The 72089-nt window shown below is 44.3% G+C and overlaps 1 protein-coding gene across 1 annotated transcript; it reads left to right on the forward strand.

The window, feature by feature from the left end:
• The first annotated feature begins 16032 nt into the window (after window positions 1–16032).
• On the forward strand, window positions 16033–32967 carry LOC123147291 (transcription factor MAMYB). The gene is made up of 2 exons (XM_044566526.1): window positions 16033–17183; window positions 32688–32967. Exon 1 carries the CDS (start codon window positions 16209–16211, stop codon window positions 17142–17144), a length of 936 nt encoding a protein of 311 aa, XP_044422461.1. The 5' UTR covers window positions 16033–16208; the 3' UTR covers window positions 17145–17183; window positions 32688–32967.
• The last annotated feature ends 39122 nt before the right edge of the window (window positions 32968–72089 follow it).

The following is a 72089-nucleotide window of genomic DNA, read 5'->3' on the forward strand; positions in this document are numbered from 1 at the left end:
GAAGATAGTAGGTGCCATGTAGAATGCAATGTAGTTGCCAACTTTTTGACTTGCTGACTTATTGAAAATAGCCAATGAGTACATTATAAGCATGATCTGTAGTTTCCATGTGAAATCAACTATAGTTGCCATGTGTGTTGAACTGTAGTTGCCATGTGTAATGAACTATAGTTGCCATGTGAAATGATATGTAGTTGACATGTGAGACAAAACTGCATTTGCCATGTTAAATGAACTGCATTTGCCATGTTAAATGTTATGCAGTTGCCATGTGAAATATCATGTAGTTGTCTCCGTCGTATCTACTTATCCAAACACTTTTGCCCTTGTTTTGAACTCTAACTTGCATGATTTGAATGGAACCAACCCGGACTGACGCTGTTTTCAGCAGAATTGCCATAGTATTATTTTTGTGCAGAAATAAAAGTTCTCGGAATGACATGAAAATCAACGGAGAATTATTTTGGAATATATAAAAAATACTGGAAGGAAGACCCACGTCAGGGGGCTCCACCTGTCCACGAGTGTGGGGGCGCGCCCTACCCCCCTGGGCGCGCCCCCTGCCTCGTGGGCCCCCTGATGCTCCACCGACCTCAACCTTGACTCCATATATTCACTTCCGAGGAGAGAAAAATCAGGGAGAAGGATTCATCGCATTTTACGATACAGAGCCGCCGCCAAGCCCTAAACTCTCTCGGGGGGGGGCTGATCTGGAGTTCGTTCGGGGCTCTAGAGAGGGGAATCCGTCGCCATCGTCATCATCAACCATCCTCCATCACCAATTTCATGATGCTCACCACCGTGCGTAAGTAATTCCATCATAGGCTTGCTGGACGGTGATGGGTTGGATGAGATTTATCATGTAATTTAGTTAGTTTTGTTAGAGATTGATCCCTAGTATCCACTATGTTCTGAGATTGATGTTGCTATGACTTTGCTATGCTTAATGCTTGTCACTAGGGCCCGAGTGCCATGATTTCAGATCTTAACCTATTATTTTTTCATGAATATATTTGTGTTCTTTCATGAATATATTTGTGTTCTTGATCCAATGGTGCAAGCTATAGTCACCTACTACGTGTTATGATCCGGCAACCTCGGAGTGACAATGGTCGGGACACTTCCCGATGATGATCGTAGTTTGAGGAGTTCATGTATTCACTAAGTGCTAATACTTTGGTCCGGTACTCTATTAAAAGGAGGCCTTAATATCCCTTAGTTTCCAATAGGACCCCGCTACCACGGGAGGATAGGACAAGAGATGTCATGCAAGTTCTTTTCCATAAGCATGTATGACCATATTCGGAATACATGCCTACATTACATTGATGAATTGGAGCTAGTTCTGTGTCACCCTAGGTTATGACTGTTACATGATGATCCGCATCCGACATAATTCTCTATCACCGATCCATTGCCTATGAGCTTTCCATATATTGTTCTTCGCTTATTTACTTTTCCGTTGCTATTGTTATCATCTACAAAACACCAAAAATATTACTTTTGCTACTGTTACCTTTTACCACCGTTACCACTACTATCATATTACTTTGCTACTAAACACTTTGTTGCAGATATTAAGTTTCCAGGTGTGGTTGAATTGACAACTCAGCTGCTAATACTTGAGAATATTCTTTGGCTCCCCTTGTGTCGAATCAATAAATTTGGGTTGAATACTCTACCCTCGAAAACTGTTGCGATCCCCTATACTTGTGGGTTATCAACAACCCAAGAACAAATGTGGGAAAAAATAAGGATTTCCATGCCATCATTGATTTTAGATACGTTTGCTATGTTACGACCTACCTCAACATAAGGTGCTACAAACATCATATAAGAGTTTAACAAAAGCCCAAAACATGTAGATTCCAGGAAGAAATAAAGCGTGCCAGCATGTACACAACTTACCAGGTGGACAAACATACGTTCAAGGTGTGTTCTCTCTTGGGCATGTCCGATTCAGAACCTGAAGACCCGGACAAGGGAAGGAACTACTTTGTGAAGGCCTCGATAAACGAAGGTGAATACTACTGCCAATGCTGCAAATTCAAACGGGAAGGGATTGTGTGCTGTCACATACTGAAAGTAATGGACATGCACGTGGTAACGCGATTGCCCCGCCATTTCATACGGCGGCGATGGACTTGGGACGCTGATGATGCATTGGGGCCACAAACATCAAATGCAGTTTTGGCTGTGCATGATGAGAGACCAGAGGCAACCATGGACGCCGTGAGGCACGTTGTGTTGACCAAGAACTATGTTGAACTATTAGATGAAGCATACAAGAGTGATGAGACAGCGAGTGTGGCAGAAAAACACAGGAAGGCCCTGAAAAGAGAGCTTGATGAGATCAAAAAGAGGAAGGCTGAAGAAGCCTTACACAGGTTCCCCCGCACCTCAAGTGTGCCTTCGTCCACGGGTCCATCATCTAAAAACTCGGAGGTAGGGTCTGGAATAGCAAGCACACAAACCCAGGTCAGGAACCCGTCCCGTTCCATCACGAAAGGGCGTCCAAAAGAGGTGAGATACGAATCAGGGTTGGAAATTCAAGCAAAGCACAAGAAAACAAAGGAAGGGACAGGCAACCTGTAAGCAACTGTGGAGGATTGTAACTTGGGTGTTGGTGACATTTTTGTAAGGTAGATGGTCCAGATTTTAAAAATGGGAGAATGACTGTTAGTGGACATCAGAATTTGAAGAAAATGCCACGAATGACTATAATTGCCACGTATGTGCTACTAAATCTACCATACAGCTTCCATCGAATCTGCCATGTAATTTCTACTGAATCTGCCATCGCATAGATTTCCGTTTTCAGACCAAGCATTTTTTCCACACATATTGTATTGTACACATACTATGAACAAACTAGTTGAAACGATCACGTGCAAAAACACGAGAGAATGGTTTGCTTATGAACTGTCTACCATGCTAACCGATACAATTAGCAATGCAAAAAACCCCAAAAAACAAAAAAACAAAACAATTACTTTCACTAACCGTCCCTGATCAACTATATTTTCCGTGTTTCAGGCATCATAGACGCATTCAAACACCCAACTGGTACTACCAACCACAAACACATAATAGTACTGAACATAAACGTAGCTATTGTCACACCTAAGTAGGTTCAGATCCACACGTATATTGCAAATATTCAATGACACTCACACGCCACCACTATATACTAGACTACGGGGGATGCAGTCATAACATAGCACACTGATATAGTTTTAAAAGAACAAGTTGATACCTTACATTCCTCAGCCACAGAATCTAAGGTAGGCATGCGGTATGGAGCATCACATAATCACTTGTACTTCTTGTTGGCCTTTTTCACATCTTCCTCTATGAACTCTCGTGTGTTTGCCCGCGTGTTGAAATCTTCATTCATCAACCAGTTCCATGTGTATATTTTACGGAGCTCGATGACCATTGCATCTATGACGACAGGGACCCGTCGACCTTCCTACTTTGCAAGGTATTCCAATGTGTGAAAGCCACAGTCATGCCTATAAAGAAAAGAATCAGGTGAACTCAAGAGAATAGAAAAAATCATAAACTTCAATGCAGAGGTGACAAAGGTTTAGGATTGATGTGGAGGACACATGAAAAAGATAGTAATTACTAGTTTCCTTGCTTCGTAGTCGCGACATACTCGATTGGAAAATGACTGATCTGGACCTTTGAGTTTTCATAGTGACGCATCCATGTCTCTTTCATGTTGTTGATAAAGAATTTAGCATGTGTAGTAAGGTCTTCATCAGCTTCTGAATGCATTGAATCAAGCACCTCAAATCGTTGGTTCTTCAAGTCAAGGCAAATCGCGTAGTGGTGACCACACTTGTCATCTGGGTTGTCCGGTGCAAGCTCCTGGAACATGGGGAACATGACCTGCAAGTAAAATAAAGGAAAGAAAAAGCAGAGTTCACATCAAAAACAAAAATGATGTAAATTGGAAAAATGATATGTAAAGATATTGTCAGATGCAGTAAGAGGCACATGAACGACAAAGCAGCAAGGGTCCAAAAATGCACCCACAGGGAATATTTATTTTGCCATGTGTAATTAAAAGAAGTTGCCATCCATGTATAAACAAAGTTTCCCAATATTTTAAGTGAACTTGGCACATAAGTTGCATTAAACGGTCAAACATATTTTACATGGCAGCTGTTGCCACATATGAAGCATGGCTACCGACAAAACATAACATGGAAGAAATATGTACAACAAGAAGGAACACTCACATATTTCTTCAGTGTGAGCTTGAATTCACCATGCGCGGCAAAATGCTTCCTCAGGATTTTATGGTGGAAGTTACCACCCCATATTTTGCAGGTCACATTGTACTGCATGATCGTCTTGTTGGGACAAATATCCATATGCATGTTGATGAAGTCAATCCTACACGCAACTACATTCTTCGATATTTTACCAAGTGGTCTCACAGTCTTGGCAAGATCACCCAGGTCGACGTACGTTGCATCACATTGTATGATTTTGGTTCTGTCCAAACATGAGCTGTATGAAAACGATATAACATGAAAGAATCATGTCTACTAAATAAAATAGAAATAAAACATAAACAACGCATGGCTGGAATAGCAAAGGAAAAATATCAGAGAAAAGCAAGTGAGGGGTTATGTGGTGTGGACATTACGCTTTTAGCTCCTTCATGTGCTTGCTATTCGACCTGCATTTCCAAAATGCTTGACAATATCGTATAGATGATTCTGCTCCTTTGTGGCCTTAACTTCGGGCTCATAGTCATCCATGGGTGGTGCGTGAACTACCCTATTCTGCCTCACAGATCCAGGGTGGCACTTCTAACGGTATCCTCGAATACCAACTCAGCAGGCACGTTAGAACTTGACTGGCCTTGACCCCGTGAGGACCTCCTCTTCAATGCTTCCTCCTCAATCATGCGATAAGCTTCATCAAGTGACAGCGAAATCTCCTCAGGGGTGGCTACAAGGATCAAATAGTGGGTTAGGAAACTTGGAAACACCAAGTTATTGTGAAAAAGAGTGCAGAATGTGAACTGTAGGTGAAAATTAGAATGTGTCCATGTGGAAACAACTCGAGTTGCCATGTGCATTACACTGTAGTTGCCATGTGGCAACAACTGCAGTTGCCAAGTACATTGAACTGGAGTTACCATGTTGTAGCAACTCCAGTTGCCATGTGCTTTGCGAATGAAATTGCCACATGGCAACAACTGTAGGAGCCATGTGACAGCAACTCCAGTTGCCATGTGCATCTCATGAGATTTGCCATCACCAGTAAGAAACCCAAAAAAGCCTGTGACAAACATCACACTAAAAAATGTAGAAACAAATGATAAATACACAAAAATGTACCTTGCACTATCGGCTCTGCAAACTTCACAACCTTCCTGCCATCAGCCATTGGCTGCGCCATCATTGGGGTCATGCCTGCCGGGAAAGCAAAGGCAACATGCATAGGATCTTGCACCACTGGTTCATCTTGACTGCGATCGATGCCAAGGCTACAACTTGGTGGGGTGAAAGCCATTGGGTGCCTCTCCTGCCTACCAGCCGGATCGCGAACAAGTTGCTTGGCAGAATCCAGGGGTGACAGATCAACAAACATTTCTGCCTCATCTGCTGCAGAACCATCAGGCTTATTAGTAGGGCGGGGCGTGCTGTTAGCGGTCTCAGTCGCAAATTTCTTGCCAATCTTCTTGTTTGGGCTGTAGGGGGACACCAATGTTGACTGGGAGCTTAAAAGTGCGCAAATTTAAGCTGGGGTTCTCCATGGTGGTGAAAGACGCAGTCTGCTCTGGAAGTTCACCTCCTTCAGTCGTGCACGGCTTGCCACCTACGTCAGTTGTACTCCGGACTTCCGTTTTCTCCATAACATTGCTTTTGGCAGGAGGTGGGAACAACATGGAAGTAAGCACATAACCAGAGTCATCTCTGCTGCTCCTAGCTACACCTGGTGCATTGGATATGTGTGCAGGATACTTGCGGGGCTATGCCACCTAGGTGGAAGACCAGCTCGCACAACGGTCGCTGTAGCAGCCTCTGGACCACTAGAAGCTAGAGCTGTTGTGCCATGAGTCTCACCTGTGGATGGCATCTCACTCTGAAATGTGGCCGCATCCCCTTCTTTTGTGGACACATAAGTGCCACCAACCACACGCTTGGAATCCGTATCAGATGAGCGAGAATCTTCCTTGTTTAGGTTGATCTCAGGAGCACCCACTTCAACACTTGTTGATCGGGTGGCATGGGTCACAACAGCATCCCTCATTTCCACCAGCATGGGCAATATCTCAGCAGTCCTGACAGATACTGACTCATCACTCCCAGATGCACGGATGCGTGTTGTTGTAGTCTGCACATCTGCAACCGGCGGAGATGGTCGGCCACTTGCATCAGAGCTAGTGGGAATGGCGGACGGTGCAGCAGCAGTTTGGTCGACTGGCGGCTCATGAACATCTGACTTGCCACTTGTCGATAGCTTGGAATGAATGCGTTCAAGTGGGTCTCTAGGATTGTGTTTGGTCACGCGTGTAGTAGTCTTCTTTACCCTGCAAAGAAAGCACGAGAAGAGTATTAAAAAGTGAGCAAAATAATTGCGATGATAGTCATCATAAAAATGAAAAATGTGTGATGTGCCAGAGCTGCCATTTGAGAACAAGGTGTGGATGAGCACAGATGACAATGTAGGTGGTGGAAGTCAGTGGAAAGCTGCCAGTTGCCATATCAGTGAAAAAAGAATTGCCATGTGATTTAGTTAGCATTTGCCATGCAGAACAAGTAGGAGTTGCCATGCAGCAAAAAATAGATCATGAAAACATCAGTTGCCATGTGGGACAGATGGCAGTAGCCCATGTGGCAAGCTAGACAGCTGCCATGAGAAGCAGACGGTAGCTGCCATGATCTAGAATGCATCAATCAAAAAAGCACTATGACAATGAAAAACAGGGAGAACCTACTTCTTGTTTGTCTTCCTCAAGCCTTCCAACACGATAGGATCCCCGGTGTTGAACGTTGACGTACAAGGAGACGACCTAGTGGAAGTGGTGTCACCAGCAGTGGGAGCACCCTTGTTCAATTGGGCAGAAACGCGGGTTTGCGTTGGTGCTTGTTTCTTCTTAACTGCTCGTTCACCAGCTGTCGCCTCACTGCACATAGAAAAAATGGCAAAAAAGATACCAAGTGTGAGACACAAAAATCATGCCGCACTTAGCAAAGAATGAAAAAAGTCGGTCTGTTAAAAAGAAAGGACAAACAAAGCACTAAATAGATGTCGAACCTCCTCCTAGCAGCTATGGGATCGGTCCTAGACCTCTTGCCAACAGAGCCCTGCCCAACATCCTCTGGGGCCCTGCCCCTCTTTGAGAGCGACACCCCTGTGTCTCTCGCAACTGTTTGTTCAATGACTTCCTCCGGCGGAGGAACATTTGGTATAACCTTATCATTCTTACCACCTGCACGAACTTCAACATGTTCATCATCATCGGTTTCATGTTGCACATTCTCCATGTCATCGTCATCATCCTTGTCGAGACCAACATCTCATCTTGCGTGTTAGGGAGCTCCTGAGAGCTGTTGTAGTCGTACCGGCCATGGCAACCAGTTGGTCGATGTGTCCATTCTCCAACGAATGATGTGAACTGCCTCGCAACCGCGTCGCTGTCAGAGCCATTAAGTGTCATCCAACCCTCAACCAACTTCCTGAGCAAGCTGGTCATGCCGGAAGCAAACTGCCCAACTAGATGCTCAACAAGTGCCCTCGCCTAAGCACAAAACAAAAAGTAGCAAATAACCAAACATATTAGAGTCACGTGGGTAAGAACAAATAAACCAAAACAACCATAGAGATATATCAAAATGCAAGAAAAATATAATTTCAGAAAACAAAATAAACATCCTTGATCACCTCAGTAGGACAAGATGGAGCTGAATGCACATCCATCCACTTGCCAAAGTTTTATGGCCCACCAAACACACTGTAGTCTACAACATGCTTGGCCATCAGCTGAAAAAACAGCAAAAACAACTAAGATGTCAAAAAGAGATAAGGAGCACTAAGTACAATTCATGGATTGCAAAAAAAAGGAAAAAAGAAGGAGTATCGACACGGAATGGCGGAGTTGCCATATGGGGTCAAACATGGGTGCCATGTGCAAAAAGCCATGTCTGCCAAGGTATTTATCGCTTGTTAGCCATAAATGGTTGCCGTATGGGGATTTTTCCATATGTTATGCAACATCGAAATTGAAGAATGTCGTGCAAGAAAGAAGGCAGAACTAACCTGCAGTTTCCCATATTTCGTATCAGATATCCTGTCTGCGACAAGCACAGCCTTGACAGCATCGTACGTCCATGTAGAGACAACAAACTTATGTGGAGGCGGCGGGCCTCCTATCCCACTAAAGTCAATAGTGGATAGATCAAGACAATCGACGTACATGAGCTGGTATACACAATAAAAAAGAAAGCTATGTTAGTTGCCATCATGCTATGTTCAAAAAAGAAGCTTTTTAGTTTCCTTGAGTCATCAAGTTGAAGAGAAGAAAGAAAGATTTGCCATTTATCTATGTTAGTTGCCATCATGGTATGTTGGCAGTTGCCATCTTGTTATGCTGGTAGCTGCCACCAGCTCAACATCATGGTTGCCATGCAGATTGTATAAAAGAGAATGAATGTATGAAATGAACACTTTTTATGTGTTGTTGAAAAATGCTATTGCCTTGTAGGCAGCAACTACAAATGCCATGGATCAAACAATAGTCACTTTCACATGTAAAAGATTCACATAAAAAATGAAACAAAGGGTTGCCATGCACGATCTTATATGGTTGCCATCAAAAAAGGAAAAAACAAAATCCAGTTAAAAGATCAGTCATAAACTTTGGGTTGGCAGACTATGGCCAAACAAAGATACCAAAAATGCAAACCAATTTGATTCGCACTTACGAACAGTTGCAATGTTGATTTAGGAAAATAATGAACTGTGATAAGAGTATTTGCAAAAGAGAAGGGAAAAATACCATTAGGTGCAAGCGACAACCCTTCTGGTACATCTTGTTTGTGAATGCATCATGCAGGAAGTCTGTGATGAATTTACACCAATTCATCTATAATACATAAATAGTTCATCCCCACTAACCTATTTCTCTTGACATGCAGCCTATCCAGATCACTAATCAACATGCAACCATCTACCTCACTACACCTCAGCAGTCAGCCACGTCATCAATTCCAGCCACATCCGACACTTTAGCTCTTGCTATCAACTGATTTCTTCTGGCTGGGCTGTACGAAGCCACTTCTCAAGGAAGTTCTAATGGGTTGTAAGATGTTGGCAGCCCATGGAAGGATATTGAATAGTTCGTGTTGTATTTCCCCCCCAAAGCGTCGCCATCTCCACACCATTCCCCTTCTATTCGTCTCCTCCAATTCCACTCAGATATAGCAAATCAATAGCCATTGATAGTTTTGTTCCGTCCCGTCCCTTCATCTTATTCTATGATTGAACATATAGTGGATCGGTTGCCTGAATGCTTCACTTCATCTCCACTGAACTTGCCTTCACATCATCAAAACTAACAGTTTCCCTTCACATCCCCGCCTCGCTGTACCGATCCAGGATTTCTGCTACGACGCGGCGGCTTCTTCGATCTACTTCAAACCTTTCACCACCATGCCAACACCCGCATCATCTACATCTATCCGTCGCATGCATATAGACCACCTAAGATAGGAATAGTTGATAGATCGTCGTGCTCGCTTGAAGGTACTACGATGGGACCCATGGCGGAGGAGATCCCGCTGATGCCGTCGACGGGACCTCGATGGCCGCGACCACTCTATCTCCGTCCAATGGCGCGTCAACTACACCGACCCCTTCCTCCTCGACGTCTACGCCCATGCCGCCCGGTATGCATGGATAGCTTGTTCCCCTTTCACTTTCAATTCTTTAAAAATCCAAATCTGCCACCAATGCGAGACGCCGCCTCCGCGCTCTCCAGCCCATGCCAAATCGGTCGTCGCCGCGAACACACGCCTCCATCAGGGGGAATCAGTGGCCATCGGACTGATATCTTTGCCGATGTGCTCTTCCTTTCTTAAACGCAGTGTGGCTTCTTGACAGGACAGGTCGGCAGCGCCGGTTACCGAACTGCAGTCCTTGGGCAGAGAGGAACGGGTCTCCACCCATGCCAGATGTCGTCTGCCGCTCGGGAACGCCATGGGGGAAGGGTGCTGTCCGGCTCCATTGACCATGCCTTAGGAGGCGCACTGTTGGGGATCAGGAGGGACACCTTCAGTCTAGGCTCTTCCTCACCTTCTTTATTTGACTCTCTCTTTTTTCAGTGCATGAATGTGTGTTTGTTTATGTGTAGAGATTCAAGTAGTAGGATGATATACAAATATTTGGGGTGAGGCATGGATCAAATTGTCAATTATGTGAACCAGAGATAAGAGAATACACATGTGAGTGGCGAGGACATTGATTGATCAAAAATTCAGAATGCTTTTATTATGAGATTCAGACAAGAGAAGTTAATCATCGATGTTATCTTGGTCTTATGCTTCATTTAGAAAGAATGTAACAACAGGGTGTTCGAGGGTTTGTTACCTTGAGTGGTCGTTTGGATGGGTCTGTCATCTAAAGGTATGCTACCTTCAGTTAACCATCGCTGGCCGTTACACTGTTCCACACTGGTTATTGCTGCCTGGGTGGTATGTACTTTGTAGGGTTTTGATTATTTGTATTTTGGTATTCCATAACTGAATAAATTGCAATTCAATTGAAAGAATTACTATATTTTGCCTCATAATACCTTGCTTCATCTCATGCTGGTTTAAGTGTTGAACATACTGCTTTCCTTACTGGCAGGCTACTTCTCTTCCCAAGAATGGCTCATATATATCACACCGCTGAAGATTGTAATTCTTTCTCTAGGGATGTCGGGTGTAGTTTGTTTTAAAATTGTAGACTGAACAAAGGTGTCTGTAAGGGAATCAATAGCTTTGATTATCTGCCCAATACTCTTTACTTGCTGATGGTTCTTTTGGTTAATGTTCTGCAGGTTCTAACTCTGTAGTGTGAATGTGTGATTACGATATTTTAATTTCTTTGTGGCATGCTGCTTTCTGAAATACTAGGCTAGCTTCCTTTCTGAACAACACACAACATTGAAGATTGGTTATAGGCTTCTAGCCTCCTATAACATTGTAGATTGAATGAAGGTGTCTGTAAGGGAATGATAGCGATTATCTGCCCAATACTTTTTTCTTCCTGATGATTATTTTGGTTAATGTTCCGCAAGTTCTATGCTACAAGATATTCTAGAAGTGTTATTCTCAAAAGAATCTGACAAAATATATACCACCAATAGTTTTAATCATTTTTATGATGAGGATTCTATTATAAAACCACATGCTCACTTTCACATCAATATGCCTTTTCCTTCCCATGAAATAAAAACAATGATTCATTATTATTCATAGCAAATGATTCATTTGCTTAATTGTCCCATATGTTCTTAATCGTATTTCAAGAAACTTTGAGCTACTAATTCCCGCTGCAACGCGCGGGGGAATCATCTAGTGTTCTTAACGTCTTTCAGCTTTGCCGGCACAACACAATTTCAGGACGAAAAGTTGTCGCATAAGCATTAAAAATAAAAACACATCAAAAAACTGGCAGTGACTGGCTTCCAGGTGACATCAAAATCAAAAGATTGGAAGGGAAAAAGAAGTAGAGACAGAGCATTCACCAGGATAGGGAAGCACTTGTTGCTTGGGCGAAGAGATGTGGTAGGCGCAAAGACAGCTGAGATCAAGTACATGAGTAGCTTCATCTTAAATACCTCGCCATGAGTTTTCATGCCCTCCAGCGAATTTGCCAGCACAGTCGTATTAGGCATGGAAGCCATTCCAGGAAACAAACGGGCGAACAAAGCTTCCTCAATCTTATTATCCACCTCATACGGGACTTTGATATCTCCACGGGGCACACCCCAAGGTGCAGACACAGATTCCTCATCCAAAGGCAGTCTTCCACATCCTTGAATGGCGAATTCCCTGGAGGCAAGATCATATATCTCACCGAGCTAGTCGCATACAGGGTTTACTAGGTTTGTGCACCGAACATTCATCAGAGCCTGCATCCCCATCTCACCGGCAGCTCCCTTCTGTTCATCAGTAAATCCTTCGTTCAATATAGTCAGGCGTTCTTGTGAAGCCCTATTGCGCTGACGTTTCTTCTTCTGCATAACAGAAAAAGGAACATTTGTTGCCATGGTCAATGTAGTGAAAATTTACTTCTAACAGAAGATTGAAAACTCAGTGTGAAATTAAAAACATATGGGGGTGGAAAGTGACCTCATCGCCATCTTTTGTCCGACCGGTCGCGCGATTTTGTTGCGGTAACTCCATGAAGTCATCATCATTATTTTGACGGTCACCGCGAGCCATTGTGCTATGGTAAGAACAAAACCCACATTAGGGTGAAATGAAAACATAGCCGACGGATACGGAAACAAATGCATGAAGTAAAGATTCACTGGTTATCATCGATGAACAAAAAAAGAAAACTCCCATGGTTACCCCAAAGTTTAAGCATCCGAAGAGGACAGTAGTTGCCATGTGCTGAACATGCACAAAAAGGTAAAAAAAATAATCAAATGGAAAAGCAATTGCAAAAACATGGCAACTGGACGTGTTGTGCTTCTGAAGGAAGCAGTTGCCATCTAGCATAATCTACTTGCCATGTTGGCTCAAATGAAAGTGGCAAATGAGGCAGAGCAGAGGAACACCCACCCCTGGGATTGTCCAACATGAAATGTGGCACCTAACACATTGGCTTCATAAAAAAGTACAAATCACATCTACTAGGTTCAAGTTGCCATGTTAACACAATGCACTTCAAAAAAGGGCAGATAACTTCCACCGTACAACATATAATGTGGCAACTCACACCCTGGCCTCATACAAAAATGAACTGACATGCAATACATTCAAATATGTTTAGCTATCACAAAGTCAGCATGGCAAACACAGTTGAGTCCATTGTACAGTCAAATTGCCATTATCCTGCATATGACATGGCAATAGGCACAGTTGATTCACAAAGTTAGTTGCCACTTAGAAGCATAGTCATGGGTAAACAAATGCAATGAAAATTGCCGTGACTGCCATTATCACACACTTAAGTATGCAACTACCTATATATATATATATATATATATATATATATATATATATATATATATATATATCATACACAAAAATTACTCCCTGACTTGGATCTCACAAACTGACATTATCCTACAACTGACATGGCAACTGACACGGTTGATTCAAAAAATTAGTTGCCATCAGTGATGATAGTTGTTGAAAATGCCATGACTGTCATTATCCTACACTTGAAATGCACCTAAGTAGATCTAGGGTTCAATCACAACTATCATACCCTGAATTCAACAACAAAAAATGTCCTACACTGATGGCCATAGCATTTCGAGGCAAAATCAGAACTAACATTTAGAAAATCCCCACACAAACACAGGCAAAAATACAGATGCGGCGGCGGACCAGGCGAGCCACACGGCATGACTGCCACCGCGGCGGCGACAAAACTGCGCAATGTCATCCTAAATGGCAAGCACGCGACTCCACCGTCGACTCGGACACCGGAGCACCGCAAATCGGCCAGAATCTCGACGAAAGTCGAGGGGAAATTGACCACAAAGGGAGGGGGCAGAAATTGCACGCATGAATGTGAGCACGAAGGTAGCCTTACCTTCAATCTGCGGCTGCTCCGGCGACGATGCTCCAGTCCGACGAACCCCACCAACGGCCGCGAATGCGGTCAACTCTTTCGCCGCCGCTGCCGCCTTCTCATCTCGGTTTCTCCTCAATCGATTGCAACTGGTGTGGATGGTGGGTTGGGGAGTAATGAATGGGAGGGGAGTGATGAACCGCGAGGGGAGCGCGAGTGGCAAGTCATGGGAGACGGCAACCGCTGTTGGGCGTGGCGTGCGGGCGCGACGATAGTTCCACCGCATGCCCCGACTCGCAACCGCTGACCTCGAAGAAAAAACCAGCGTGCGGACGAACTACCTACACGCCACACACAAGACTTGTCCTACGTGGCACACCAAATCCACCTTTTCGTGTCAAGATTCATGCAAAAAACAGTGAACGACGATCCAGGCGTGTGGGCGAGTTGAAGAACGCCCACACGTGTGGGCGTTAGTGTTTCCGTATTTAATTCATATAGTTATATATGTATTTCACTTTGCAGAATGTGTCGCTGATAGATATGGATATTGTTAATTCATATCGAGTTATCTTTTTACATCATATTTCGTATGGGAAACGTTTGTAAACGGTGCACCGGTCAAATCTTCGGCCGGTCGCGTCGTGCTTGTTCGATCGCATGCAAATCTAAGGGCCCTCCGCAAGTTTGACTAGTCACCCACGCAACCTCGTCAGCCCATAGATGCTTGGGCCCGCCATATCCCCTTCCGTTTTTTCTCTCGTTATCTTCTTCCTCTCGCTCCTTCCTTCTCTTTCCTGTAGACAAGCACGAGGTCGACCACTGCTATCCCACACCAATCTCCACCGCATGGCAAGATGCTGCAACCAGTACACAGCGGAGCTGGAACGGCACGCCCGTAGAGTTGCAACCCTGAGCCGAAGAAATTGGGAGCCCACCGAACGGCCAAACGTCTTTGCTACAACCACCGGCTTCCGGAGCTTCAACCAGCGCACAGCAGAGCTGGAACCGTGCCTAGAAGAGCTGCAACCTTGGTCCTAAGAAGCTAGAGTCCGCCGATGCACTAGTTTTTGTTTGTTGCAACCGTCTACGCTATTTGCTGGAAGCGACCGCACGATTTGCTGGGACCGTTCATGGCGACCTTCTTTGCACGACGGCGAGCGATGCTACAACTATGGGAGGTCGAAGGTTGCAACCGGCGAGAACATATGCTGCATCCACACGATGGCAGACAATGATGATGCTACAACCGCTAGACACCGAGCAGTCGTGATATTGTTGGAACCGGCTTCGAGATTTGCTACAACCGGCATCTCGAATTGCTGGAACCTGCGATTGTTTTTGCTACATCTAAGGGAGTGGTACTGTGGCGGCGCTCGTTTTTTCGCTACAACCTGCGAGCATTTTTGCTACATCCATTTAAATGGAGTTCATTGGCAGCCATCGTTCTTCAACCCCGTGCGAGCGCCGACGGGTAGAAAAAAGCTACAACCGGCCTGAGAAAAAGCTTCAACCAACATGAGAAAAAGCTTTAATTGGGTGTGAGCGGCGGCACTGAGTGATGCGGCCGGAGGCACGGTGGCGCGGCGACGGGCGTGATACGACGGCGGCGGCTAGGTGCTGCAACGACAGAGACGTCAGGCGTTTTGCTACGAGTGGAGGCGACATCCTGCAGAAACCGGCGAGGCCAAGGGCGTGATGTCGACCACCAACGACGAGGGCGGCGTCCCGTGGAATCGACAGGAGTCAGCCGACGGTGACGAGGGCAGTGGCTGGCGGCGATCTGGACGGCCGACGAGCAGGCTGACGTATTGGGGATCACGGGACTGCTCCGGATGCACATGCGTCATGTTTCTTTTACTAGTGAAGCAGTTTAGGGGAAGAAGGAATCCTGCGGCTGATATAGACCGTATCGTACGTGCGCTGTTTGACCGACCAAACACCGGCGCAGAGTAGCCCCCTTTCATATTCCCGTGGTAACGCATGGGCATTCAACTAGTGAGTCTGGTGTAGATACTCTAAGGCCTCCTTTGGTTTGTAGGAATGTCATAGGATTTCTACATGATATGATTTGTATAGAAAAATTTCCTTTGAGCCCCTTTGGTTGGTAGGAATGGATAGGAATCAATTCTTCACATTTTAGAGGAAAAAAAACATTAGCTACTCAATGAAAAAATTTCTATCCTATGCATCAAATGACATCTCTTTCTCTATAGAAATTGAGATGCATGTCATCTCACTTCCTATGATTTTTCTATTCCTACAACATTTTTATTCTATGAACCAAAGGAGGCCTAAGTTTCCTTTGGATTGCAGCAAATCCCGTGAACCGAGTGAGGAAATTGAGGGTTCAGTTGTACATGCTCTGAAACTGCTACTCCGAATCTCGCATCTTCGCTCCGCCTCGCCTTCGGCGGGCCTCGACCTCGCCGCCGCCGGCTATGGAGTTCATCGACGACGACTGGGACTCCCAGCCGCGCGCGCGCGTTGTCCACTCCCGCGCCGATGCCGCCGCCAATTTCTCATCCCCCACTGCGAATCCCGCGTCCCGCTCTCTCCCCCACGTCGCCGCCTGCGCCGCTGCAGCCGTGCTCCTCCTCGCCGCAGCCTACTCCCTCGACTCGGCGTACCAGGTCTTCGCCTCCATTCTCGTTTGGATCGCATCCTCGCTGCTCCTCGCCCCCTTCGCGCCATCCTCCGCCACTGGTGGCGACATCTCCGTCGGCCGCGGCAGCCTCCTCCCCGACCAGGAACCGTCCCAGGAGCCCACCCCGGATCCCATCGCCCCCTCCCGCCGGGGTCGCCGCCAGAACGCCGCCCCGCCGCCCCCAAAGTCGTCAGATCCGGTCGCTCCTCCCGTCCAGCCGCCTCCACTGCGGCAGGAGGCGATGGGTGCGGGGACCGCTGTTCTGGACGGCGGGGAGAGGGAGGAGGAGGTTGGCGAGTGGACCGACCAAGAAATGGAGCTTCTCCGGCGGCAGATGCTGAAGCACCCGGCAGGAGAGCCCCAGCGCTGGGAGAAGATCGCTGCAGTGTTCGGCGGCCGCCGCACGCCGGAGAGCGTCATCCGCGCAGCAAAGTCGGGCGGCGCCACGGCGGCTGGTGGCTCGTTCGAGCAGTTCCTGCGCAAGCGAAAGCCGCTGGACCCAAGGGCCGGGGCCGCTGACGCAGACACAGGTGGCAATGCTGGAGGAGGGGACGGTGGTTGGAGTGCTGGCGAGGACCGTTCTCTGCTGAACGCGCTCAAGGAGTTCCCTAAGGACACGGCAATGAGGTGGGAGAAGGTGGCCGCAGCAGTGCCTGGGAAGACAAAGGCTGGGTGCATGAAGAGGGTCACTGAGCTCAAGCGTGACTTTCGGAGCAGCAAGGAGCCATAGGAGGCAGCGCCATAGCTTGAACGTTGTCTTCCTTGCCTGGTAAAGTCTCTGCTTGTCATTTTAACGGCAGTGATAGTATTATATGCTGGCTATCTTTATATGTTGCTACTTGACAATAGATTTATGTTTTGTTGTTGTTTTGAGCTAATCATCTTGAAATCAATGTTACATTTTGGTGAAGCTAAACGGCATCTTTTTATCATTCAGAAGTTGGAAACATGGAAACTATAATGTGTTGGCTGTCAAATCTTCATTTCATTTTTGAAATGTTGGCATCATGCAAATTTGAGTGAAGCCTAGATGTTGCCCAAGAATGCAATGATATTGGTGTGATTTTCTGAGAACTGATTATAGTTATCAATATTTACTGAAGTGTTCTACATGTCTTGTATTCGTGTGCTAGATGAAACTAGACACCTCATGATACACTTCCAATTTGGTTTATGTCGCCTTCGTCATAAAGATGACATGTTACTTGTCTCTACAAGGACCATAAGAAAAAACGATTATGTGACAATTACCACAAACACCCCATTCCTGATCACTATAAAATTCTTCCTCATTTTGATTTTTGGAACTTCAGTGTTGTGCAAAGGAGCGAGAAGCCTAGATTTTCCCTAACTAAACAATGGGATAATATTGGTTTAATTCTAGAGTTGATCCTAGCGATGACGTGACACTCGTCTTTGCTAGTAGTGCTGTTAAGCATATCACTTGTCTCACTAGATGACGTGACAGTCATCTTTAATATAATTGCAGTGTTTGATGTTATAACTACAGAACAAATGCATTTTCTTCTTCTTTGCCCTGGATTTACCAGGATTATGCTCGAGGAGGAAATGCCATAAGAGATAGCCTGTTAAATTAGCTGATTTCTGGTGCCAATATGGCAGTTGGCCGAAATACCTCATAATTTATGTGCTGACAAAATAGATGATGTATGTTTCCCTTTTCTTAACCCGTCTTCTGAACACATATATCAGACTTGTCCATATCTTACAGTGCAGATACTCCTGCATTGTTTGAACTTACTGTCGGAGAACTAATGTAGATCAGTGTATTCTGGATCAAGAAGCAGATGGATTGGAGAAACATAGATAATTATATTCTGCTCTGTATGTGTAACACCCATGATGCGGCTATATCTCCCACTTGTTGGAGCACGACTTAGAGGCATAACCGCATAGTAGTCATGTCGCAAGAGGGGTAATCTTTACACATTCCATGTACTGAATAAGAAAGGGATAAAGAGTTGGCTTATAATCGTCACTTCACACAATACGTAAATTTAGCATTACATTATCCAGAATACAATCAAGATCCGACTACGGAACAAAATAAATAAAGACAATCCCAATTGCATAGATCCCCGATCGCCTCAACTGGGCTTCTCTACTGATCGTCCGGAAAGGAAACATAATAACATCCTGAATCCTCGTCGAACTCTCACTTGAGTTCGGTCGCGTCCCCTGCACTGGCATCATCGGCACCTGCATCTGGTTTTGGAAGTAATCTGTGAGTCATGGGGATTCAGCAATCTTACACGCTCGCGATCAAGACTATTTAAGCTTATGAGTAGGAAAAGGTAGTGAGGTGGATCTGCAGCAAGTACTAGTATAGATGGTGACTAACTTACGCAAATGAGAGCGAGAAGAGAAGCAAAGCACGGTTGAGAAGCTATAAGATCAAGAAGTGATCCTGAAACTACTTACGTTCAAGCATAACACGAGACCGTGTTCTCTTCCCGGACTCCACCGAAAAGAGACCATCACGGCTACACACGCGGTTGATTCATTTTAATTAAGTTAAGTTTCAAGTTTTCTACCACTGGACATTAACAAATTCTCATCTACCCATAACCGTGGGCACGATTTTTGAAAGTTCAGAACCCTGTAGGGGTGTCCCAACTTAGCCCATCACAAACTCTCACGGTCAACGAAGGATATTTCTTCTCCCCGGACGACCCGATCAGACTCGGAATCCCGGTTACAAGACATCTCGACAATGGTAAAACAAGACCAGCAAAGCCGCCCGATGTGCCGACAAATCCCGATAGGAGTCGCACATATCTCGTTCTCAGGGCACACCGGATGAGACATCCTACGAGTAAAACCAAACCTCAAGTTGCCCCGAGGTGGCCTCGCAGTCTACTTGGTTCGGACCAACACTCAGAGGAGCACTGGCCCGGGGGGGGGGGGGTTAAAATAAAGATGACCCTTGAGTCCGCGGAACCCAAGGGAAAAAAGCTTAGGTGGCAAATGATAAAACCAAGGTTGGGCCTTGCTGGAGGAGTTTTATTCAAGGCGAACTGTCAAGGGGTTCCCATTATAACCCAACCGCGTAAGGAACGCAAAATCAAGAAACATAACACCGGTATGACAGAAACTAGGGCGGCAAGAGTGAAACAAAACACCAGGCATAAGGCCGAGCCTTCCACCCTTTACCAAGTATATAGATGCATTAAAGTAAACAAGATATAATAATGATATCCCAACAATAAACATGTTCCAACAAGGAACAAACTCCATCTTCACCTGCAACTAGCAACGCTATAAGAGGGGGCTAAGCAAAGCGGTAACATAGCCAAACAACGGTTTGCTAGGAAAGGTGGGTTAGAAGCTTGACATGACAATATGGGAGACATGATATAGCAAGTGGTGGGTATCACGGCATAGCAATAGAGCGAGCAACTAGCAAGCAAAGATAGAAGTGATTTCAAGGGTATGGTCATCTTGCCTGCAAAGTTCCTCGAATTGACAAAAACTTGATCCTCGTAAGCGTACTCAACGGGTTCCTCGATCACGTAATCGTCTTTCGGCTCTACCCAAAACAAGAACACAAGCTAAGTAAACAATAATCAACCACGGTGCATTGTGCAAGAAACAAGATACAAAACATGGCATGACATGCGGGATGTGATATGCAATGCATATGCGTGCTCCGGAAGAAAAAGATTGATCAAGGCATCAACTTGATAAACCAAGTGTGCCGCTGGAAAGATGAGTTGATTTCGGTCGAAGTCGATATAAAGATCACCGGAATCGGATGCACGGTTTGCAAAGGACAAGCAAAATAATAATGGTACAAATCTACGATTAACAACACAATGTCATCTAAAATGCAACAAGAAACTAAGCTACTACACTCTAACATAGCAACAAAGCACATGACAGTGATCTACTCAAGATGCTTGACAAAAGATGAACACTGAGCTATGGCTAAATCACACAAGAGCAGGTTCAAACAAGCATGGCAAAAGATATCAGCTTCACAGACTTAGTGAAAATAACAACATGTCAGGAATTAACATCAGTAAGCAATGTTCACAACAAGATAACAATATACTACATGAACAGATCATAGCAAACAAAGGCATGGCATGAATCTACTCAAAGCATAGAACAAAAGTCCCTTACTGACTATAAGCCAAAAAGGATCAGAAGATATAATGGTATCCATGTAAATATAGCAAGTTTCGTTAACAGATTCAGACTTAGCAGAAAACAGAGCATGGCATTAACAGAATTATGAAGGCATCTTTGCGAGCTCGATTCACTCATCACAAGGCATTGCATGACAAGATAAACATCGCCTCGGCAAGAAGACATGTTCATGAAGCTAATCAAAGTAAGAACAAGCTCATAACATGCATGGATCAACTACAACAACCTTGGCAAAATTGATTAACACGTAAACAATCTGCCAGGAATATTTTATAGCAAAAGTAGAGCAAGATTGAGACATGCTAGAGCACTCCATACTTACAAACAGGGGCATGGATGGATAGAGCACAACCATATGTCCAAATCATCCTTACTGAACATACTCAAAAGAATCATGGATCTCATTATAGCAACATGAATACATGGCATAAAAATAACAGCAGAGCAATGACTTAGTGAAATCCTAAGTCCGTGAAATCAGCAATATCCTGAGAGCTACTTTGCATGCTTGTGCTAGTCACCACATTGATCACAAAAATACATGACATACGCCCCTGTAAAGATGGCATGGCATAGCCCAAAACACATGTAGAGTTCATGCCCATATGCAGCACACAATAAATGTAGTAAAAATGACAAATGCTCATAATCTGATAAGAATCAGAACCTAACATTTTATAGCACTCTTCCATCAACTATTTGGGCATCAAGATGGACTCAAACAAGCATGGCACAATGGAACAAAATGAAGAGCACATCATGATGAACATTTTGATGTATGACACGCACAAAACGAAGCTACGGGCACAGAGTTATGATGCAATGAACATGGGCTGAAAATGCTAGGGACTTGGGGAAAAACGGGGTCAACCTAGGGTTTGATTGGATCTGGATCTGGCGCGCGCGGAAGCTGAGGAGGGCGCGGGCTCGTCGGAGTCTTGCCGGAGATTGTCGCGGTGGTCGGAGAGTCGTTTGAGAGGAGGTGAAAGACTGGATCTCGTCGAGCTTCTCGCCGGAGAAGTGCTGACGGCGACGCAGGGGAGGTGGTGGAGGTCGGGCGGCGACTGGAGGCGGTGGACGTTGAGGACGGCGGCCGGTCGGCGGCGAGCGGAGCCGCGCGAAAGGAGCTCGGGCCCGCCGTGGGTCGAGCGGGCCGGCGCGCCACATGGCGGGCGCTGACTGGCTCCGGACGGCGGCGCGATTTCGTTCGGTGTCGCCCAGACGTGTTCGGTGGCGCAGAGAGAAATTTTAGGGTTGGACTGCGCGAAAATTTCGGGAGGGGCACATATATATATATAGGTAGAGGGAGCTAGGAGAGTCCAAATGAGGTGCGGTTTTCGGCCACGCGATCGTGATCGAATGACCGAGAGGATGGAGGGGGTTTGGATGGGTTTGTGGGCTGACTAGGAGGGGTGTTGGGCTGCAACACATACGAGGACTTTACGATTCCCCGGTTAACCATTGGAGTATCAAACGAACTCCAAATGGCATGAAACTTGACAGGCGCTCTACCGGTGGTGTACCAAGGCCGCTTGCCAAATCTTGGTCCATTCCGAGAAAGTTTAACACCCGCACACGAAAAGAGGCAAAAGGGGGCGCCGGAGGACGTAGGAGTGCCGGATCTCAAAACGGACAACGGGGAAAATGCTCGGATGCATGAGACGAACACGTATGCAAATGCGATGCACATGAAGACATGATATGAAATGCATGACATGAGCCAAATGCAAAACAAAGACAAGAACCCAACCATGAATCTCGTAACTTAGAGCCGAAAATGGCAAGAGTCGAAGTATAAATATGGCAAATTACATCCGGGGTGTTACAACACTCCACCACTACGAAAGGATCTCGTCCCGAGATCTAGGACTAAAAGAACTCCGAATATTCGGAATGGATGTGGTCATCGCGTTCCCAGGTGGCTTCTCGGTCGGAATGATGTGACTACTTCACTTTCAAGAATTTGATAGACTTGTTGCGAGTCTTGCGCTCGGTTTCTTGAAGAATAGCAACGAGATGCTCATGATAAGACATGTCTTCTTGGAGATCAATCTCTTCGAAGTTGATGGTGCAGTCAGGAGTCTTGAATCACTTGCGAAGCTGAGACACGTGAAACACGTCGTGCACATTTGCAAAGTTGGATGGAAATTTAAGTTGATAGGCGAGGTCACCTCTTTTGCCAATGATCTTGAAGGGACCCATGTATCTAGGGGCAAGCTTCCCTTTGATACCGAAGCGACGAGTACCTTTCATTTGAGAGACGCGAAGGTAGACATGGTCTCCTATCTCGAAAGCCAAATCACGATGGTTGCTATCATAGTAACTCTTCTGGCGTGATTGCGCGGCTTTGAGATTTTCACGCATGACTTTGCACATTTCTTCAGCTTCTGTGATTAAGTCATTGCCAAGAAGTTGGCGATCACCAGTCTCTGACCAATTAAGAGGAGTACGACACTTTCTGCCATATAGAATCTCGAATGGGGCCTTGCCTGAACTCGCTTGGAAGTTGTTGTTGTAGGAGAACTCGGCATATGGAAGACAATTTTCCCACTTCATACCGAAGGAGATGACATAAGTCCTGAGCATATCTTTAAGAATTTGATTGACTCGCTCGACTTGGCCACTAGTTTGAGGATGGAAGGCTGTGTTGAAGCGAATGTTGGTGCCCATGGCCTTCTGGAAGGAATGCCAGAACTTAGAAGTAAAGATGCTTCCACGATCTGAAGATATCAACTACGGAATGCCGTGCAAGGAGACAATCCTGAAGGTATATAGCTCTGCCAACTGAGCTGCTGTGATAGATTCTTTGATAGGAAGAAAATGAGCCACTTCAGTATGCTTGTCGATGACGACAAAGATAGCATCATTTTCACGTTTGGACTTGGGAAATTCAGTCACGAAGTCCATCTCAATATGGTCAAACTTCCATTCTGAAATGATAAGAGGTTGGAGGAGACCAGCTGGCCGTTGGTGTTATGCCTTCACTCTTCTGCAGACATCACATTCATTCACGAACTGAGCAATTTCTTACTTCATTCGAGTCCATCAATACGACTGCTTGAAGTCATGGTACATCTTTGTACTTTCAGGATGAATAGATAGGAGTGAACTGTAAGCCTTGTTCATAATGACTTTACGTAGATCACCCTTAGGAACCACAATTCGATCCTCAAAGAATAGAGTATCTTTGTCATCAAGGCGATAGCACTTGTATTTGGGTTGACACTTGGCAATCTCATTCTTCACCTTCTTCACCATTGCATTAAGAAGTTGTGCCTCACGAATCTGATCTTTCAAAGTAGGAAAAACTTGGAGGTTGGCAAAAAATCCTTGAGGAACAACTTGAAGATTTAGTTTGCGGAAAGCTTCACAAAGATCCGGTTAGAAGGGCTTGAGAATCAAACTGTTGCAGTAAGCCTTCCTGCTCAAAGCGTCTGCAATGACATTGGCCTTGTCTGGAGTATATTCAATACTCGGATTATACTCTTGAATCATTTCGATCCAACGAGTCTGTCTGAGGTTGAGGTTGAGTTGAGTGAAGATGTACTTGAGGCTCTTATAATCAGTGAAGATGTTCACTTTCCTTCCCAACAAGAAATGTCTCCATGTTAAAAGAGCATGGACAACTGCCGCCAACTCGAGGTCATGAGTGGGGTAGTTCTTTTCGTTGGGCTTCAACTGGCGAGAGGTATAAGCCACAACTTTTTTCTCTTACATTAACACAACACCGAGGCCTTGCAGGGAGGCATCACAGAAAACTTTGAATGGTTTGGATTCATCAGGAGGAGTCAGAACTAGAGCTGTGACTAACTTCTCTTTCAGGGTGTTGAAAGCGATGTCACATTCAGGCGTTCAGACATACTTCACATGCTTCTGGAGGAGGTTGGAAAGAGGCTTCGCGATCTTAGAGAAATTCTCAACGAATCTTCGACAATAGCTTGCAAGCCCAAGGAAACTGTGGAGCTGCTTGACATTCTGAGGCGATTCCCAATTCACAATTGCAGACACCTTCTCAGGATTAACAGCAATGCCCTTGGTGGAGATGATATGGCCAAGGTAGAGAACCTCATCGAGCCAAAACTCGCACTTTGAAAACTTCGCATAGAACTGATGTTCTCTGAGTTTGTCCAACACCAATCTCAAATGCTTGGCATGATCCTCCTTGTTTTTGGAAAAAACCAAAATATCATCAAGATACACCAAGACGAAATCATTTGTGTAAGGGTTGAAGATGAAGTTCATCATGCGAGAGAACGTTGGATGAGCATTGACAAGGCCGAAAGACATGACAGTATATTCATAAGAACCATAGCTTGTTCTGAATGCTGTCTTGCGGATATCTTGTTCACGAATGCGAATCTGATGATAATCCATACAGAGGTCAAGTTTGGAGAATACTTGGGCACTTTTGAGTTGCTCGAAAAGCTCATTGATGTTGGGAAGTGGGTACTTGTTCTTTATGGTCTTCTTGTTCAATGGACGGTAGTCGACACAAAGTCGGTCCGTGCCATCCTTCTTCTTGACAAAAAGAACACCACAACCCCATGGAGAAGAGCTCTGTCGGATTAGACCCATACGCTCTTGTATATTGAGTTGTTTCTTCAGCTCCTTCAACTCTTCTGGTCCAAGCTTGTAAGGACGTTTACAAACAGGTTCCGTGCCAGACTCAAGATCGATGATGAATTCAACTGGCCGGTGAGGAGGCATTCCTGGAAACTCTTTTGGAAAGACGTCTTGATATTCACAAACGACTGGAATCTGAGAGATGACATCCAACTCACCCTTCTCATTGAGAGAAAACAGTCGAATGGTATCATCCCGAGCGGCAAAGATGATCACATCTTCAGAAGAGTGTGTCAATTGAATCTGCCTGGCAGCACAATCAAGCTGAGCCTTGTGCTTAGAAAGCCAGTTCATGCCGAGAATTAAATCAATATCCGAGTTATCAAGAACAACCGGAGAGGTCGGAGAGGACAGAAATTTATAGTCTCCAAACTGAACAGAGACATCGGGAGCAACCAAACTAGAAGTCATAAGCTTTCCCGGAGAAACAACTTGCATGACTTTGGACAAAACCTCTGTGTCAACATTGTGCTCCGATGCAAATGAGAATGACATGAAAGAATGCGATGCACCAGTGTCAAAAAGAACTTTTGCCGGAATATCATTAACAGGAAGGTTGCCCATGATCTCTTCTGAAGAGTCCTCTGCCTGAGCTGCGTTCATCATGTTGACCTTTACAAACTTGAGATTATGCTTGACCACTGCATTGACTAAGCTACTGCACTCCAACATAGCAACAAAGCACATGTCAGTGATCTACTCAAGATGCTTGACAAAAGATGAACACTGAGCTATGGTTAAATCACACAAGAGCAGGTTCAAACAAGCATGGCAAAAGATATCAGCTTCACAGACTTAGTGAAAATAACAACATGTCAGGAATTAACATCAGGAAGCAATGTTTACAGCAAGATAATGCTACAGGAACAGATCATAGCAAACAAAGGCATGGCATGAATCTACTCAAAGCATAGAACAAAAGTCCCTTACTGACCATAAGCCAAAAAGGATCAGAAGATATGATGGTACCCATGTAAACATAGCAAGTTTCGTTAACAGATTCAGACTTAGCAGAAAACAGAGCATGGTATTAACAGAATTATGAAGGCATCTTTGCGAGCTCGATTTACTCATCACAAGGCATTGCATGACAAGATAAACATAGCCTCGGCAAGAAGACATGTACATGAAGCTAATCAAAGCAAGAACAAGTTCATAACATGCATGGATCAACTACAACGACCTTGGCAAAATTGATTAACACGTAAACAATCTGCCAGGAACTTTTTATAGTAAAAGTAGAGTAAGATTGAGACATGCTAGAGCACTCCATACTTACAAACAGAGGCATGGATGGATAGAGCACAACCATATGTCCAAATCGTCCTTACTGAACATACTCAAAAGAATCATGGATCTCACTATAGCAACATGAATACATGGCATAAAAATAATAGCAGAGCAATGACTTGGTGAAATCCTAAGTCCCTGAAATCAGCAATACCTCGAGAGCTACTTTGCATGCTTGTGCTAGTCACCACATTGATCACAAAAATACATGACATACACCCCTGTAAAGATGGCATGGCATAGCGCAAAACACGTGTAGAGCTCATGCCCATATGCAGCACACAATAAATGTAGTAAAAATGACAAATGCTCATAATCTGATAAGAATCAGAACCTAACATTTTATAGCACTCTTCCATCAACTATTTGGGCATCAAGATGGACCCAAACAAGCATGGCACAATGGAACAAAATGAAAAACACATCATGATGAACATTTTGATGTATGACACGCACAAAATGGAGCTACGGGCACAGAGTTATGATGCAATGAACATGGGCTGAAAATGCTAGGGACTTAGGGAAAAACGGGGTCAACCTAGGGTTTGACTGGATCTGGATCTGGATCTCGCGCGCGCGGAAGCCAAGGAGGGCGTGGGCTCGCCGGAGTCTTGCCGGAGATCGTCGCGGTGGCCGGAGAGGAGGTGAAAGACCGGATCCCGCCGAGCTTCTCGCTGGAGAAGTGCTGACGGCGACGCAGGGCGGCGATGCGGGCAAGGTGGTGGAGGTCGGGCGGCGACTGGAGGCGGGGGACGGCGGGGACGGCGGCCGGTCGGCGGCGAGCGGAGCCGCGCTCGGGCGGCGCGGAAGGAGCTCGGGCGCGCGGGGGAAGACGCGGGCCTCGCGGGGGCCCGCCGTGGGCCGAGCTGGCCGGCGCGGCGGCGGGCGGCGGCGCGCCACGTGGCAGGCGCTGACTGGCTGCGGACGGCGGCGTGATTTCGTCCGGCGGCGCAGAGGGAAATTTTAGGGTTGGACTGCGCGAAAATTTCGGGAGGGGCACATATATATAGGTAGAGGGAGTTAGGAGAGTCTAAATGAGGTGCGGTTTTCGGCCACGCGATTGTGATCGAACACCCGAGTGGATGAAGGGGGTTTGGATGGGTTTGTGGGCTGACTAGGAGGGGTGTTGGGCTGCAACACACACGAGGCCTTTATGGTTCCCCGGTTAACCGTTGGAGTATCAAACGAACTCCAAATGGCACGAAACTTGACAGGCGGTCTACCGGTGGTGTACCAAGGCCGGCTTGGCAAATCTCGATCCATTCCGAGAAAATTTAACACCCACACACGAAAAGAGTCAAAAGGGGGCGCCAGAGGACGTAGGAGTGCCGGATCGCAAAACGAACAACGGGGAAAATGCTCGGATGCATGAGACGAATACGTATGCAAATGCGATGCACATGAAGACATGATATGAAATGCATGACATGAGCCAAATGCAAAACAAAGACAAGAACCCAACCACGAATCTCATAAGTTAGAGCCGAAAATGGCAAGAGTCGGAGTACAAATATGGCAAATTACATCTGGGGTGTTACAATATGTGAAGTAATTACATAATACATGCTCCTCCTATTCTTGTTCACGAAATATCGTTAAAAGTCACGTACCAATATGAAACGAGAAAAAGGGTAGAATTATTGGGGATGTATGCAAACTGGTATTGTGATGTCTTTGCACAAGGTGAAAGAGTATTGTGCTTTCTTATTCACTTTATGCCAAGCTGTTGGGGATGTATGCAAACTGGTATTGTGATGTCTTTGCGCAAGGTGGAAGAGTGTTGTTTATGCCAAACTATATTTTTTCGCTATGATCACCAAAATGCCATGTTTCTGTATATCATGCACAATCGAGGGGGAGGTAGGTCAGACTTTCAAGGAGAGGGTTATTAAGGAGGGCCCTTGGGAGGAATGAGGTGATGCAAACATGTGGATGAGGATGGCGATTTGTGTTCGTAAGGTGGCTTTTAGGAGTTTGGGTTAACCAGGGGAAGTGATACTTGGTGGTGGAACGATGATATCCAGAAGGCTATTAAGGAGATGAAAGACTATTTCAGACGGTTACATCTGGATAGAACTGCGGACAATATAGTGAGTGAAGCAAGAGGGATATCAACCAAGTCAAATGCAGCAAGAACGAAGTCAATGGAGAGAGTGAGAGCTCTACTTTTGAGCTGGACGACTCCTTTGATGATAGCAATAGGCGTTTTGTGCGATGAATTCCGGAGTCTGGGGTCAGGTTGACTTAAAGAAAGGCTGAAAGGAGGTAAGGCTATGGGTCTTGATTGTATCCCCGTTGAGTATTGAAAGGCCTTCGAGACATGGTGATAATGTGACTAATTAAACTTTCCAACCCCATATTTTAGGCAACAAGATGCCCAGAGTACGGAGGCGGAGTATATTAATACTTGTTATCACCGGCATATTAGGGGCTTAGCCTAGTTAGTTGTGGCCTAGTTTATCTTATCGTTATTAGGGGCTTAGCCCAATTATCTTATTAGGAGGATTATATAAACTTGTGTAAGGACCCATTTTGGGATTAAGCAAGAAGCAATCATATTTGCTTGGCTTCCTTAGGGAGCCGGGAGACCTAACCCTAGCCGCCACCCCTGCGCTCTCTCTCCCTCGCGAGCACGCAATGACGGCGCCCCAGCACCGGCGACCATGCCTTCCTCCACGCCATCCCTCCTTCCACCCCTACAACCTGAGACCACGCCTTGGTAGGGATCCGGTTCCTACCAATTTGGTATCAGATAGTTTCGGTGCGATCATGTCCTCGCCGCCACCCACCTCGACCCTTCTGCTGCCGACCGCCCTGATGGCCACCACGGCCAGCGCCTCGCTCTTGCCAGTGCCGGTCACCTCCGCTGTGCCCGTCCTCGTCATCTTCACCCCGGAGGAGATGACGGCTGCCATCCAGGATCTCACCCAGGCGGTCACGGGCATCTACACGTTCCTCGCAAGATCCTATGGGCCGCAGCCGCCTGTGCCCTTCGCCACCGCCCCGCCGCCGCCGCAGCCGCAGCCGCCGTGGCGGCCACCATCCTCGGCAACCCCCGTCGCCGCCGCCATGCAGCAGCTGTTGTGGCAGCCGCCACCAGCGACGAACCCCGATGCCTCCACCATGCAGCAGGGGCAACAGCTGCAGCCGCCGCCACCGGTGACTGCGGCCCTAGGCATCCCGACGACGGGCCCGGGGGTGCCCATCCACCAGGTCCGGTTTCCCTCGTCGCCGTCTCCGTTACCGGCCTGGCTCGCTGCGTCCCTTGAGCCGGTCTACACGACGACCTCGGTCGGGCCGCACATGCTGCCCCCACCAGCGACGCACCCTGCCATGCAGTTTGGCGGGTCCTCGGGCTCCGCCGTACCCTTCGCCAGCGTCGACGGGCCCCTGTTCCAGGACGACACCCTAATGCCCGCCTACTTGGCCTCATCATCCTCGTTGCTTCGTGCTGACGAGGCGCACCCGCCCGTCGTCCACGTTTAGACGCTGACGAGATTCTCCAAGCTGGAGTTCGCGACCTACGACGGCACCGTCGACCCCCTGAATTGGCTCAACCAATGTGACCAATTTTTCAGGAGACAGCGCACGCTCGCGTCCGACTGCACCTGGATCGCCTTGTATCATCTCCGAGGAGCCGCGCAGATGTGGTACTACGCCCTCGAATAGGACGAGGGCGGCATTGTCACCATGGGAGCGCTTCCGCGATTTGTGCCGCCTATACGCGGGAGCCGTCTGGCGGAGCTTGGGCGTCTTCTATTCCTCACCTCGGTGCAAGACTTCGTTGACTGCTTCCAGGCACTGGCGTGCCACGCCCTCGGCGTTTCGGCTCGTCAGCGGGCTGAGCTCTTCGTTGGTGGTCTACCGGACCACATCTGCGTGGACGTGGAGATGCGCGGGCCACAGGACCTTCAGACGGTCATGTACTACGCCCGCGCGTTCGAGCGTCACGCGGTGGCCATCCAGCAGGCGCCACCGCCTCGGGCCGCTACCCTGGCCGAAAGTTCTCGCTCAGGGTCAGCCTGCCCAGGCTTCTGCGGCGCCCCTCGAGGCGGTTGCGGCACGCCCGTTCCGCCGGCTCACCCCGGCTGAGCAACTCGAGCGTCGCCGCCAAGGGTTGTGCTTCAACTGCGACGAGCCCTACATACCGGGCCACGTCTGCCCACGACTCTTCTACCTGGAGGCTGCATACTACATTGAGGAGGACCCCGCTGCCGCCGGGCTCGGTGACCAGCCCTCTCCAGTTGACGCGGAGGTGTTTGGCGATTGTTGATCTTCCCCGCCTTCCAGCTCGAGGATGAGCTGTTTGTGCAGGCTGGGAGAGATGTTATGACCGGCATATTAGGGGCTTAGCCCAGTTAGTTGTGGCCCAGTTTATCTTATCGTTATTTGGGGCTTAGCCCAATTATCTTATTAGGAGGATTATATAAACTCGTGTAAGGACCCGTTTTGGGATTAAGCAAGAAGCAATCATATTTGCTCGGCTTCCTTAGGGAGTTGGGAGACCTAACCCTAGCCGCCGCCCCTGCGCTCTCTCTCCCTCTCGCGCACGAAACGACGGCGCCCCAGCGCCGGCGACCACGCCTTCCGCCACGCCATCCCTCCTTCCACCCCTACAACCTGAGACCACGCCCTGGTAGGGATCCAGTTCCTACCATACCACTCTTCAAGAACAAGGGGATGTTGAAAGTTGTACTAATTACCGTGGAGTTAAGCTGATGAGCGCTACAATGAAGCTACGGGAGAGTCCCTAAGCACCTCTTAAGAAGAATGACAAGTGATACCAACATTCAGTTTGGTTTCATGCCTGAGAGATCGACCATGGAAGCCATTTTCTTGGTACGACAACTTATGGAGAGATCAAGGAGCAAAAGGAGACTGCATATGATGTTCATTGACTTGGAGAAGGCCTATGATAAGATACTATGGAATGTCATGTGGGCTTTGGAAAAACACAAAGTCCCGAATAAAGTACATTACTGCCATCGAAGACATGTACAATAATGTTGTGAAAGTGTTTGAACAAGTGATAGACAGTGATCACGTTTCTAGTAGAATAGGACTTAACCAAGGGTTAGCTTTGAGCCCTTATCTTTTTCTTTGGCCATTGATGACGTCACAAGAAGATATCTCATGGTGTCTGCTCTGTGGATGAGGTGGCGCTAGTCGATGATAGTTGGATGGGGATTAATAGAAAGTTAGAGCTATGGAGATAGACTTTGGAATCGAAAGGTTTTAGTCTTAGTAGAACTAAAACTAAGTACGTAAGGTGTGGTTTCGGTACTACTAGACATGAGGAGGAGGTTAGCCTTGGTGGGCAGGTGGTATATCAGAAGGACACCTTTTGATATTTTTGATCAATGCTGCAGAAGGATGGTGATATTGATGAAGATGTGAGCCATCGAATCAAATCTGGATGGACGAAGTGGCGCCAAGCTTCTTGCATCCTTCGTGACAAGAGTGTAAAGGGAGGTTCTATAGGACTGCGATTCAACCTGCGATGCGATGTTGTATGTCACTGAATGTTGGCCAACTAAAAGCGACATGTCCAAGAGTTAGGTGTAACAGAGATGCACATGTTGAGATGGATATGTAGCCACACAAGGATCGGGGCTGGAATGAGGATATACGTGATAGAGTTGGGATAGCACCCATTGAATAGAAGCTTGTCCCCTAAAATGGCTTGGGCATATACAATGCAGGCCTCTCGCCAGTGCATATCAGACCGTTAAAGTGTGCTGATAATGTTAAGAAAGGTCGTGTAGACCAAACCTAATATGAGAGAAGTCTGTTAAGAGGGATATGAAGGACTAGGTTATTATCAAAGAACTAGTCATGACAAAGGTGTGTGGAAGTTAGCTATCTACGGGCCAAAACTATGAGTTGGTTTCAAGATCATATGCGTTTCAACTCTATTAGTCTACTCCCAACTCGTTTGGCACTAAAAGGCATTGTTGATGCTGTTGTTATTTCTTTACCAAGCAGCAGATCCTCAGTGGAGAATATATAGTCTGATATTTGTTTATCTTAGCCCAACGATCAAGTTTATTGTATACTACTACTCCCTCATAAACGTCTTATATTATGGGACGGAGGGAGTATATGATATACTCACTGTAAGATCTCTCCAAATATATTTTCAAATATATGATAAACTCACTGTAAGGTCTTTCCAAATATATTTCAGGTACCGGACTTGATGCAGCAAATCATTGTGATCATTTCCCTTCCTGAAGAAGAAGCGAATCACCATTGGTCTCGCTGAATCGGGAATCATGATGATGTTGGATGAAGGAAACAATACCGTTAAACAACATATGGTGTAGTTTTATTGTTTTATATACCAGAATCAAGATTCGCCAAACAGAACAACACTAACCTGTAGAAAAAACGGTCCATACGGAAAAGGAACAGCAGTCCCTGATGGTTTGGGTGTTAATGTCAAGCTCCAAATTTTATGCTAGTCAGTTGTCGATGTGTCATTGTCTTAATTACTTCCATGCCCAATCGTTATGCTCACGTTGTTCCCTCGGCTACCAGTGGCCCGTGTATCCTTCTTTAAACTCTAAGCTCCCAGGGAATGCTTGTCCCTGGTGCGTCGAGGGCTTTGCCAAGCGTTGTTGGGCACACTTGTATGGAAGAGGATGGCAGGTGTGCGGCGTTTTGGGTCCACTACCATGTCAACGTGGCTTGCCTATAGTTATTCCTGTGTCACGTTCACAGTTGTGGTTTTCTGTTGCTGGGAGAGGGATGGTATTCTTTCTGCAGCGTGTGGGGAGGGTTTGTGCCGCCTGTCCCTTCTGTGTGTCGGCGGCGGCGGCTTGCCGAGTGCTTGCGCCACCGCTTTGGCGAGAACTGCGTTTCGGTGCCCGGGTGCATCTGCACCCGGTTAAAAAAAATTCAGAAAAAATTCAGAAAAAATCAAAAAATTTCAAAAAAAAATTGGATGGTAGATAATTTAATGTGTGAGGTACGCTTTAATTTTCAAAACATTTGGACTTCTGTGCAGCTCTCAGCAAAAAAGACAAATCGGAGGTCTTTTTTGCTGAGAGCTGCACAGAAGTCCAAATGTTTTGAAAATTGGAGCGTACCTCACGCATCAAATTGTCCACCATCCAAATTTTTTTTGGAATTTTTTGAATTTTTCTAGTATTTATTTTGATTTTTTTCGTGAGCGCAGGTGCAGATGAGCTCGGGCTCAGATTCGAATTTTCTCGCTTTGGCTGCCTTCCGTGTGGGATGGGGTTTGTCGAGTGGAACGGTGGTTTGGGGATGTGGTTCATGTGGTGTGTTTTCTGTTCGGTTTGGCAAAGGTTTACGCTTGAGTAGGTCGCTTGGGCGGGCCGCTGTTGCCTGTTGCCTTATGGTTGGGTTTTGGATTTTGATACTGATGAGGATCTGCCACTCCTCGCGACCTGCTGCAAGCCCTGCAAAAGTTTCCTTGATCGTCAGCTTCTCCAGTTATCCTAGATGGTGCAGAGTTAAGGTTATGGGCTTATGGCCAACATCTTTTTCACCTTATCCATCGTTAGAGGATCAAGACCACGCCGAGGGATTATAGGGTCATCTCTTGTGGCTGTTCTAGGGATGCTTCATTTTGAGCGAGCACCCTGTGTAGTTGGCTTGCTGGAATTAAGCCTTCTTTGTTCGATTTATCGTGGGTAGTGGGGTGCATCTTCATGTGGCGGCTGATGAGCCTTTGGTTGTTTGATTTATCGGGGTAATGAGTGTTAGATCGACTCTAGGTCGGACTCGCCTGGTGCGGTGAAATCTAACTGAAGCACTTACCTGGCACATAGAGGCATAAAGAGCAGAAAGCAAGGAAAGGAGATGTCGACCGGACTTAGTGTTGAAATTTCCACGTCAATTACCTTGTTTTTCCGCTTCAACTAGATTAGTAAATGAGCTCTAAATTTAATTAAACTTGACATGAGTGCAGTGTAGGATGCTCGAGTTCCATTTTGAGTACAGTCACACGGTCAAGTTCTTAATGTGTTCAGTTATGCAATTTCAAAATAGGCTAATATTATTTCAGCATTTTCAACTGCCACCACTTACAATGGTTGTCAGGCTACAAACTACTAGGAGATGGAGTGTAGTTTTCAGCAAATCTGGAATGTGCACTGCCAGTCTGCGATATTTTCGGCGTGGGGGCGATCGGCTTCGCAGCCGCCGCCCCCGCCGCCCCCAGGTCGGCCCAGACGCTCCTTTTAAAATCTTTTTAAAAACATAATTATGCAAATTTCGGCAAACACAGCATGCATTCGGCGATATTTAGATGGTTCACAGTTCTTTTACATATAGAAAGATAATAATAAGTCTACTAAAAAGAAGAAGAAAAACGGCCGCGCCTACAGGCCGAAGAACTCGCTGGACACGCCGAAGTCGTCGTCGTCCCCTTTCTCCTCCTTCACGCGGCCGTCCCTGTTGGACCCCTGCCCGGGGTCCCTCTGGCGGACTGGTTTGGCCGACGGCGGCACCTCGTCGTCGCTATCGTCGAGAACGACGATGCCTCCCTCGTCGCGGCCACGGCGCTAAGCGGCGATCTTCTCCAGGGCGCGACGCTGGCTCTCCAGCTTCGTCCGTGCCCAGTCCTTTCGGGCCCACTTCATGGTGGCCTCGTCGTTGGGCTCGCGCTTCACGGGGCCGAGCCTCGGCTCCGTCTTCGGCCTTATGAGGCGGGAGGCTGGGCACAAGGAACCGCCGCCGCCCTTGTTGATGACGACGCTGCAGTTGCGCCGGCCGAGCAGCGTTTCCACGGGCTCGGCCTTGACGCTTAAGAGCGCTGGCGACCCGGAGGAGTGGGAGGAGGAGCGGGAGGAGGATGAGGTGGAGGACCCGCCCAGCATCCTCCTCGACATCCATGGACCGCAACTCCGGTGAGGGATCGGGGCGACCGGGTACGTCAGCAGCAGATCGTTGCCGCCCTCAAGGTACTTGAGGACGACGTGTAGCGTGCGGCCGGGGGTGCCCCACCACGGGCGGCGGCCGTCTGAAAGCACAAGTGCTCCCTGGGTGGTTTTGGTAATTAATGTCAACATATCTCTTGTTGGACTAACACTTTTACCTAGTATGTTTCAGATAAATTCAACAATGGAGTGGCATGGACTAGAGCATGTGGAACCCCTTCAAGATACTAAGGACAAATGATTGGCTCAAGCTTCAAGATCAAGACTCTACATTTTCTATTTTAGTGATCCAAGATCACATCGAGTCTATAGGAAAAGCCAATACTATCAAGAGGGGATGAGGTGTTGCTTAATGGCTTGCTTGCTCAAAGTGCTTAGTGATATGCTCCAAAACCCTCAACTACCTTCCCACATCCACATATGACCTAAACCAAAAGTCAAACTCGGCCCCACCGATTCTATCTATCCGGCGCCACCGAGTTTCAGATGTCATAGCCACTGCCACAAACCCTAGCAAATCGGTTTCACCGATAGGGATCTCGATCTCACCGAGATGGCATTGTAATCTCTTTGTGTATGTCCATTACCAAAATCGGTCTCACCGAGTTTGAGCAATCGGTACTAACGAGATTACAATGCAAACCCTCTGGTTAGCTTATTACCAAAATCGGTCCCACCGAGTTTGTGTAATCGGTCTCACCGAGTTTGCCTGACCAACTCTCTGGTTAGCTTATTACCAAAATCAGTCCCACCGAGTTTGTGTAATCGGTCACACCGAGATTACGTTATGCCCTAAGCCTAACCATATCGGTCCTACCGAGTTGCATCTCAGTCCCAACGAAAATCCTAACGGTCACTAGGTTTGCTGAATTGGTCCGACCGAGTTTAACCATTCGGTCCCATCAAGTTTGGCAAATTGTGTGTAACGGTTAGATTTTGTGTAGAGGCTATATATACCCCTCCACCCACTCTTCATTTGTGGAGAGAGCCATCAGAACATACCTACACTTCCAATACACATTTTTTTGAGAGAGAACCACCTACACTTGTGTTGAGGTCAAGATATTCCATTCCAACCATATGAATCTTGATCTCTAGCCTTTCCCAAGTTGCTTTCCACTCAAATCTTCTTTCCACCAAATCCAAATCCTGTGAGAGAGAGTTGAGTGTTGGGGAGACTATCATTTGAAGCACAAGAGCAAGGGGTTCATCATCAACACACCATTTGTTACTTCTTGGAGAGTGGTGTCTCCTAGATTGGCTATGTGTCACTTGGGAGCCTCCAACAAGATTGTGGAGTTGAACCAAGGAGTTTGTAAGGGCAAGGAGATCGCCTACTTCGTGAAGATCTACCTGCTAGTGAGGCAAGTCCTTCGTGGGCGACGGCCGTGATGGAATAGACAAGGTTGCTTCTTTGTGGACCCTTCGTGGGTGGAGCCCTCCGTGGAATCGCGCAACCGTTACCCTCCGTGGGTTGAAGTCTCCATCAACGTGGATGTACGATAGCACCACCTATCGAAACCACGACAAAAACATCCGTGTCTCCAATTGCGTTTGAATACTCCAAACCATTCTCTTTACATTCTTGCAAGTTGCATGCTTTACTTTCCGCTGCTCATATACTCATTGCATGCTTGCTTGATATGTATTGTGTTTGTTAAACTTGTGCTTAAACTCCACTTAAACTTAAGAATATTAAAAACTGCAACTTTTGGCACTTAGTGTCTAATCACCCCCCTCTAGACACCTCTTCTCTCGATCCTTTCAATTGGTATCAGAGCTTTGATCTCCATTGCCTTGGTTTAAACACCATTGGAGGAAGATGGATGTGTCTACTTTGGGGAGTCTTAGACATAGAGTGCCTATTCTTGATGGAGAGTATTTTCATGAGTGAAAAATGAAATGCTTGAGATTTTCAATGAATATCATTTGAACAAGTACATTACTAGCCCTTGTGCACCTCATGTTGATCCTTTGCACCCTACCCTAGATGAAGATATTGACATGATTCACAATCTTAGAACTGTTGAGCTCATCATTAGAGGCTTGCCTATAAACTTGATTAGATGTTTGCCTACTCTCAAGTGTGCCTACACCATATGGAGATTTCTTGAGGAACGATTTCCAGATTATTCCTTGAAAAATTTAGACGAAATTCTCCATAAGTCTATTGCCTTGAGTAAGATGAACTCTAGTGATCCTAGCTTTGGTGATTGTCTATTTGAGCTTACCAATCTCATGCGTGCTAAAGGAAATGTTGTAATCATTAGCGATATCATATCCGAAGCTAGTAGAATTCATAAAGGTAACCATTGTGATGATCATTTATCTAATGAATTACCCTCTCTAGGAATTGATCAATCACAAGATGATGTTGAACATGGATACTATGATGAAGATGATGATAGTGACTATGATCTTGATGATGCAATGCGGCATTTTGGTCTTATGGCAAATCTTCGCGGCTACATGGCTAGAGGAAAGGAATGAGTCCTTGATAGTGGATGTACTGATCATATGACCGGAGATAAAGATATGTTCCGTGAGCTTGCTGAAAACGACGGCCCTCGAAAATATGTCACTTTTGGTGATAACTCAAACGGTAAGGTGGTTGGCCTTGGTAAGGTGGCCATCTCACATGATAGCTCCATAGAAAATGTCATGCTTGTTGAATCCCTTGGATACAATTTACTTTCAGTTTCTAGACTTGTGGATTTCGGTTTCAATGTCTTATTCACTGAAGTAGATTGCCAAGTGTTTCGTAGAGACAATCATAAAATGGTCTTTACCGGTATACGTAGAGGAGATCTTTACATTGTTGATTTCACTAAAAAGGCTCAACCTAGAACTTGCTTAATTACCAAATCTTCTAAAGGCTGGTTGTGGCATAGAAGACTAGGTCATGTTGGTATGCGAAATCTTGATAAGCTTATTAAAGGTGATCATATCCTTGGAATAAAAGATGTCATATTTGACAAGGATAGACTTTATAGTGCTTGTCAAGCAGAGAAACAAGTTGGAGGAAGTCACCGCGCGAAGAACATCATGACCACAAGAAGACCACTCGAGCTACTTCACATGGATCTCTTTGGTCCAAATGCCTACAAGAGTCTCGGTGGTAACTCATTTGGTCTAGTCATAGTTGATGATTTTTCAAGATTTACGTGGGTGTTCTTTCTTGATGACAAATCGCAGGTCCAAAAGATCTTCAAAAACTTCGCTAGGAAGGCCCAAAATCAGTTTGACATGAAGATCAAGAAGGTTTGGAGCGACAACGGAACGGAGTTCAAGAACGCAAATGTGGACACCTTTCTTGACGAAGAAGGGATTTCACACGAGTTCTCGGCTACGTACACACCTCAACAAAATGGAGTTGTTGAAAGGAAGAACCGGACTCTTATCGAGATGGCAAGAATGATGCTTGATGAGTACAAAACTGTAGCGACCCGACCCGAATGGATCAAGTCTCTGTGCTTAAGTGTCATCCCTGGATCGGTATGCTGACACACACAATACTCGAGGATTTATAACAGAGGTAAATCACATGTATAAGTAATGTAAATACTATTACCTCAATCCAAAATAGCGGAAGTAACAAGGTTGTGGATTCCCATCAACACCAACGGCAAAGTTGAGTGTAGAAATCGTAACCCTAACGTATCACTTACTCGTCGTAAGATAATCCTGCAACATGAGACATTGCAGCCACAGAGGGTCAGTACATTGAATGTACTAGCAAATTCACACCATAGAGAATGATGAATAAAGACTATCACTACATGCATATTTGGCTGGTGGAAAAGCTCTATGGTTATAAGGTTTTTGCGTAAAGCCAATTTTTCCCTACTGCAAAGGAATAAATTTTATTTAACTATCATGGTGGTTGTTGAACATTGAGAATGGTTGACAGCATTCTCAATCCCAATTAAGTAACATCATTAAACCCAACAATATTCATTTAAAGTAACGTGATGAGATCAATAGGATAATCCAAGAACTAGATACTCAAGATGTCCATAACCGGGGACACGGCTAATCATGATTAGTTTGTTACACTCTGCAGAGGTTTGCGCACTTTTCCCCACAAGACTCGATCACCTCCGTTGGATTTCTCTCACTACATGGTGTTTGAGAAACGGATGACCGAGACACAGTCTTTCAGAAGCGCTAGCACCTTACGATGGATAGACCGGTACACCTACTTTCCCCTACATCTGCTAGTCTACCCTGTAAGAGTTCGCACGACTTAATCAACTATGCCAGAGCCCATAATGGCTTGTGGCTGCACACGGAAGTTTCTAGTTTGAAAAATCTCATGATCCCTTTGAGCCTGGGTGGCGGTCCAAAAGAAAACATGCATGTCCTGGAATACCCAGGTGCCTAGACAGGCAATCCTAGAATAACCAGGTACCTCAATCCACCCATATGTGTGTTTAAGTTGCCACCTTAAGTAAACCATTAATTAACAATCTCACATCTGTCATGAATACTCTCAAAACCCAATCCACGTCTACAAGCATAGCATGGCACTATAAGCATAACGTAATAGTAACTCCCAAGGTTTGAATGCAGGGCAATAGGTTCCTACCTCATCAACTACTTCCCAATACCCACATGTTATCAATCCTACTCATGCAATGTTTGAGGGTGAAACTAATGCATAAAAACTGGGTATGAAAGGGGATATGATCAAAGTGTGAACTTGCCTGCAATGTTGATGAAGACGATTCGCACTCAAAATTCTTGATAGATCTACTCGTCTCACTCCGGTCAATCTATCGTAAGCAAGCAATAGTAACCACACATAAGCAATCACTCAAATATTGGAGAGAACAAAGAAAACAATTCAGAAAACGTCAAAACCAAGCAAATAACTCTTGCAACACAAAACAATTTCTAACAGTACCAAAATTAAGTGAATTTGGCCTTATCAGAAAGTTTAGGTCAAGAGCTTCGATTTGCAAAAAGAATCAACTCAAACGGAGCTACGAAACTCAAGTTATGATCAAACAAAGTTTGAATTCAAATCTGATCTAATTCAAATTTTAAACTTTTCAAAAACATGTTTGAGTTGGATTACTGGATAGAGGAGATCATAACGAAGAAGTGGGCGTTGGTTTCGTTGGATTTGGACTAACGAGTAAAAAGTTGTGATCGCTTGAAGAACAGGGGCCAATCTGTAAATAAAATATTCACAAACGGGTCCCTAGCAGAAAACTAAAAATAAAAATAAAAAGACTAAATAGCGGACGTTGTTACCGAACGCTAACGAACGAAAACCGTTCGCTACAAACCCTAAACTAGCGAGCGTTCGCTATATAACTAAACCTAAAAAACAGATCTAGGTTTTCTAAATAAAACCGAAAACGAATAAAAAAATAAACCGGAGAGGTTCGCGGTTTATACCGGTTGGGTTTTCATTGAAAACCAGCGGTTTTTGGCGGCGGATCGAGTCCGGCGAGTCGGCGCGGCTCCGGCGAGGGCAGCGCGCTCCGGCGCGGCGGCGGCAGCGGCGCAGGGCGGCGGAGGCAGCAGCTATGCGGGGCGGCGAGGGGCGAGGCAAGGCGCGGCTACGGCGGAGGGGCGGAGTGCGGCGCACGGCGCGGAGCAGCGAGCAGCGAGGCGGCGGCGACGACAACCAATGGTGGCGGCGAGTGCGGCAGAGGGCGGCGGCGCTGGCGCATGCGGCGGCGACGAGAAGCGGGGAGGAGGAGGCGGCGGGACTTTAAAGGGGGTCAGGGGGCCTCGGGAGGCGTGGGGAAGGGGCGACGGCGGTGTGTCCGCCTCAGACACGGCAACGGCCGGCGGCGTACGGGCGAGGGACTCCGCCCGGGGTCGGTGGCGACGGTGCGGATGGGCTGGGCCGCGGCCTGGCTGGGAGCTGGGCCGGCCCAGTCGGCGAAGAGGAGAAAGTTTTTTTTAAACATTATTTTCCAGACAACGAAAAATAACAAAACCAAAATAAATAAAAATATTATATAGGCATATAATATATCAAAATTTTTAGAAAAAGATTTTCTACAAGTTGAACATTTTTGTAATGCCAAATAAAATCCACACAAATTTAGATAATTCAAAGAGTGCTACTGGTCTAATAAAATCCAATAAAAATCATTTTAAAAAATATCAAAATGATTTCAAATTTATTTCTCTCCAATTTTCTGTTGTAGGGAATCATGTTACCCTAATTTCCATATATTTTATTTTTGGAGAAAAAATAATTTGAATAAAACTCAAATAACTCCAAATTGAAAATAAATTCAAAAGAACTTTGAATTTAATTCTTTGAACTCCCAACTCATATTTCATATAATTTGAAGAAGTCATTTTATCTTCTCTCATGAAAATCATTGAGCTGCATGAAGTTTATGAATTGAAATATTTCCAAATGAAATTCAATTATTTTCAAATACCCTTTCATTTATTTTTTTAAATGGAAGAAGTCATATCATCTTCGCTCAAGGGTTTTGTATTTGAAAAGAATTTGAATTCATGGAGATCAGAAAGCAAATATGAAAGTTTGGGAAAGTCCTTTTATTCCCTCTCATTTAACTTTCAAAAGTTTCGAATTCACTCACTTTCAGACAATCAATCAAACAATCAATTAAATCTATCTATTTATTATAACATTCCAAAATTTAGAATTTTGGGATGTTACAAACCTACCACCCTTAAAATGAATCTCGTCCTCGAGATTCGGAGAGGCTAGCAAGAAAAGGTTAGGGTTTGGGGTCTCCTCAAAATTCATCGATCATCACACGGGGTCTGGGGTGCTACCAGCCTTAGAAGCATGGTTACGGTTCTATCAAAACTCATATACTTCATCCATATTGTTAATAGTGTCGGTCTTCTCAGATTTTTAGGATAATTCCTTATCTGGGCTCTTTCGGTAGTGGCATAACCTTTTCCTCAATTCTTCTGTCTTTCATCTTGGTAAGGTTCTTCTATGACTGGGTCTTCTTAGCTGACGGGTCTGGCGCCAATACTAAACAATTATCGATATCTCATGGTGGTCAACCATTTATGGTTTCTCCTGCAGGAAATGGGTCTGGGTGATCCTCACCGTATAACCTACGGTTGGCAAAGCTGCCTTGTACAAGGGAAAAATACCTATACCATTCTAAGGCTTAAACAAGGTTTTGATCGTCGTCTCTCCACTATAGGTAAGTCACTCAGATTTACCATCCCATATAGCAAGGCAAATAATAAGAGTAAGTCGGTATGGTGATCAATCCATCCCGCACCCAAATCATTACCTTGTATACGGTTTAGCGAATCTCGCGTTGTAACACTCGGTCATCCTCACAAGCATTGCAGAATTTCTCTCGTCGACGAACCAAGTTCGGAATAATCCATTGATTCTGCAAGCCAGACAAACATCTATCATTCCTTCACAACTCTCAGGTTTTGCGTAAACTCCTATAAAATCGTCTGTCGACAAAGGTATATCCACTTCCAGGGTTTTTCCTTCAGCAAGAATGTGCTTGCTTCTTGGCAGGTCCTGGGGCCTGTGGGTTATGGCACATCTCATCACTTGTAGTCCTTGAACTTATCATCGGGCAACTAATTATTATTCCAACTTCCATCTTCCTAGTATTCTTAAATCCATCCAATTGTACTGTCTTCCTTTCGTCCATTGGCACCAACCTAGGACATGATTACTCAGACTCATCATGGAATTTCCATTGATCCATATTTCCAACATCATACCTCCTTTATATCCAATGGTAACTCATTTCTTCATCCGTGTGGGGTATCCCTCATACCGAGATAAAAACTTATACTTGTGGAGTCCATATTCCACTTCGTGGAACATCATTATCCTTTCCAGGGTCAAGCGTCCTTACAGGGGAATATTGGCCATCTCTGCATGGCACTTCTTCAACTGGGAAACGTGAAACACATCATGAACTCCTGACAGTCCTTCGGGTGACTCCAACTTGTTGGCCACTTCTCCCATACGCTCCAAAACTCGGTATGGTCCTACAAATCTCGGGGCTAACTGTCCCTTAACTCCAAATCATTTAACTCCTCGCAGAGGGGACGAAGACATGTTCTGTCTCCAATCTCATAGACTACCTCCTTGAGTTTTTGAGTCTGCATAACTCTCCTGCTTGGACTGATCTACCTTCAGTCTATCTCGAATCAACTTGACATTCTCTTATGACTCCTTGATCACATTTGGTCCAAACAACTGGCGGTCTCCACTTCATCCCACATACTCTTGGGGCATCACACATATCGAGACAAAACTCGTATTCATTTTGTCCAAAATCCACTTAGTGGAGTATCCTTATCTTTTTCCAGGGGTCAAGGGTTCTTACAGGGTACTACCACCCTTAAAATGCACAAATCTTCCATAGAACATATTTCTCATATCCTCAAAAAAATGGTCAAAATCCTTCTTCATAGAGTAACAACTCATAAAATCCATATCAGTACCAACGATGCTAACTTTATTCATTCTCAAATGATTACAATCTCTCGCTTTTCCATTACATGTCTCAACTCAACACCTCAATATAAAAGAAAATGTTCTCACTTCTACTACTCCATTTCTTTTGTTGCAAACTCAACTATCTAGCACAAGTTTCCTTCTCCTTGGGGCATTCTCCGGCAAAGTGCCCTGCTTCATTACAATGAAAACATATTACTTCCGACAAGTCTCGAGGTTTCCTTTTTGGGCAACTGTTGAGGTAGTGCCCTGACTCCTTGCACCTGTAACATGTGATATGACTCAGGTCCTTCCTGGTATCCAATCTACTTCTCTTCCTGGACTTTTCCGTTCCATTCAAGGATTCTATTTCTTGTGGGTCATACTCTACTTCCTCCGTCGGGAATTCTACTAGATCCCCATTCAAACAATTTTGGGAGATGTGTCCTTCTTATCCACATGAATAGCAAGACTTAGTGCAGGGTTTACTTGGGTCTTCTTTAGGCGTGTCCTCCATCACAACTTTTTCTAAAATTTCCATGAGGGCTCCTTTCATTACTTCTTTCTTTTGCTGGATGGTTCGTTGTACCATGGGGTAAATGTGACACTGAGCAGGATAGTGGGTAGTATCTTCACACAAGAAACAAGTAATCTGCCTAGTTGGGCATTCTTCAACTGGGTGACTTTCTTCACAATTCGGGCATTCATCCTTGTGTTCTTTATGGGTGTGTCCTATTTCTCCACAAATCTTGCATGCACAAGGTTTCTTCATATCCTTTCCATAAGGCTTCAACTTCTGGGACACAAGCCGAGACTTTGGCAGAGTCAACTTAAATTCTTTCCAAGTGGTTACTCCTTGCCATCCATTCATGGTTTGGTATATCCTCCACCAAGTAGCAACACCTCTTTCAAAGCACTAAAGAGCATGCTGGGTTATATCATTTCCAACTATAGGGTTATTCTACATGTGATCTTCCATGTTCTAAATCCATCGGTCTGTCTCCAACTGACTCATCGGTCCAGAAAATACAAGCTCATCTCCATTCATCCTCTATTGGGTCCATGTGGGTTTGGGGTAAGATAAGAGAGAGGGAGAGGGATACACACAATACAAACAAAAGTTTTGAAAATACAGATTTTATTTGTGGCCGTCGGGAAAAACATCAAACAAATGACAGCTCACAAACGTCGCATCTAACGTAGGTATATAACATGGGTTTGGTTTTCTAAGGTCAATAAATCTTCAACGTCTCCAAACTCTTCAAGCCTTGTTCATGCCTCCAATGGCTTGTTTCGATCATGCTTGTCTTTCTCAAGTTCTTCTGCCAGATTCATCTCTGTTGACGCGAAGTCTCTCGTGACATTCTTTAATACTCCGGAGTTGCATTTCAAACTTCTAGGTTTCAACATCCTTGGCATGAACCATGGTCTAGTTCCTGACGAATCTCCGGTTTTCTCGAGGTTTTGCTCCTCCAGCTTGGCTACTCTCATCTTCAGGGTCCTGAGTTCTTCACGAAATGCTTCCTTATCAAATACTGCTTCCTGCAGGTCCATCTTAACTTCTTGATGTAACACTACAGATCCCGGCGATACACCGACTAAGGTTAAAACTTCATCTTACTAATAGGTGCTCCATCAGCCTTCTTCCATCAAATCCATTCTGAATAAATGCATCCTTAACTCAGCATGGTGACAATAGCATCAACGAGTGGTATCATCAGGGATGTACGTGTTTTTGCCCTTGTCATTGCCATGAGCTATCTTCCATAATTGATATCTCCTGCCTTAGGGTTTTCTTGACAAAACTTTGAGGTTTTTAACTCTCCATGATCGGTCTTTCTCCGATACACATTGGTCTCGGGTATTGACAGCTTCCATAGTCTGCCAAGTTCCATAAGGGTAGCCTTCATACAAATCTGGGAGTTCTTTGGAGCCTCCAATTCTCCTAGTCTTCAGAGTCTTCAACAGTTGTAGTTTCCATTATCATATGTATGGTAAAATCCTCTTCATTCCTAGTGGTTTGTGGTTGTCCGATATCTTATACTTCTTGGAGTGGTCTCATCCTTTGAATCTTCGAGTGGTCAAAAGGGGAAAGGGATATGGTCTCACTAAAGGGAAATTTTTGAATAAGCTCAGAAAAGAAGAGAGGTAAAAGATCTTTTTGAAAGGAAAAGTTGTAGAGAAAAATCTTTGCTATGGGCTTGCCAGTTTCTAGGGTCACGTCCTACAGTCAACATGTGCTCTGATACTATCTTGTAGCGTCTCGACCCGAATGGATCAAGTCTCTGTGCTTAAGTGTGGTAGCACCCCAGACCCCGTGTGATGATCGATGAATTTTGAGGAGACCCCAAACCCTAACCTTTTCTTGCTAGCCTCTCCGAATCTCGAGGACGAGATTCATTTTAAGGGTGGTAGGTTTGTAACATCCCAAAATTCTAAATTTTGGAATGTTATAATAAATAGATAGATTTAATTGATTGTTTGATTGATTGTCTGAAAGTGAGTGAATTCGAAACTTTTGAAAGTTAAATGAGAGGGAATAAAAGGACTTTCCCAAACTTTCATATTTGCTTTCTGATCTCCATGAATTCAAATTCTTTTCAAATACAAAACCCTTGAGCGAAGAAGTCATATCATCTTCGCTCAAGGGTTTTGTATTTGAAAATAATTTGAATTCCTGGAGATCAGAAAGCAAATATGAAAGTTTGGGAAAGTCCTTTTATTCCCTCTCATTTAACTTTCAAAAGTTTCGAATTCACTCACTTTCAGACAATCAATCAAACAATCAATCAAATCTATCTATTTATTATAACATTCCAAAATTTAGAATTTTGGGATGTTACAAAAACGCCAAAGCACTTTTTGGCGGAAGCAGTTGAGACAGCTTGTCATGCAACAAATCGCTTGTATCTTCACAAGCTACTCGGCAAGACGGCATACGAGCTCCTCACCGATAACAAACCCCAAGTTGGATACTTTCGAGTATTCGGCTCAAAGTGCTACATTCTTGATAAGCACCGTCATTCTAAATTTTCTCCTAAATCTCATGAAGGTTTCCTACTTGGTTATGGCTCAAACTCTCACACTTACAGTGTCTACAACAATTTCACCTGAAAGGTTGAAGAGACGGTAGATGTGAAGTTTGATGAATCTAACGGCTCGCAAGTAGAGCAATTGCCAATTGATGTAGGAGACAAAGACCCTTCGGAAGCAATTCAAGACTTGTCCATTGGCAAGATTCGTCCAACGGAAGTGAAGGAGAGTACCTCGTCCGTCCAAGTGGAAGCTTCTACCTCACGACAAGGTGAGCCAAGAGTTGATACGGAAGCATCCACAAGTGGGACACGCCAAGATGAAGAAAACGAGGAAGCGCACCAAGATGAACATCAACAACCTCCTTCTCCACCACGACAAGAGAACGACAACGTCAACAATGAAGAAGGACAAGAAGAAGCACAAGATGAAGAGGATGTTCCACCCCGACCCAAGCAAAAGCTTTCACGAGTTCGAGCAAGAATTGCTAAGGATCATCCCGTCGAGGAAATCTACAATGATATCCAAACCGGGAGAATCACTCACTCTAAAACTCGTTTAGCTAACTTTTGTGAACATTACTCATTCATCTCTAGCATTGAACCTATGAAGGTTGAATAAGCATTGGAGGATCCGGACTGGATAAACGTTATTCATGAAGAGCTACACAACTTTGAGAGAAATCAAGTGTGGACATTGGTCGAGAAGCCCGACAACAACCACAATATCATTGGTACCAAATGGGTGTTTCACAACAAGCAAGATGAAGATGGACAAGTGGTTCGCAACAAAGCACGTCTCGTTGCCCAAGGCTACACACAAGTTGAAGGTATGGACTATGGTGAGACATATGCTCCCGTTGCTAGACTTGAGTCCATTCGCATCTTACTTGCTTATGATAATCACCATGATATCACCTTGCACCAAATGGACATTAAAAGTGCTTTTCTAAATGGAAAAATTGAGGAGGAAGTTTATGTTAAGCAACCTCCCGGCTTCGTCAATCCTAAGAAACCTAATCATGTTTAAAAACTTCACAAAGCCCTTTATGGTCTTAAACAAGCTCCTAGAGCATGGTATAAATGCTTGACCAAGTTCCTTATTGAAAAAGGCTTTGAAATTGATAAAATTGATTCTACTCTTTTTACTAAAAGGGTTAATGGAGAACTATTTGTGTGCCAAATTTATGTTGATGATATCATATTTGGTTCAACTAACCCTCATTTTAGTGAGAAGTTTGGAAAGCTAATGTCGGAGAAGTTTGAGATGTCTATGATGAGTGAACTCAAATTCTTTCTCGGTTTGCAAATCAAGCAAACTAAGGAAGGTACCTTTGTCTCTCAAACGAAGTACACCAAGGACTTATTCAAGAAATTCAATATGCAAGAATGCAAAGGTATGACTACACCCATGCCTACTAGTGGACATCTTGATTTGACCAAAGATGGTGAACCGGTTGATCAAAAGGTTTATCGCTCTATGATTGGTTCATTGTTATATCTATGTGCCTCTCGTCCCGATATTATGCTAAGTGTGTGCATGTGTGCACGATATCAAGCTGCTCCTAAAGAGTGTCATCTTAAGGCTGTGAAAAGGATAGTGAGATACCTAATCCATACACCAAATTTTGGCATTTGGTATCCTAAGAGGTCCTCTTTTGATCTTGTTGGCTACTCCGATTCGGACTATGCAGGAGACAAGGTTGATAGAAAATCCACTTTGGGTACTTGTCAATTCCTTGGTAGATCTCTTGTGTCTTGGTCTTCTAAGAAACAAAACTCGGTATCCTTATCCACCACCGAAGCGGAATACATTGCCGCTGGTTCATGTTGTGCTCAATTACTTTGGATGACCCAAACTCTTAAAGATTATGGGATATATGTGAAACATGTTCCATTGCTATGTGACAATGAAAGTGCTATTAAGATTGCTCACAATCCCGTGCAACATTCTTGAACTAAGCATATTGAAGTTCGTCATCATTTCATTCCAGATCATGTTGCAAAAGGGGACATTAACCTTAAGCATGTTCGCACCGATAAGCAATTGGTGGATATATTCACTAAACCACTTGATGAGAAAGTGTTTTGCAGGTTGAGAGGTGAATTGAACATCATTGATGCTTCAAACTTGGAGTAGGAACTCCATTTGATACATGCGGGGCATGAGCCTATGACTAATCCTCGATATTTCTCTTATGATGCTATTCATATGTCTTGGATATATTTGTACCTTGCATGTTATCTAACCCGTGTAGGTACTTGGTTGAATCTAAATCTATGAGATTGCAACTCACTCACATCTTGAGCAATCTCTACATCACCAAGTCTCTACACAATGGTGGTTGAAGACAAGGAAGCACGAAACCATTCAAACATATCCTTTGGCAAATTCTATGTTGAGTCTCATGATTTTAATTTTGGATACACAAGTGCTCTTCCTTGCAAAGCTAACCCATGTAGGTAGATGAACTCAAACTCCAAGTGGTGCTCCCAACCCTTGATGGACTACATCAACCTTGAGCAACCCACACAAGTTCAACTACATGAGCAAGATCAACACCACCACCCAAGGTATGTTATTCCATCTTAGAGAAGCTTTACTCCAAGTCATGAGTCAAAGCAACTCGACAAGATGTGAATACATCAAAAGGCTTAAACGAAAAATGGTAACCCCATTTTGAGCTTAAACAATGAGTATGCCCTATGATCAAGTGCTCTCACTTGACTCCTAAGTCAATATACTCTAACATAGGTGACTTTGTCGCCGACCATCTCTAGATGAAGTTCTCGTGTGTCTCTCCGTGCTTTTTTCTCTTGCATATTTGTTTCCCATTTCAAAAAAAACTTCATCTAGAACTTTTAGTTTCTTTTCTTTCCTTTTTGTTCTGCATTTTCTGCATCCAATTCATTGCAAATCTTTCAGTAAATTCCTTGCATATCCTTGTGAGATCTTACTTGTCTAGTGAGCTGAGGTGACAAGTGGTTTCACTCTAATGAACTCGGTCACACCGGTTTGTTCTCTTCGGCCCAACCGAAATCTTTCAGTGCAACCGAAGCACACAACTCGGAGTCACCGATTCCACCACAGGAAAACCAACTTGCCACTTATTCCTGATTTCTATTTGCTCCAGCTCCACTCAATGATTCTTGTCCTCTACCAGCATCATATTAGACATGCTGCTTTGCTCTGTGACTCGAGGACCAACCCATTTGTATCACATGTCTAGAAGAGCCCTTCTTGGAAATTAATGTCAAAGGGGGAGAGAGAGATCACATCAAAGCTTAATCCTTCCTATAGGGGGAGAAAGAGAGAATACTCAGGGGGAGAGAGTTTCTCAACTAGGAGAAAGTAATATCATCAAATACCCTAGATGCTTGGTGTTCAAGAGGAGAGATGTCACATGTCTTTAAGAGGGGAAATACATGTTTGGTTGCTTGCTTTAGCTCAAGCTCTATTGTTTCCTTTTTTGTTGCTCTGATTTTCTATTCCCTATCTTCTCCCAATATCCCATGCAGATTCAGGGGGAGCAAGACATCTAAGGGAAGGAAATCTCTGATTTTTTGCATATCTTTACCTTTGGGGACATGTCTATATCCAATGTGGTACTTCGTACTTACTCTACATGTCATCCCAGTCTTGGTTCTCTTGTGGTTTATCTTGCTTGCTCTGGTCAGTAGGTGTATCTGTGTTACTTAACCTTGTTTGCGCAGGTTCATCCCATCCTAAGCCAACTCAAGACCCCAAGGTAAGTATATGGATCACTGTCATGTGAATGAGAAGTTCTTGCTGATGTACATACTGTTTGCAACAAGGACTCATGAGCATGAAGGTACATTTCTCACATTCACATCATTTGCTCTAATGCATATAGCCAAGATACATGTAACACATTGCTTACTCTGTCATGTTTACGCATTCACATGCTCCTATATTCAATATTCACATGATTGCATACATGTAGGGGGAGCCTATGCATGTTACATGTCTTTCCAAAGCTTTATTTGCTATTCTCTATATCTTTATCTAAAGATTTGATGTATGTTGTCATACATTACCAAAAAGGGGGAGATTGAAAGCACAAGTGCTCCCTGGGTGGTTTTGGTAATTAATGTCAACATATTCTTGTTGGACTAACACTTTTACCTAGTATGTTTCAGATAAGTTCAACAATGGAGTGGCATGGACTAGAGGATGTGGAACCCCTTCAAGATACCAAGGACAAAGGATTGGCTCAAGCTTCAAGATCAAGACTCTACATTTTCTATTTTAGTGATCCAAGATCACATTGAGTCTATAGGAAAAGCCAATACTATCAAGAGGGGATGAGGTGTTGCTTAATGTCTTGCTTGCTCAAAGTGCTTAGTGATATGCTCCAAAACCCTCAACTACCTTCCCACATCCACATATGACCTAAACCAAAAGTCAAACTCGGCCCCACCGAGTTTCAGATGTCATAGCCACTGCCACAAACCCTAGCAAATCGGTTTCACTGATAGGGATCTAGGTCTCACCGAGATGGGATTGTAATCTCTCTGTGTATGTCCATTACCAAAATCGGTCTCACCGAGTTTGAGCAATCGGTACTACCGAGATTACAATGCAAACCCTCTGGTTAGCTTATTACCAAAATCGGTCCCACCGAGTTTGTGTAATTGGTCTCACCGAGTTTGCCTGACCAACTCTCTGGTTAGCTTATTACCAAAATCAGTCCCACCGAGTTTGTGTAATCAGTCACACCGAGATTACGTTATGCCCTAACCCTAACCATGTGGGTCCTACCGAGTTGCATCTCAGTCCCACCGAAAATCCTAACGGTCACTAGGTTTGCTGAATCGGTCTGACCGAGTTTAACCATTCGGTCCCACCAAGTTTGGCAAATTGTGTGTAACGGTTAGATTTTGTGTGGAGGCTATATATACCCCTCCACCCACTCTTCATTCGTGGAGAGAGCCATCAGAACATACCTACACTTCCAATACACATTTTCTGAGAGAGAACCACCTACACTTGTGTTGAGGTCAAGATATTCCATTCCAACCATATGAATCTTGATCTCTAGCCTTTCCCAAGTTGCTTTCCACTCAAATCTTCTTTCCACCAAATCCAAATCCCGTGAGAGAGAGTTGAGTGTTGGGGAGACTATCATTTGAAGCACAAGAGCAAGGGGTTCATCAGCAACACACCATTTGTTACTTCTTGGAGAGTGGTGTCTCCTAGATTGGCTAGGTGTCACTTGGGAGCCTCCAACAAGATTGTGGAGTTGAACCAAGGAGTTTATAAGGGCAAGGAGATCGCCTACTTCGTGAAGATCTACCGCTAGTGAGGCAAGTCCTTCGTGGGCGACGATCGTGATGGAATAGACAAGGTTGCTTCTTCGTGGACCCTTCGTGGGTGGAGCCCTCCTGGACTCGCGCAACCGTTACCTTCCGTGGGTTGAAGTCCCCATCAACGTGGATGTACGATAGCACCACCTATCGGAACCACGACAAAAACATCCATGTCTCCAATTGCGTTTGAATACTCCAAACCCTTCTCTTTACAGTCTTGTAAGTTGCATGCTTTACTTTCCGCTGCTCATATACTCATTGCATGCTTGCTTGCTATGTATTGTGTTTGTTAAACTTGTGCTTAAACTCCACTTAAACTTAAGAATATTTAAAACTGCAACTTTTGGCACTTAGTGTCTAATCACCCCCCTCTAGACACCTCTTATCGATCCTTTCACCGTCGCTGTTGTTACGCCCCCTCACGAGTGGCGCGTTGTTGGTGGAAGCTAGCCCGTAGAGAACCTCGTTATCTAGAGATGTATTTTCGACGCCGGTTTAGGATGTCTATGGACTTGTTTCTTCACATTTGCAATGTTGTGAAGAAATATGATTCGTCTGTATAGCAAAGGAGGAATTGCACCAGATTGGTTGGACATAGCACCGAGCAGAAAGTCACCACCGGATTGCGCATGATGGCCTATGGTGTTCCGACAGATTTCATTGATGATAACTGGCAATGGGAGGGAGCACCTCAATTTTCTTCATCAAACAATCTGCGGAAGTGGTGGTGGAATTGTTTGAGAGTATTTGCGAGCACCTAATGCCTATGACACGACGTGCTTGGCTCCATTGATTGCATGCATTGGAAATGAAAGAACTGCCATGCAACATGGTATGGACAGTTTAAAGGACACAATAAGGATGACACCATCATTCTTGAGGCTGTGGACGATCATAATACATGGATTTGACATGCCAATTTTGGGATGGTTGGATCTGGCAATCATATCCAATGTGTTGCACCTATCACCTCTTTTTACAAAGTTAGCCAGTGAGGAACTTCCAACATGAATTTTCAAGCAAATTGTTGCACATACAACTTTGGTATTACTTTGCAGATGAGATTTATCTGAGGTGGGCTACTTTCGTCAAGCCACTTCCAAGGTGGGCAACTTTGGTAACGTTAACGGTGAATAAAGTGCAGCAAGATAGCCCAATCCTTTTATGGCAACTGACACGCAAAAAGGTCTCTTATAATAAGCAAAGTGTTCTTGAGGGTACACAGGAATTTCATCTAGTCACTTTCGTCATGTTGGTTTGATTCGTGTTCGCTACTTTGATAATTTGATATGTGGGTGGACCGGTGCTTAGGTGTTGTTCTTACTTGAAAAAACCTCCTACGTATGATTAACCCCCTCACAAGCATCCGGAACTACGAGAAAAGTATTAAGATAAAATCTAACCATAGCATAAACTTTTGGATCCAAATCGATCCCTTACGAAGTAGTGTATAAACTAGGGTTTAAGCTTCTGTCACTCTAGCAACCCATCATCTAATAACTACTACACAATGCATTCCCTTAGGCCCAAATATGGTGAAGTGCCATGTAGTCGACGTTCACATGATACCACTAAGGGAATCACAACATACATATCATCAAAATATCAAACACATATCGAGTTCACATGATTACTTGCAACAAGATTTCTCCCATGACCTCAAGAACAAAAGTAACTGCTCACAAATGATAATGATGCTCAAGATCAGAGGGGTATTAAATAGCATAATGGATCTGAACATATAATCTTCCACCAAATAAACCATATAGTAATCAACTACAAGATGAAATTGTTGGGTTCTATGGTAGGGTGCATCGACTGCAAATTAAAATTTCCTACACGCAGAACAACCAAGAACATGCTACAGGAGATGGATCATAGTTCGTTACCACTAGACGCGCAGTGCCATGCAACGGAAGAAGAGTTGGGGCAGCGCGTCCGCGTGGATCGTCTCCTCCTTGTCCGATCTCCCTCGAACAGCCGGTTGTCGATTCCCACATATAGGTTCGCCGGAGCAGCGCAAGTGCACCGTGTCTAACGGTATCCGTGCGTGCAAGAGGAACACCATGCGATGGACTGCTAGGTCCGATCACACAGTCGGCGACGAGTGGAGGTGGCTATTCGCAACACATGCAAACCCTAGTGACAGTGCCTTACCGATCGATCCCATGAGTGTGCCACACCCCCACTTTATATAGGCGTCTGTCGCGGGCTCAACACTTGGGCCTCGCACGGACCCTAAAGCCCATAAGTCTACTCATCCAGAATCCGAACACAGCTTGGATCACATCCGACCAGTGTCCTCGGATCCTACCTCGTACGTTCCTTCCCTTAAGCGCGCGACCCCTTAGGTTCAAGTTGGCTTGGTCGCAGTTCGGATCACCTCCGAACTACACGGTTGGTAGCGGCCCCTAGCAAGGCATGCCGAACACCAAGCAGACTATGAAGCAGGTTAGGCGAACCTGTATGTCATACTTCCATTCCTTTTGCCACACGATATATGTTGTCGGGCTCAAGGCGAGTCTGTCATCCTTGTGCTAGCCCAACCTCTTTCTCGCTCCAGTGATGCCGACCACAAACCAGATTATCTCATAATCCTTGTCGCATGGCCATGCTTATCCTGGTCGGATCACACGAGGGGCCCAGAGTATATCTCTCCTGATCGGAGGGGCAAATCCCATCTTGCTCGACCATGTCTCGCGGCATGGGTCTGGACAAGCCCGAAACCTACCTTTGTAACTACCCAGTCACGGAGTAGCGTTTGGTTGGCCCAAAGTAAGTCTGTCACCATCCAGAGTACATGCGCCAGCTCAGGTCTTAGGACATAGAATGTATGTTGTACTAGAGATTCATAGATAACATATCATTGCGTCTCATAGGTTTGTCCGACTCGGACCTTATCTCAACTCGGATCCGACTACGTCGAATCCGACCAGATCCTTCTGAGTCCATATTATCTGGTTATCATCCAATGCTCCATGGCTAGTGAGACCAAGCCATCGACCGTGTCATATGCTAGTCTAGTCGGCTGTGCGTCCACACAACCCTTTCGACTAGGGACCTTTTAGGACGTTCATCATACAATGCATAGTCCCACAAACAAGTCACGTACTTGTTGATACACATCATTGATAATGTCCAAGGACTATCTTTATTCATAAACACATAGGAAATATCATCATACATGATTGCCTCTAGGGCATATCTCCAACAGAAATCAACACTACTAGTCACCCACAGGTACCAATCTAAGGTTCCATACAAAGATTGAACACAAGAGATGAACTAGGGTTTGAGAGGAGATGGTACTATTGAAGATGTTGATGAAGATTGGCCTCCCAAAGATGAGAGGGTTGTTGGTGATGACGATGGCGGTGATATACCCCTCCGGGAGGGAAGTTCCCTCGGTGGAATCGCTCCACCGGAGGGCAAAAGTGCTCCTGCCCAAGTTCCACCTAGAGACGGCGGCGTGACGTTTGCTAGACTACGTTGGTATTTCCCCAAAGAGGAAGGGATGGTGCAGCACAACGACGGTAGGTATTTCCCTCAGTGATGAGATAAAGGTTATCGAACCAGTAGGAGAACCAAGCAACACTACGTAAACAACACATGCACACAAATAACAAATACTCGCAACCCGACATGTTAAAGGGGTTGTCAATCCCTTTCGGGAAATGGTGCTAGAAATTGGCATGAGGACGGGAGAAAGTTGTAATAATTTGATAGATCAAACGCCAAATAAAATAAAGTGCAGCAAGGTATTTTTGTATTTTCAGTTTAATAGATATGAAAATAAAAGGAAAATAGACCGCGGAGGCAAATATATTAAAGAAGAGACCCGGGGGCCGTAGATTTCACTAGTGGCTTCTCTCGAGAAAAATAGCAAACGATGGGTATTTTTTTACTGTTGGCCAATTGATAGACCTTCAAATAATCATGACAATATCCAGGCAATGATCATTATATAGGCATCACGTCCAAGATTAGTAAACCGACTCCTGCCTGCATCTACTACTATTACTCCACACATCGACCGCTATCCAACATGCATCTAGTGTATTAAGTTCATGGAGAAACGGAGTAATGCAATAAGAATGATGACATGATGTAGACAAGATCTATCTATGTAGAGATAGAACCCATCGTTTTATCCTTAGTAGCAATGATACATATGTGTCGGTTCCCCTTCTGTCACTGGGATCAAGCACCGTAAGATCGAACCCACTACAAAGCACCTCTTCCCATTGCAAGATAAATAGATCAAGTTGGCCAAACAAAACCCAAATATCGGAGAAGAAATACAAGGCTAAAAGCAATCATGCATATAAGAGATCAAATAAACTCAAATAAATTTCATGGATATAAAAAGATAGATCTGATCATAAACTCAAAGTTCATCCAATCCAAACAAACACACCGCAAAAAGAGTTACATCATATGGATCTCCAAGAGACCATTGTATTGAGAATCAGACGAGAGAGAGGAAGGCATCTAGCTACTAACTACGGACCCGAAGGTCTACAAAGAACTACTCATGCATCATCGGAGAGGCACCAATGGAAGTGGTGAACCCCTCCGTGATGGTGTCTAGATTGGACCTGGTGGTTCTGGACTCTGCGGCGGCTGGAATTGATTTTCGTCGACTCCCCTAGGGTTTCTGGAATATTGGGGGTATTTATAAAGCAAAGAGGCAGTCCGAGGGGCACCCGAGGTGGGCACAACCCACCAGGGCGCGCCTGGGCCTCCTGGCATGCCCTGGTGGGTTGTGCTCCAATCGGAGCACCCCCAGGCGCTGCCTTGGCCCATTGGGTGTCTTTTGGTCCATAAAAAATCTTAGCAAAGTTTCTTTGCATTTGGACTCCATTTGGTATTGATTTCTCGCGATGTAAAAAACATGCAGAAAACAACAACTGGCACTTGGCACTATGTCAATAGGTTAGTACCAAAAAATGATATAAAATGACTATAAAATGATTATAAAACATCCAAGATTGATAATATAACAACATGGAACAATAAAAAATTATAGATACATTGGAGTCGTATCAGCATCCCCAAGCTTAACTCTTGCTCGTCCTCAAGTAGGTAAGTGATAAAAACAGAATTTTTGATGTGGAATGTTGCCTAACATGTCATATCATATTCTTTTCTTTATAGCATGGACATTTGTACTTTTATATTGTTCAAAGCAATAGTCTAGTTTTGACATGATAACTTAAATACTCAAGCATATCAACAAGCAATGCTGTCTTTCAAAATATCAACGCTAAAATAAGCTATCCCTAGCCCATCATGCTCAATCATTGATCCATTCATGAAACACACTCGCATATTAACTACACCCAATGCTCAAGTACAATCATAGTGCCTCCTAGTTGGTGCTTTTATAAGAGAAGATGGATACTCAAATTCAAAATAAAAATTGCATAAAGTAAAAGAGAGGCCCTTCGCATAGGCAAGTAGGGATTTGTAGAGGTGCCAGAGCTCAAAGCGAAAAACTTAGAGATAAAAAACATTTTGGGAGGTGTGTCCTTCCCACCAACGAAAATGACTTAGAGTTCCCAACACTTTCCATGCTAGATATATCATAGGCGGTTCTCAAACAGAAATTAAAGTTTATTCCTTTTTCCACCATACTTTCACTTTCCATGGCTAACCGTATCCACTGGTGCCTTGCATACCAGCACTTTCCAAGGAATTTATTATTTGAAAACATAAAGTAAATTCATTTTTCATTTTGGGACTGGGCATCCCTAATACCTTTGCCTTACTCTCGTGCAATGACAAGTGAACAAACACTCATCGTGAGAATAACACATCTAGCATGGAAAATATTAGCCACCCCTCACCGCTTTGCGAGCGGTATGAACACACAAAAGAGAAGTTTATTTTGAAAATTAGAGATGGCACATACAAATTTGCTTAGAATGGCAAAAGAATACCATGTATAGGTAGATATAGTGGACTCATGTGGCAAAACTGGTTTAAAGGTTTTTGGATGCACAAGTAGTGATCATACTTAGTGCAGAATGAAGGCTAGCAAAAAGATTGAGGAGTGACCAACCAAGAAACGAATAATCTCATAAGCGAGCATTAAGCATAGTTAACACCGAATAATGCACCATAAGTAGGATATAATTTCATTGCATAATTATTGACTTTCGTGCTTGCATAGGGAATCACAAACCTTAACACCAATATTCTTACTAAAGCATAATTACTCATCAACATGACTCACATATCACATCATCATATCTCAAAACTATTACTAAGAATTAAGTTTATTTTGTCCAATGATCTTCATGAAAGTTTTTATTATATCCTTCTTGGATATCTATCACTTTGGGACTAATTTTCATCTGTTTCTTTTGACAAGCTCAAACAAATATAAGTGAAGATCATGAGCATAACATTTCTTTCTCTCAAATTAATTTAAGTGAAGCAAGAGAGAATCTATTGAAAATTTTAATAACTCTCAAATAAATCTAAGTGAAGCAAGAGATCATTTCTTCAACAATACAAAAGCACACCGTGCTCAAAAAGATATAAGTGAAGCAATAGAGCAAGTCCATAGCTCATAAAAAATTAAGTGAAGCATAGAGAGCAATTTTAACAAGTCATGACATAATTTTGGCTCTCTCAAATAGTTGTGTCCAGAAAGCAATCAAGACTTAAAACAAAAAATAAAACAAGCAAAGACTCATATCATACAAGACGCTCCAAGCAAAACACATAGTATTTGACGAATAAAATTATAGCTTCGAATAAAATACCGATGGTCGTTAGAAGAAAAAGGGGATGCCACTCGGGGGCATCCCCAAGCTTAGTTGCTTGCTCTATTTTGGATAATAGCTTGGTATGCCGGGGCATCCCCAATCATAGGCTCTTCTTACTCCTTATTCCTTCATCCATCGTAAGAAAACCCAAAACTTGAAAACTTCAATCACACAAAACTCAACAAAAGCCATCGTGGGATCCGTTAGTATAAGAAAACAAATCACTACTATAAGTGCTGTAGTAAACCAATTCATATTTTGTTCTTGCATTATATCTACTGTATTCCAACTTTTCTACGGAAAAAACTCATCAAAGAAAACCATAGAGCCATCAAAACAAGCACACAACGCAAAGAAAACAGAATCTGTCAAAATCAGAATAGTTTGTAGCAATCTGGATAATTCGAATACTTCTGTAAATCCAAAAACTCTGAAAAATTAGGAAGGACTGGGCAATTTGTATATTAATCTACTGCAGAAGGAATTAGTATTTTATCGCTCTCTGGTTAAAAATGAAAATTATTTCCGCGAGCGCAAAAGTTTTTGTTTTTTCAGCAAGATCAAACAACTATCACCCAAGAAGATCCTAAAGGCTTTACTTGGCACAAATACTAATTAAAACACAAAAACACAATCATAACAGTAGCATAATTGTGCAAACACTCAAGAACAGAAAGCAATAAGCAAAAATAAATTTAATTCCTTGGGTTGCCTCCCAACAAGCGCTATAGTTTTACGCCCTTAGCTAGGCATAAAGCAAGGATCTAAGTTTTGTCATCTTTGTTTCGAGATCCATAAGATGCCCTCACGATTGATTCATATGGTGGCCTAATTCTTGTTCTAGGGAAGTGTTCCATACCCTTCCTCAAAGGAAATATTGCCTTCTTTCATATCAATCACGGCACCAATAGTGCATAAAAACGGTCTACCAAGAATAATTGGACAAGATGGATTGCAATCAATATCAAGAACAAAAAAAATCTATGGGCACATAATTCCTATTTGCAAGAATAAGAACATCATTAATTCTTCCCATAGGCTTTTTAATAGTGGAATCCACCAAGTGCAAATTTAAAGAGCATTCTTCAATATCGGTAAGACCAAGCACATCACATCAAGATTTCGAAATTGTAGAAACACTAGCACCCAAGTCACACAAAGCAAAACACTCATAATTTTTAATATTTACTTTGATAGTAGGTTCCCATTCATCATGCAATTTTCTAGGAATTGAAACTTCTAATTACAACTTTTCTTCTAAAGCTTTCATCATAGCATCAACAATATGTTTAGTAAAAGCTTTATTTTGTTCATAAGCATGGGGTGAATTTATCATGGATTGCAATAAAGAAATACAATCAATAAAATAGCAACTATCATAATTAAAGTCTTTGTAATCCAAAAGAGTGGGCACATCACTAGTTAAAGTTTTGACCTCTTCAAACCCACTTTTATCAATTTTCCCAACAAGATTGTCACCCTTCGAATTATCGGGACGCCTTTTAGCTAAAGTTGACTCTTCTCCAGTCCCTTTTTCATCAATCTTAACTTTACTAAACAAGAAATCAATAGAAGAAACACCAATCATTTTAAGATCTTCATCACTTTTATGAAAGTAATCATTAGAAAATATTTTTTCTAAAAATTATCTTTTACCTCTAAGGATAGCGGTTCTTTTCTTACTTTCATCCATAGAAACATAAAGAGCTTTAATTTATTCCTCAACTTTAAGCACAAAAAATTTTATCTTGAGATTTTCTACATTATGAGAAATTCTATCAACACTTCTAGACAAAACATCAATCTTATTCAACTTTTCTTCTATGGTAGTGTTGAAAACTTTTTGCGTGTTGATAAATTCTTTGATATTATTCTAAAGATCATAGGTGTTCCTATTATTATTATTATAAGAAGGATTTCCATGGGAACTACCATAGTTATTAGAGGAATTACTAGGAAAAGGCCTAGGATTAAAATTACCTCTATAAGCATTGTTATTGAAATTGTTGCGCGAGATAAAATTCACATCTACGACATCACTATTTTGCTAAATCAAAGTAGACAAAGGCATATCATTGAAATCAATAGGAGCACTGTTACTAGCAACCATTTTCATAAGAGCATCAACTTTTTCACTCAAAGAAGAAATTTCTTCAACCGAATTAACTTTTTTACTAGTAGGAGCTCTTTCGGTATGCCATTGTGAATAATGAGCCATAATATTATCAAGCAATTAGTGGCTTCATCCAAAGTAATTTCCATAAAAGTACCACCTATGGCGGAATCTAAAAGATTACGAGAAACAAAACTCAATCCCGCATAAATTTTTTGTATGATCATCCAAAGATTTAACCCATGAGTTGGGAAATTCCTTAGCATCGTTTTCATCCTTTCCCAAGATTGTGCAACATGCTCATGTTCAAGTTGCTTGAAATTCATGATCTGGGTTCAAAGGGAAATAACTTTTGCGGGTGGAAAATACTTAGTGATATAAGCATCTTTGCACTTCTTCCAAGAATCGATACTATTGCGAAGCAAAGAAGAGAACATTTTTTTTGCAGAATCACGCAAAGAAAACGGAAATAATTTTGTCTTCACAACATCATTGTCCACATCTTTTTTCTTTTGCATATCGCATAATTCCACAAAGGTATTAAGATGGGACATGATACTGTAAGTGCATCTAGTGCCACCCCTAGTTGGTTTTGGAGTATTGATGACAAACCTAGTTGAGGGACTAATGTGTTTGTGAGAATTGCAGAATAACACAGGTAGAAGTCCCTCATGATTCGGTTTTACTACCAGAGATGACCCCTAAAAATGTATGAAGACATTGAAGTCAAAGGTGGTATATGAAGATATTCACATTGAAGACTATGACAAGAGAAGACACGATATGAAGCCTATGGAGCTCGAAGACTTAGATCTTTCATAGTTCTTTTTCTTTTGTGTTGAGTCATAGGAACCACCGTACTGTTAAGTGGGGTCCAAGAGAACCAGTCAGAATGACTGAAGTGATGCCTAAACCAAAAACCTGTGTCTTCGAGTGAAGACAATGAGAGCGAATCTTGTCCAGAGTCGGACAAGTCAGCTTTGCTTGTAGCCCAAGTAAAGTTTCCGTGTGAGTTTGAAATCTGACCGTTGGAACACGTGTCAGTTCCTTAGTGACCCAGGGTCATTTCGGACAAATCAGGTCGGGTTGCCAAGTGGCTATAAATAGCCCACCCCCTACAACCATAAACGGTTGGCTGCTTAGATTGAAAGCACGGCTTTTGTCGTTTGAGAGCAACCCACCTCGAAGCCTTTGAGAGAGAATTCCTTGCGAGGATAAAGACCTAACCACCAGAGCCAGAGAGAATTGGGCATCACTTAAGTCTTCTTGTCTGTGTGATCTAAAGACTTATTACACTTGAGGACTGTGCATCCTCCAGCCGGTTAGGCGTCGCGTTCTGAGCTTCCAAGAGACATTGTGGATTGCCAGTGAACGAAGTCTGTGAAGGTTTGGGAGTCTACCTTGAAGACTTACCAGAGTGATTGGGCGAGGTCTATGTGACCTTAGCTCAAGGAGAATACGATGAGGACTGGGTGTCCTGAGCTGCGTGTTCAGGACTGTGTGTCCTAAGGTTTAAATACCTAGCCGCTCCAACCAGACGTACAGTTGTCACAGCAACTGGAACTGGTTCAACATATCATTGTCTTCAACAAGTCACTGGTTTCATCTTCACTTCACGTTACTTACTGTTACTCCTTGTGAAGTCATTGTATGTTTGCTCTATCATTTGTCTTCACTAAGTGACTGCGTGTTCTGTTTGGCTTCACAATATCTTCCTATCTGATCCTTACTACCTAGCTGCTATTAGTCTTTGTGCTTTCACTTCATTGGATACTTGACTATGGTTTGCCTAGTGTAGTCTACCTTCCGCTGCATGGTAATAGGTCTATTTTTATCGTTTGTCTTCAAAACTCTCATGTTCTGAAGACTTTCATAAAAATCGCCTATTCACCCCCCTCTAGTCGATATAATGCACTTTCAATTGGTATCATAGCAAGGTGCTCCCTTGTTCTGTGTGATTCGGTTTAACCACCTGGAGTTTTAGCTATGTCGACTGCAGGGATAATTAAAGTCTCCGTTGCGTGCCCCGTCTTCGATGGAACTGAATATCCCTACTGGAAGAATAAGATGCGTATGCATCTTGAAGCCATTGACGTCGACCTATGGTATGTCGTCGAGAACGGCGTTCCTAAGGCTGGAGAAGGTGTCACTGCTGCTGATGTCAAGAATTTCGTTCAGTTGGACTCTACTGCCAAGAATATCATCTGTGGTCATCTGACCAAAGGACAATATGGCCGTGTGTGTGCTTTGAAGACATCCAAGATGGTCTGGGACTGGCTCTCCAAGGTCAATGAAGGCATCTCAACCCAGAAAGATCAGAGAATCAGTGTCCTTCGCAACCTCTTCAACCGCTTCAAGCGAAATGACAATGAGAATGTCCAGCACACATTTGACCGACTCACTGACATCACAAATGAGCTTCAAGCCCTCGGCGTCACTGAGATTACCAAACACGAAGTCGTCAAGACGCTGCTGAGATCACTTGATAGTTCGTTTGACATCCTGGCCCTGATGATTCAAGAACGTCCTGATTTCAAGACACTCGATCCGTCTGACATACTTGAGAGGCTCAACACACATGAGTTTCAGCTTTCGGAGAAAAGAGATATCTACGGTCCAAACTATGGGCGAACTCGTGCCTTGAAGGCAAAAGCTGTCTCCTCATCTGAAGAAGAATCTGACAGCAGTTCTGATGATCCTGAAGACATTGGAAGGGAACTTGCTATGCTTGTCAAGAAGTTCCAAAAATTCACCAAGAAGAAAGGCTTCAGAAAGTCTTCCCGATCAAGTTCAAGGAATGATGAAGCTCCTGCTCATGACTACAAGAGGAAAACATGTCACAAGTGCAAGAAACTTGGCCACTTCATCTCTGAGTGTCCACAGTGGGACAATGAGAACAAAAAGAAGGAGAAGAGCAAGGAATATGACTCTGACGACAAGAAGAAGAAGAAGAAATACTCAAAGTGTTCTTCCAAGTCTTCCTCAAAGTCTTCATCACATAAGAAGAGCTCATCTGGCAAGGCATGTGCGTTTGTTGGCAAGGAAATGGATTCAGAGGAGGAGTCTGCTTCTAAGGAGACGGAGGTGGAGTCTGAGGAGGAATCCGACTCAGGCGTCGCAAGTCTGGCTACAACATAGGTTGCCAAGTCCATCTTCAACACTGAAGACAATGACTTCATCACTGACACCGATGCAAATGACAAGGACTACTCCGCTCCTACCTACTGCTTCATGGCACGCGGTGCCAAGGTAAACACACGCACTACTCACTATCAAACATCTAGTGACGATGACTCTGATTGTGGTTCAAAACCTAGCTACAAAACACTTGCTAAAATTGCAACTGAACAACAGAAAGCTATGGAACATATTCAAAAACTGTTAGACAGAAGCGATGATCTGTTAGGTGCTGAAATGACTCGATCGGAATCCTTAATTGAAGACATAAAAAATCTTCACGTTAAGTATCAGGAACTTGAAAGTCGTCATGAAACTCTCTCAACAACTCATGAAAAGCTTTCCTATGATTATCTTCAAAGGAAGCAGGATCTTGAGAAATTGAGAGCGGTTCATGAAGATCTTCAAACGAAAAACGAGTCACTTCGCGCCAAACAGATCGGTCCCGCTCAGGAAGGATTTGAACCACCATGTCTTAAATGCATTGAGCGTGATAATGTTACTTCTGTTGCTGAATGTTCTACTGCTACTGCTGTTGCAGTATCTTCAACTGTTGATGTGGTAACTAACCCCTCTGTCGAGGATACCACCGCTATTGCTGATGAGAATGCTAGGTTGAAGACATTGCTTGAAACAGGGATGTACAAAAGTCTTCAAGGGCATCAGACACTATGTGATGTCCTCAAAAAGCAGATTCTGAACCGAAACCCTAGGAAAGAGGGTGTTGGGTTCGTAAGGAAAATGAATGCAGATGGCTCTTACTGGAAACCTGAGCAATACCCCAAAACCATGTGGGTTGCTGCAAAGGAACCTTCAGTAGATCCATCCAATCTAACTGGCTTCACTTGTGCTAACCCCATTATCATTGATGAATCCTTTGATGCAAACTATATACTGTTTAAGAATCAGAATGGTGAAGTGTTTGCCAGGTACATTGGTACTAACTGCAGGAATGGACCGCCTATGAAGAAGATCTGGGTTCTGAAAAGGTGCCTGGAAAATCTTCCTATGAATGTCTTCATGACACCTCACGTGAAGAAGACAAACCTCAGACCAAAGGCTTCATACGGTCCAAAGGCTTCATACAGATAGAAGATTCACCTGAGTCGCACTAACGCAAATGTTTTGCAGGGAAACCATACTCAGGCATATGAATATGGGAGCGGTTCATCAAACCGCCATGTTCATAAGACCAAGAACTATTCTGCTTATTCTTATGAGTACTATTGTCCGCCTGCAAGACTTTTTGCTAGGGCTTCAAAGCCAAAATTCTCAGATGCTGCACTTGGACTCATTGCTTCTAAGCCACCCTTGAAGATGTGGGTGGCTAAGAAAGCTTAACTCTCTTTTGCAGGGAAAGGTCTCCAGCAGAAAACCAAAATCGTCTGACGCTATTGCCGGGGACCTTAAACATCTTGTAGGGCGCAAGATCAAATGCCCAAATGGTCTTACTATGTACTTCGTACCTGAATCGCTTGCTACTATCCCTATTAGTCCTAACTTGGATCTAAGCTTTCATAACCCACTGGTTCGTCAAATGTTTTTGCTTCACAATGCTCTTGGTGAAGCCTATCCCCCTAACTGCACTATAGGGTACGACACCAGCGTCTTCAGAATGGATTATTGACAGTGGGTGTACAAATCACATGACTGGCAAAAGAAGTCTTCTTATGGACTCAACCTTACGTCCATCCGACAAGAGCCACATCACATTTGCTGACACTGGTAAAAGTAAGGTATTGGGTCTAGGTAGAGTTGCAATCTCAAGGGATCAACACATGGATAAAGTCATGCTTGTTGAATCCCTTGGCTTCAACTTAATGTCTGTCTCAATGCTTTGCGATTTGAACATGATCGTAATGTTTGGAAAATATCGTTGCCTTGTACTAATGGAATCTGACAAGTCTCTAGTGTTTGAAGGGTATCGAAAAGATGATTTGTATGTGGTAGATTTCTTAGCAGGGCCACAGCTTGCAATATGTCTTCTAGAAAAGGCTTCAGAATGCTGGCTTTGGCATCGGAGGCTTGGACATGCTGGCATGAGGAACCTCCACACCCTTGCGAAGAAGAAGCATGTCATAGGCATCGAGGGCATCAAGTTCAAGAAAGACCACTTATGCGGTGCCTGTGAAGCAGGGAAGATGACGAGGGCCAAACATCCCTCGAAGACAATCATGACCACTACTCAACCCTTCGAACTGCTTCACATGGATCTTTTCGGTCCCACTCATTACTCAACTCTAACTACTACTGCTTGCCTCTATGGCTTCGTTATTGTTGATGATTATTCTAGATATACTTGGATGCACATAATCCTTTACAAGACTGAAGTGCAGGATGTCTTCAGACGCTTCGCCAATCGAGCTATGAACAATTTTGGCGCCAAGATAAGGCACATCAGAAGTGACAATGGCACTGAATTCAAGAACACTGGCCTTGATACATATCTTGATACCTTGGGCATCACACATGAATTCTCAGCCCCGTACACGCCACAGCAGAATGGCGTCGTCGAACGCAAGAACAGAACACTAATTGAAATGGCCAGAACGATGCTAGATGAATACAAGACCCCAAGAAAATTCTGGCCCGAAGCCATTGATACTGCATGCCATACAATCAATCGTGTTTATCTTCACAAGCTACTGAACAAGACATCTTATGAGCTCCTTACTGGCAAGAAACCAAATGTCAGTTACTTCAGAGTATTTGGCGCAAGGTGCTGGATCAAGGACCCACATCACACCTCAAAGTTTGCACCAAAAGCACATGAGGGTTTTATGCTTGGATATGGAAAGGATTCACACTCCTACAGAGTCTTCAATCTCTTTCATTACAAAGTGGTTGAAACAGTGGATGTGCGGTTCGATGAGACCAACGGTTCACAAAGAGAGCAACTGCCAAATGTGCTAGATGAAGTTCCATCCAGTGAATCAATCAAGCTAATGGGAACTGGAGAAATTATACCTTCTAAAGCTCATCCTGAAGAAGAACTTATCATTTCAGCACCTAATCAACATGAAGACAATGCTCAGCCTGAAGATATTCCTTCCAACAACGACAATGAACAGCAAGAGAAAAGTCTTCGCCCTGTACATCCTCGCGTTGCCAATGAAGTGCAGATTGAAAGAATAATTGATAGCATCAATGCAACTGGTCCACTCACTCGTTCAAGGGCAACTCAGCTAGCAAATTTTTGTGGGCACTTCGCATTTGTCTCAATAGCAGAATCCAAGAAAGTTGAAGAAGCCTTCATGGAACCTGAATGGATTCAAGCTATGCAAGAAGAGCTTCAACAGTTTGAGCTGAATAATGTATGGGAACTGGTTAAGCGTCCTGATCCACGGAAGCACAATATAATAGGCACCAAATGGATATACCGCAACAAGCAAGATGAGCATGGTCAAGTTGTCAGAAACAAAGCTCGTCTCGTTGCTCAAGGATATACTCAAGTGGAAGGCATTGACTTCGATGAAACATTTTCTCCTGTGGCTAGACTTGAAGCCATACGCATACTGCTGGCCTATGCAAATCATCATAACATACTTCTATATCAAATGGATGTGAAGAGTGCCTTTCTCAATGGCAAGATTGAAGAAGAAGTGTATGTTGCACAACCAGCTGGCTTTGAAAATCCAAAACATCCTGACATGGTATACAAGTTCAACAAGGCACTGTATGGCCTCAAACAAGCCCCTCGGGCCTGGTATGACACACTCAAATACTTCCTGAAGAGCAAAGGCTTCATACCTGGTTCCCTAGATCCCACTCTTTTCACGAAGACATATGATGGTGAACTGTTTGTGTGCCAAATATATGTGGATGACATTATCTTTGGCTGCACCAATCAAAAGTATAGTGAAGAGTTTGGATATATGATGCAAGAGCAATATCATATGTCCATGATGGGGGAGCTGAAGTTCTTCCTTGGTCTTCAAATACGACAACAACGCAATGGCATCTTCATATCTCAAGAGAAGTATCTCAAAGATTGCCTGAAGAAGTTCGGTATGCAAGACTACAAAGGCTTCACAACACCAATGCCAGCCAAACATCATCTGGGTCCTGACGACAATGGTAAAGAGTTCGATCAAAAGGTATACCGCTCCATGATTGGTTCTTTACTTTATCTATGTGCATCTAGGCCAGATATTATGCTTAGTGTTTGCATGTGTGCTCGATTTCAAGCGGCACCAAAGGAGTCACATCACTTAGTTGTGAAGCGAATTCTTCGATATTTGGCTCACACCCCAACTCTAGGATTATGGTACCCAAAGGGCTCAGAGTTTGATCTGGTTGGATTCTCGGATGCTAATTATGCTGGTGACAAAGTTGATCGCAAGTCTACATCAGGCACATGTCACTTTCTGGGACGATCACTTGTATGTTGGTCTTCAAAGAAGCAGAACTATGTATCTCTCTCCACTGCTGAATCTGAATACATTGCTGCTGGATCTTGCTGCGCTCAGCTTCTGTGGATGAAGCAAACACTCAAGGACTATGGCATTCATCTGAAGCAAGTGCCACTTTACTGCGACAACGAAAGCGCCATCAAGATTGCTAACAACCCAGTTCAGCACTCGAAGACAAAGCACATTGAAATTCGTCATCACTTTCTCAGAGATCATGTTGTGAAGGAAGACATTGATATCATACACGTCAACACTGAAGAGCAATTGGCAGATATCTTCACCAAGCCCTTGGATGAGAAGAGGTTTTGCAAGTTACGGTGTGAGCTAAATATCCTGGAATCCTCAAATGTCCTGTGATCAGGCACACATCCTAACCCTTATGCATATTGATGACTTAGATGTGCAACACACGAAGTTAAGTATATCTTCAATCAATGAAGGCATACATTCTAAGTGTGAATACATTAATGTGGAATTTGACTTGGGAGCGCCATGATAATTGTGCGCTGTGTCTGGGTCTAAAACTTCCTATACGGTGGGTAACGCCACCACCAAACGTTCTATTTTGAAGTGTTTCACTCATGGCGTTACCTTGCAATATCTTCACATTTGGTTTGGCTTCGATCTCAACATATTTTCATGATTATCTTCACTATGTTGATTATAGATATATATATACATATGCTAGTATTCTGTCCTCTACAGCATTCACTTATAGCTATGTCTTCGTGTTGAATCTTTTGAACTAAGTGAATGTGATTGGACCCTAACCTCTCTATGCTTTCTATCTCAAACTCTATCTCTCCAAGTCATATGCATTCTATTGAAACTGTCGAATGTCTTCTCTGCGTCCTTGTCAGCAGAAGATACAGAGACAACCATTAAGTCCGTTTTCAATGCTCATTCCTCCACATGAATTCCGGAGAAGTAGGAACGACCACCCGACAATCCTGGCGTGCGTGGGACATGGAACAAACCCCAAAATTCCGCATAATGGCCACGTGTTCCCCAAATGCGAATCGCCAGGGGCACCTGTGTAATAGCACAATGCCGCCCATGTGCCTATAAATACACACTCACAGTGGTCATTATCTCTTCTTCCACCCTCGCACGAACCCTAGCGCCACCGCTAGCTCTCGACGACGCCGGCGACGAAGCGCTTCGCTGCCGCAACCTCTCTGACGCCGTCTTCACGCTGACCGCGGACATCGTCCTCTCCGCCGTCGCCGTAGGTGTCCTCCGTCGCCAAGTTAGGGCACAGAGGATCGAACTGCTCTGCCTCATCTCCCACTTCGTCTAGCAGTTCTCAGTGTGGTAAATAAAACTCCCTTTTTACAGCACCGTTGATCCTATTGATCTGTCACTTTCTACCACAAGCAGTTTCTGTTCACACAAGCTAGATCTCTCTCATACTGCATCTCATAAACATGCCTAGTATATTCACTTGTGCTTCACAAAGTAGTTAGATTCCTCACTTGTACTAGTCTGTGGATTCGTACAAATCTGGAACCAACTTCTTATCTATGAGTGAATGTCTTCGCACGATGAGGTCAATGTCTTCTAAACTGATTTATCTTCAAAATCTTCTGAGAATGCATATGACCTCTTCCCCTTTCCTCGCACCTTAATGCTGTCACAGGTACATGTCCGTGGGAGAATCCTTTGGTTCTCATAGTCTGCATTCATTTGCAGAATTCTTACAGCATCATATAAATTCTCCCGAAGCCAGTTCCTGTTGGTCCAGCAAATGAAAACCTTTGAAGCCTTTGAACGTCTTGAAGCCTTTCAAGTTAAAGTTTATGGCTTCAGAGAAAGCAGCAAGGAAGGGTGGCAGAAAGCGTCGTGGTGAGACCTCCAGAGATCTGCCAGATGAACTCTCAGAAATGTACAAGACAGATCCTGAAGAGGATTACAGTCAGCGCAAGACCCGAATCCAATGGATTCGAAGATATTGGGCAGAACAATGGTTCAAATACAGATTTGTGACCCAGGAGTATGCTGAGAAAAGCGCCATCAAGAGACCATGGGGAGACATCCTATTCAATAATCTTCTACCCAGGTCCAGAGATGAAGCCATTGCTCAAGGCTTCTATCCATGCATGGTCCGTGGACCACAGCCTGACGATGCACACTCATCGTCACTGCTATGGTGTCGTGATGACAATCTGTTCAAGCGCAACTTCCAGTTTGCTTAGAACTCAGCGAAGCAGAACAAGAAGACTTTTGGGTTAGACTTCAACCCTGGTCCCTCATCTCCAAGGGCAGATGGCACACGACATGCAGAACCCAATGTCATCGGCCCTTTCGCCAACCTTGAAGGCCTCATCACCTACATCTTGGTTCAAGGGACTGCAGTGAATGAGCCTGCAGCTAACACTGAGTCTGATGACGCGCCTGCAGTGCCGAAGCCAAAGCAGTTGAAGAAGCCAAAAGCTTCAAAGCCGGCCCCTTCACCAAAAATCTCAAGGGCAAAGCCATTGGCAACTGCACCTCCTGAAGACAGTGTGCAGTCTGAAGACTTATCACGCGTCTCAAGGCCCCAGAAGGCCAAGATGCCTCTGTTTCACACTAGCAAAGAGCTAACAGCTGCTGCCATTCTGCGCAACGACGACATTGATCTGTCAAGTGATGAAGATCTTGCAGATGACGCTCTTGAGCAACTCATCAAGAGCAAAGAAGAAGCAGAAATCTTCAATGATCTGCCTCTCTTTGATGTCACCATCATCCACAACTTCATTGACGAGTGGTTTGACATGCCAAACATCACCTTTGAAGATCTGCAGCTACCCATTGGCCTCAGTGTCGCCTTCCAAGGCGCCATTGCTTCAGAACTTGCTATTGCCCAGCGCATTGTTGAGCTGAAGCAGAAGATTGACTATGAAAAGGCTCAGTTCAAGAAGCATATGGCCAAGCTCAGCATGCAAGAAGTGAAGAACTTCAAGACAATGATGCACGAGCTCAAGGAAGCCTTTGTGAAGAAGCGTGCAGAAGCTCAGGGTTCGCGTGAGCGCATGAAGACTCTGGCTGACAGATGTGTGCAAGCCTATAATGAGGCTGAGAAGCGCAAGGCACTTGGGCGTCCTGGCATTGACCCCAGGATGGCCGCAAAGAAGAAGAAGAAGCCTGCTACGGCTGAATCTGATGCACCAAGGCAAGAAGCAGTTCTGATTGTCTTCCCAACAAGAATGACTGGCCCGAAGCCAAAGAGCCGGTCAACAGCTTCAGAACTCAAGAAGACAAGAACTGCTGAGGCTGAAGCCAGGAAGAGGTAATACTCTAAAGACTCTCCTACTGCCCCCACCAAGAAAAGCGAAAAACCAAGAAAGCTCGGGCTGCTCCCACAAAGCCCTTGATAGTTGAACCCATTTCTATGGTTCATCCTGACGCAGAACGTCAACTGACGGT

This window comes from Triticum aestivum, chromosome 7A (genome assembly GCF_018294505.1).
Source record: "Triticum aestivum cultivar Chinese Spring chromosome 7A, IWGSC CS RefSeq v2.1, whole genome shotgun sequence".
Lineage (NCBI taxonomy): Eukaryota > Viridiplantae > Streptophyta > Magnoliopsida > Poales > Poaceae > Triticum > Triticum aestivum.

What these genes read in the sequence shown, in the direction of transcription:
- LOC123147291 (XM_044566526.1), top strand. Translation starts at nt 16,209, where the DNA reads ATGGAGTTCATCGACGACGACTGGGACTCCCAGCCGCGCGCGCGCGTT.